The following is a 72089-nucleotide window of genomic DNA, read 5'->3' on the forward strand; positions in this document are numbered from 1 at the left end:
ACCCCCGAAGTAGGAGGGAAAGTGATTCAGACGGGACAGCTACAAGCAGTAAATATAGTGGAAGGGATGGGTTTTGCAGACCTAAGTCCACAGTCCCGAATTATCAGCCATTCGGGGAAAGTCCCCCTCGATTGGTTGCCCCGACTGCCCCAAGTATATATCCATCCTTAGTACCCCAGGTATTGCATGGCAATTCTGCTGAAAGGGGGTTGCAGGAAAAAGAGAGAGAAGCCCTGACTAAACAGCGAGAGGAATTAGTCAGAACCATTGCACAGATGCATCCCCATCCTGATTCCTTGACCATTCCGGTAACTATTGGTCCTGCTATCCCAATGTATAAAAATGATTTGACTAGTCCCCTCCCTCCTGTTATCACCCCAATACTGCCTACTCCTAGCTTCCAGACCCCGAGGAAGGAAGTATTCATAGAGGAGGATCAGGAAAGTGAATGTGAATCTGGAAGTTTGATGGATCTGCCCATAAGAGAGTCAAGGGCCAGTGTAGTAGGGACAAGAAGTCAGCCCAGACAAAAGGAAGTGGTGATTGAAAGTGCAACTGGAATTAGGAACGCCTCTTTAGTTTCCCCTGAAGAATTAGACAGATGGACAAAGGAGGTAGAGAAGGAGACCACTCCCCAACCTAAAGCATTGGAAATATATAAATTAAGAATAGAAATAGAAGAAATGATGGCTGGGAACGTGGGAGTTGAGCGCCTGAGCTCGTATAATGAAGAAGAGTTACTATTCATCAGTAAAAATCTTACCCGGAGTGCTAGGGTGCTCCATGAAAAAATAATGGATGCCGCCACAGAAATGGGAGTTGATGTTAGTCGCTCCAAAATTCTTCAGAAGCCTTACAGAGTAGACTTCTCAGACAAGGATTTAGAAAGCCTGAATGTGATGGGAAAACAGATCCAAGTAAGAGAATTGTTGAAAATCTTGCAGAAATGGGGCGAAGTGGGGAAATGGAGAACCAGGTGGGCAAAGAAAAAGGAAGGCAGCAGGGCTGGGTCCGTAACTTCAGAATTCGTATTGAAGGAAGTAACCCCAACAGAAAAATTGTGCCCCATGAGAGAGGTCCCGGGAGGGAAATATGTCCATGTCCCTTGGTCCAGACAAGACATTGTGTCATTTACAAACGACTTCCCGAAATTACGTGAGAAACCAGTTGACTGGTACAGACAGGTAGAACGTTTCATAAAAGTTCAGAAATGCCTGCTGAAAGACCTGGATGGGTTTTTCGACATTGTGGTCCCTGTAGATCTGTGGACCGAATGTAAGATAGAAATTGATTGGCCTAATGATGAATATCCCAGAGATGAGAAAACGGGGGCCCCTTCACCGGATGTAATGAGGAAATATGACCAGGTCATCCAGTACCTAAAGAAAAAGGTGCCAGCAAAGGAAACAGATTGGACCAGAATAGATAGAACCACCCAAGAACGTGATGAAACGGTGCATTCATTTTATGAAAGGTTACTGCAGGTATTCAAAACTTACAGTGGTATCGATAATGTAGACATGAAAGACATGACGCATTTCAGTTATAGGTTTGTGCTAGGATTAAGGCCTGAAATCTCACAATGGATTCGAGATAACAAAATCAGTTGGCAGGGAAAACCCATAGATGATGTCCTGAAATATGCAAAATACTGCGAAGATGAAATCGAAAATAAAAAGAAAGCCCTCAAGGAGAAAGTGATGTGGGCACAGGTAAAATTAGCTGAACAGCAAGAAAAACAGTTAAGTAAAATGACTTCTGATAATAATGTTCCGAATACCAATTCTGGGGGGGGAGGAAAGCCCAGACCTAAAATGAGTCGTGAAGAGGCCATGAAAAAGTTTCCGTGCCATGGGTGCGGCCAGATGGGGCATTGGAGAGACGAGTGTCCACACCTACAGGCTGGTAATGCCCCTGTAAATGGTTTAAATCCACAGGTGCCGAAAGAGGGGACAAGAAAAACCCAGCAACAGGTAAAATTACCTCCAGTACCCCGCGCTCCTAGACAGAATTTTAAGAGTCAGGATCAGCAGAATGAGAGGGCGGAAGTATGGGAGGTTGAGAGTGAAAGAAATGCAGTCATTCCACAGTACTTGCTAAATGATACCTTCCTTTGTGAAGATCAAGATTGACGGGGCCTGAGAGGGGAGGATGAGGAGTGCGTACTTGGCGCCTCCTTACCGGTAGACCAGACTGGACCATACATTGAAGGAAAGGTAGAGGGAAAAGACGTCACCTTTCTGTTGGACACTGGTGCTACCAGATCTACTGTAAGAACAGTGGATGTTCCTAACCTACCCCTCTCGGGAGAAGCAATCCAAGTAGTGGGAGTCTCGAATCAGATAATAAGTACCCCTGTAACTGAACCAATGGAGATTTCTATAGGAAATTTCAAGGAAATGCACAGATTTGTGGTCTGTGATTCCAGTCCTGTAAACCTACTAGGACGTGATTTATTGTGCAAGATGCGTTGTACCATTTTCTGCACACCAAATGGCGTTGAAATTCAGACCCTCGATGAAGATGGCCTGTACAAACTGATGTTAGTCAGACAAGATGCTGATATCAAGCCTTTGTCAATTGAGGATTTACCTGAGGAACTCCAGCTAAGAGTGGTACCAGAAGTGTGGGATTTCACGGGAAAAGATGTAGGCCTGATGGCAAATGTGGACCCAGTTAAAATAGCAATAAAAACTAATGCTGTATACCCGAAAACCAGACAGTACAAAATGAGTGCAGAAGTAAAGGCAGGAGTAGCGACTGAAATTATGAGGCTGCTCGAAGCAGAAATAATAGAAGAAGTGTTGAGCAGCCCCTGTAATTCGCCTATCATTGGGATCAAAAAGCCTAGTGGGAAGTACCGGGTGGTGCAAGATTTGCGCAAGGTAAACCAAATTGTTGTGCCTTGCTGTCCTATTGTACCCAACCCTGCAGTAATACTATACCAGATTCCCTGGAATGCAGAATGGTTCACTGTCATCGATCTGTGCCACGCATTCTTTTCCATCCCATTGCATCCTGAAAGCAAGTTCCTTTTCAGTTTTGAATTTGACAGCCATATCTATGTCTGGAATCGTGTCCCCCAGGGGTACACCGAAAGTCCATCGATTTTCAACCAGATACTGAAAAAGTGCCTTGAATCCCTAGTGCTGCCAAGAGAGTCTGTTTTGGTGCAGTACATAGATGACCTGTTAGTGGCATCTAAAACCCAGTCTGACTGTGTCACTGACACAATTGCCTTGCTGAATCACCTAGGAAAAGGAGGACATAAAGTGTCGCCTGACAAATTACAATTCTGTAAAAACTCAGTAAAATATCTGGGGCACCAGATAGAAAAAGGAATCAGGAAGGTCACTACCGAAAGGATCAAAATAATTAAAGCAATGGAACTGCCCACCACCCAGAAAGAGGTGAGAATGTTCTTGGGAGTTGTGGGTTACTGCAGACAATGGATTGTAGGATTTGCAGCTCTAGCCCGACCCCTGATAAATATGACAAAGAAAGGAGTGGAAGACCCCGTCCACTGGGACAGTGAAAGCATGAATGCTTGGGTAACTCTGAGAAACTGTCTATGTACCGCACCTGCATTGGGTATGCCTGAGTACAATAAGCCCTTTGAGCTGTTCTGTGACACGAGAGAGAATTGTGCTCTTTCGGTCCTGACCCAGGAGCACGGATTAGTCAGAAGACCAGTAGCCTACTTTTCGGCCACCCTAGATCCAGTGGCTGCTGGACTGCCTGGCTGCTTAAAAGCCGTTGCTGCTACTTGCGTCAGTCTGGAACAGAGTGAGAACATTGTCATGGGACATCCCGTCACTGTCTATGTTCCTCATTCTGTTGTCATCCTACTGACTAGAACTAAGACCCAGTACCTCACACCTAGTCGGCTGACTAAGTATGAGAGAATTTTGATTGGTGCTGAAAATGTAACTATTTCCCGGTGCAATGTCCTAAATCCTGCGACACTGTTACCTGTCCCTCTGGATGCAGAATATGATGAGGACGGGGAACATAATTGCATCGATCTGACTGAATACAGCACCAAACCCCGTCCAGACATCCGTGAAATAGCACTACGTGACGGGGATAAAACAATGTTTGTGGATGGCTCGTGTTTGAGACATGAAAGTGGGAGTCTGAGTGCTGCCTATGCTGTGGTTACACTGACAGGAGTTGTCGAGGCATCCTACATGCGCGAGGTGAAATCTGCACAAGTGGCGGAGCTCATCGCGTTAACTCGAGCATGCAAGAGGGGAAAGAACAAAAGAATTACTGTTTACACAGACAGTCAGTACTGTTTCGGGGTTGTTCATGACTTCGGCCAATTGTTGTTACAAAGAGAATTCATGACTTCCTCAGGCACACCTATCCGAAATGGGAAGGTGGTGCATGACTTACTGGAAGCTATCCAATTACCCAAAGAATTGGCTGTGGTCAAGTGTGCGGCTCACAGATCTGGAAATGATGATGTGACTGCCGGTAATAGGTACGCTGACCAAATTGCACAGTTTTGTGCCCGACACCAGATGTCCCTGCAAATTGCCCTGTGGGATGGAACCAGCTGCCAACTTATGTTGTTTGATAATGTGTCAACGTGGGAAGAACTAAAGGAGATACAACAAGCCACAGACAGGCAAGAAAAAGGCAGGTGGGCCGCAAAGGAATGCGAATTGCGAGAAGATGGTGTGGTGGTAAATCCGGCTGGGGTGCCTGTACTGCCTGATAGCTTGATCGACCCCATGGTCAGAATGATACATGAGCCAACACATATGGGAAGAGACGCGATGTGTCGAGTGTTTGAACAAGTGTTCTGTAATTCAAAGTTCAGGGACCAGGCGGAAAGGCTTTGCCAGAGGTGCCTAGTGTGTCAGCAATTCAATGCAGGAAAGAAGACCGTAGTAAAGCAGAGCACTATTGGAAAGGCAGTAGGGCCCTTCGTTAGAATGCAGGCAGACTTCATAACCATGCCCAGATGCAAAGGATATAGATATGTCTTAGTCATAGTATGTCTATTCTCCAGGTGGGTGGAAGCATATCCAGCTAAGAAAAATGACGCTATCACCACAGCCAAATTGTTGCTCAGGGAGTTGATACCTAGGTATGGGATCCCAGAGACGATCGAAACGGACCAAGGTGGGCATTTTGCCAACGATGTCCTAGAGGAACTCTGTAAAGCATTCAAAATGAAGCAAAGATTGCACTGCGCCTACCATCCAGAGGCTTCTGGGGTAGTGGAACAAATAAATGGCACCCTGAAGTCCAGATTGGGAAAAATGTGTGATTCCACAAAAATGAACTGGATAGTGGCTTTACCCCTGGTGCTGATGAGTTTGAGAAGTATCCCGAATCGAAAGACTGGCCTAAGTCCCCATGAAGTGTTGATGGGAAGAGTGATGCGCCAGGCATGGGTACCCGGAAACAAACTGCTAAGCATTTCTGATGATATGGTGATAGAATACTGCAAGCAGCTGGGTGACCAAGTGCGTTCTCTCTCTCAGCAGATTGGAGAGACAGAAGACGAGTGGCCAAAGGATCCAGCACACAAACTGCAACCAGGAGACTGGGTGGTGTTAAAGAAACACACCCGGAGCAGTTGCCTGAAGCCAAGGTGGGGAAAGCCACGACAAGTGATCCTCGTCACTACCACTGCTGTGAAGTGTGCTGGTGTACCGAAGTGGATCCACGCCAGCCACACAAAGCGGGTATCTGGAGAAAACGCGACTGGAGCTGAAGGCAGCGCAGCTGAAGAGGCTTCCGAGGAAGAAAGTCCGGAGCTAGCTGACATCGAACTGCCGAGCACAAGTCGAGACGTTGAATGGTATCCCGCCGACGAACCAGTTCATGATCCAATACGAACCAGGAAATATTCCTACTTAGACAGTGAGTGGGATAGTCCAGGTGAGTCAGAAATAGAAGAAGAAGGTCAGGTCAACAAAAGCCACAACGAACCTGATCAGGACATAGGTCAAGTAGGGGCAGATCAAGACCTCGAGACTCCTCCTGAAACTCCGGAGCCGAGAAAGGGACAGTTAGAAATTAGAGCTGACGTTCATGCAGAAGAAAACGAAGAGATCGAAGAGCATGAACAGGAACAGATAGAACTAGATCAAAGTGCTCAGACAACGGAAACAACAGTAACCAGAAATAAAAAGAAAGTGCGATTTGAATCTGAGCAGGGCCAGAATAGGGACCAGGCAGAAGAAATAGACGAAAGACCTGGAACTAGTCAGACAGGCAGGAAAACAGAGGTGCCACAACAAAAAGTGAAAAGAGTGCACGAAGAAGGCGAAGTCTCCTCAACCACTGGGAGGCACGGAGGAAGAAGTGCACCCCGATACGTCAAGAGACTAAGGCTCAGACTAAAGACAGTCGAAGAAAACGATAAAGACCGAAAAAGGGCTCAAAGTGAAAGGAATGCAGCCCAAGGCAAATCGCTGAGAAAGAGCGACAGAATAAAGAAACAGAACCGACTGTATCGGAGCCCTGAGTGGACGTACTTTGTGTTGGAGGAGATTGACGAGCCACACCACAGTGGCAACAGTGACAACGAGTCTATTGCTGATCGGAGTTCGGACGAAGACCCTCCGTGAGAGAACCCCTGAAGTGAGCCTTTGGTACAAAGGAACGAAGAGGGGTAGCAAAAGCCACCTGTAAGCTAAAAATGTCTGATCCGAGTGTCTCTGGGAGATCCCGGTGTGGGTGTCTCAAAACCTGTTGTAAGATATGCTTGTGTAGTGTAGCTATGCTAATAGTAATGTGGATAGGACTAACAGTTTTTCTACCCTTTATGATAAGTAGAGATCCAAACTTGTCCCCTACTGAACCCGAAGCAGTAGATGTCGGGGTTGTACAGACTGCAGAAACACCACGAAGACTAGAAAGACGCGACAAAAGAGTAGGACTGACACACACACGACCTAATTTAGAAGCACCAGATGAGGATGGACTACATTTTCACAAAATGAGAAACAGGACGCATCTAAATGTTTTTGCTAACTTGTTAGTGCATTATGTAGAAGCCATGGAAATAGAGGACTGTTATGTCTGCATGAAGCTACCAACATCAGTGGCTGAAGGCGTGACATACCACCATCTACCTTTGACCTATGGAATCTCCTGTAGTATATTAGCTAGCTTGTTCTATAGAAGCACCTTGCAGTACTATTATTCAAATGATGACGTAGTATTTTCTGAACTTCCTGTTAGAGGACATTTGAACCGTGTACATACTACAAGTGACGTGACCCGCTATATGGGAGAATATTTCCTGACTATAGGTAACATAGACTTAGATCAAGCAAGAGAAGACAATCTGACCTGTTCACTGCAAGAGCAGGAAAAGATGTTTATAAAGATGGCAGACAGAAGGAGAGAAAAATTTCAGAAGAAGGCAAATGGCGAGAAGGATAGAATCCCTAGGTGGGCTGAGCACATGGATAACACCTCAGAAGGCGAAGCCAGTCCTGCCTTGTTGCTGGATTTTGAAAGAAAGGGGAAACTTTGTATCCATAGGGAAAAGACAGAGTACTATAACAATGTATTCATCGGTTCCAGCGAGTGTGAACATAATTATAAGGTAATTGGAGGCTGGGGATTCAAAAATGGGTCAGAACCTGTGTTTCCCGGAATATATTATATATGTGGGAACAAGGCTTATTTCAAATTGCCGGATCACTGGTATGGAAGCTGCTACTTTGGCATTGTTTTCCCGAAAATATACCATGTGAATAATGCAGCTGGAAGCGATGATGAAACTAATGGCTTAGTGCGTAGTAGGCGCGAAAGTGTAGGTGAAATTATAGGTGATATCTTTAGTGCACTGATACCTGGAATGGGGGTAGTTCTGAACACCCATAGAATCTGCAAACTGTCTACAGTAGTGGACCGGTTATCAACGGACACTGCTGCTGGTTTCCTGCTGGTCAATACTGAAATGGTTGCGATCAGATCAATGGTTTTACAAAATCGTCTTGCCCTTGACACCCTATTAGCAAAAGAGGGCGGAGTCTGTAGAATGCTGAAAGCGCAACATTGTTGCACCTACATTCCTGATAAAAGTATCGAATTAAAACAATATGTGAAGAACATAACTAATTTGGAAAGGGAACTCAAACCATTGGAGGTTGACAGTGCCTGGACGAGACTGACTGGAGGTCTCTCCTCTATAGGTAGTTGGTTTACTAACTTAGGTAGGAATATTTTGTGGAAAATACTGATGCCAATAGTTATAATAGGTGTGATTGTATTGATCATTTTTATCTGCTGCAAATGTCAAAAGTGCAAAAAGAAATATACAGTAAATCCGAGGGGGGTGAAAAGAAATATTGATGATTTAGAATTAGAAGAGTTGAAGAGTGCAATTTACAAAAAGGCGAAAAATGACCACTCTCATAGAGAAGCTGCAAGAAAACTCAACGACAAATTTGTTGAAATTCGGATGAGTGATGTGGATGAATGAGAAAAGTTGGCATCTGTTTCCTTCATGTAGTGATGATAGTAAATATCATCAAAGAGGGGATTGATGGAGCAAGGATTTGCCCGTAAAACGCCTTGCTCGTATGCAAAACCCTTGTCTAAACTGCATAATAATATTAACCTCGTTATTCGTCATTTATATAGCGGTTTCCCAACACGCGGGTGTCCCCAGGATGCTTGCTTGTTTGTCTTTTCGTACTAAAACGAAGCTTGCACTGAAAATGGCTGCTTTGCCGAAATTCAGTCTGCGCATGCGTCGGTCATACCCATGTGATGTGACGCACTCGCATTCTGGAGGGATTCTGTGCTCATGCGCATTGATGCTAAATATGGCTGCTTGTCTCTCACCACGCTCTCTGCTTACTGCAGCTGCTTTAGCCTATCTGTCTTTTCGCACTAATCCTTAACGCTATAGTCATTATAAAGTAAGGGTTGGTTAAGTTTTATCTTGGTATACAGTGTGATCATTTTATGTATGATTTTAATTTGTTTTCGCTTACTTTTCATGTACCGCGTCTTTGTGGGCTGGGGCAATCATGAGCGGAGCCATACTTGAAGCTCTGCTGGGCACCGTCACATGACCGGAGAAAGTTCCAACCGCGCAGAAGCTAAATCTAGCCAGCTGGCTCCTGAAGCACAATGCGCCTGGGAACATCGCTGGGAATACGGAGTCTTACCTTGGAAAAAGCAATACTGTTGCTACCTATTGTGAACTGTCCTGTACTGCTGTATTCTATGCATGGGAACGTGAACCCGGGGGGCGGGTGTGCAAAATTGAATATTAAACATGAGAAAACTGAATTCTAGGAGGTGGTAATGACCGCACCACCTCTCCTGACCAATCACAATGTGGGAAACTGTCACTTGCAACATTAGTGGGTGGTCTAAGGGTCCCCAAAATAGTATAACTGCCCTAGTTTAGCTTAGGAAAATTGTCCGACTTGTCCGAGTAGCAGACCTGTCACTGACCCTACGATCTCAATAGGTGCTCATTCTGAAAGTGCTGCGGAGCATTTTGTCCATACTTTCCACAATCTCCTAAGGGGTGGAAAATCCTAAGTGCTGGCGAAGCACTTTGCTGGGGAATTCGAAAATCCAATCGGGGTTTCTGGCGGATTACTTGCAGGAGGGGGTAACGCAGGCGTTGCTGTCCGAAGCTGTGGGTGTTGGTCGTACCCTGGGAGGCCCAGTCCTTGACCTGAACCTGAGGGGTATCCTGTCCTTACTGTCCGTGAGCTGTACCTGCTCGCATTCTGGCATTCCTTTTCTGAGGGTCCCTGTCCCCGTCTTCCCAACTGACCCGTGGCCAGGGTTGGTCTTCAATCTGAACTAGGTAAATATAGATTGTGGGTTTACGTCTCTCTCTCTCTCTCTCTTTTATCTGAATCTGGTAAAAGCATTCTTACCTGTGTTATTGCTCTATTGCCATTACAATTATATGTGTCTGAATTTTAGTTGGTTCCTTCTCTCCCCCCATCCTTTAGAAACTCATTGATTTTATAAAACCATAGCATGTTCCCATTTTTTCCCCTTTCCTTTAGTGGTTTGCAGTGAACTTAGCCAGAATAGCTTAAATACTTAGGTTAAGTACATGTTCTAGGTCTCATCCCCAATCCTACGTTCTAGTATAAAATTGCAGTGACTAGTTTTGTTCTAAACTTCTACCTTTAGTTTCCCATATATCCTAATGGTCTTATTTTTAATACAAAGTTACCTATTGGTGTTGATTTTAATGTTTGATATATTACTCTGTGTATCGCTTATTATCTTGGCATCTCCTCTTTGAATTCTTATATAAAGTTTCTTTGACTTTAAAGTGTATTGGATGTTAGGCCTGTCTACTATTTTCCCTAATAGCTCCAGGTCCGTCGTAAGAATTGTGCCTGTGGTAAGTCGGGTACATGGTAAGCAGAGGTAAATCCAAACTGTATTACTATTAGCAGCGCGCAGGAGGAGAAATCCTCACCCGGATCACCCAATCGAATTAGTGTGATGATAAAAAGTATTTCCACGCCAAGGGCCCAGTGCGTGTAAAAGAATTGGTAACTCGGGTGACCGGGGGAAAACTGCGCGCTCTAGCACGTCCACCTCCTGCCCTTCCAATCCTAGGCCACCGACATCATCTGCGCAGTCCCCCAGGGCTCATCCCTCAGTCCAACGCTGTTCAATGTCTGCATGGCCCCCTTCGCACAAGTGGCCCGCCAACACAACCTCAACATCATCTCCTACGCCGACGACACCCAGCTCATCCTCTCCCTCACCAAGGACCCGCACACCGCCAAAACCAACCTCCATGAGGGAATGAAGGCCATCGCCGACTGGATGAGGAACAGCCGTCTGAAGCTGAACTCGAGCAAGATGGAGGTACTCATCCTCGGACCCACCCGCTCAGCCTGGGACGACTCCTGGTGGCCGACCACACTGGGAACAGCACCAACACCCACCGACCATGCACGCAACCTAGGAATTATCCTCGACTCCTCCCTCTCCATGTCTAAACAGGTGAACGCCGTCTCCTCCTCCTTCTACAGCACCCTCTGGATGCTCCGCAGGATCTACAAGTGGATCCCGACTGAAACAAGAAGAACGGCCCTCGTCAGCAGCAGACTGGACTACAGCAATGCACTCTATGCAGGAATCCCAGCCAAACACCTATGACGACTACAACGCGTCCAAAACGCCTCTGCCCGACTGATCGTCAATGTCCCCCGCCGCAGCCACATCACCCGCCACCTGAGAGACCTACACTGGCTCTCCATCGACAAGAGGAGCACCTTCAAGCTCCTCACCCACGCACACAAAGCACTTCACAACGCCGGACCAGCCTACCTGAACAGCAGACTCAGCTTCTACACCCCCACCCGCCAGCTCCGCTCTGCAAGCCTCGCTGCTGTCTCCCACATCCAAACAACAACCTCCGGCGGCAGATCCTTCTCCTACCTCACCGCCAAGACCTGGAACACCCTCGCTACCCACCTATGGTAGACCCAAGACCTACTCACCTTCAGAAGACTCCTCAAGACCTGGCTCTTCGAGGAGTAGCGGCACCCCTCCCCTCAGTGCCCTGAGACCCTCACGGGTAAGTAGCGCGCTTTACAAGTACTCTGATTGATTGATTGATTGATTGATCAGGATATACAGGGCACACCTCCTCTCCATTTGTGTGACAGTCTAGAGTGAATGCACAAGAACCCATCTGCCAGCCAACCCAGGCATTTATTCTACAGACAGGCAGAGGCACAGAATGGTTAAGCAAGAAAGTGCCCACTTTCTAAAAGTTAGGAAAAATGGGGGGTGAGGCCCATAGGACAGAAACCAGACAGGGCCATATATAATAAGTACAACGAAAGAAGTGCCTGGAATCCTAATTTATTCAAGCAATCACACAATATTCTTTTGGGTTATTGGAATATTTATTATAACCTTTCCTTTTTTTTAACACTTTTTATCTTTATTTTATGTATATGGACTTCACATCCTTCCATTTAAACACATATCAAAAAACATTTACATATTTGCAATCATTCATATAAATTTACGACCTTTAACACATTATACATTACACACATTTATTATATCATCATCATGGCTGCTTTCTCTTTGTATCAAAATGAGCCTAAGGGGGAACAAAGGGAAAGGCCGCCCCCCACTCAGACATTATTCAACAACAAAAAGGCCTAACCCACCTCATACCAAATTTCTTACGACCAATGGCAGAGTTACAAGGCCAATTTATACTACTGTCCTAGATGTGTACCTTGACACTAATCTATAGGGTCATGGTGTGTTTCACGTTTTCATAAAAATTACACCAAGGTCTGATCCCACTCTAAAAATTGAAAATAAAGTGAGAAAAGAGAGAGTTCCCCACGGTGGCAACACCCGAGGGGGTTCCTGACAGACAATTGCCAGTTTACCCATTTCTCATCATCGGCCACTCTCTCTTTGTGTGAGTAAAGAACGAAAAGGAAAATACAAATAGCGATTCCCTAACTGATATAAATATGATGCCCAAATGAAAAACCTCTGTGTTCCATCATATAAATTAAAGTGAAACTGAAGTGTGTGTGCACCTAGAACCCCTATGATACCCAAAGGCAATCGGCCACCACTATTAAAAAGGGGAATGACTTGCTAGCTAAACTGCTTTATTCTGATGTTGCAAGAATTCCCAGTTAAAAATGGTTCCTAGTATACAATATATATTTTCTCTGTGCCCACATGTTTCATTGCCATAAATTTCAGCAACTTCGTCAGGGCAAGATTGGGGTTCTGTTTTCAATCTTTTCTTTAGAAAGTCCACAGGACCTGATGGCTGCCAGCTACTGCAGTCCTGCAGCCATCAAGCGTATTAGACACCGTGTCATAGGATCACGTGTCTACTGGTGGCGCAGTTAAAATCTGGCCCCCGCTACCGAACACACTCGGTCTCAAACGATGCAGTGTGAAAGCTAGGTTTTGGGCAAAAGTTTACCTTCTGACTTATTCTTTTTCTACAAGCTTTTCTCTCGATGTCAAGTACTCATGTTCCTTGAATCCAAGGTTCAATTTGACAACAGTGGCCTATTGTTGCACGATGTCTCAATGAGCCTCTGGAAGTTTTTGTCCTCGACATCAATGGTGAGGAGCTCTGGAGCTTTCATCGGGACAAACCATCGCAGTCAGGCTGATTTGTAATTCGTCATCTGCAACTTGACTCTTGGCTGTGAGTTGGACTCCTCCTGGAACCTTTCAGCAAAACTTTGTAGAAAGTTTCCACACTTTCAGATCTTGTTCCTTCTTGGTTCCTGTGGGGAGATAAGTGTCCAGCAGCACCAGGCAAGGGTTCAGTGACTTCTGATTGCCTCTTGAGGGCACAGACTTAATCTCCTACAATGCAAATCTAATTGTACCTGGTCAGCTGAGATAGACATCTCTTTGTCTGCTGCAGGTGACTTTTTTTTAGCACTTTTGTACCTGTTGCTGCTCAGGGAGTCCACTCCCTTGCCTTCGAATCAGGCACAGTTCTTTCTTTGTGGAAACTTGAGAGTGCAGAAAGTGCAGTCCTTCTGAGTGCAAGCCTTCTGTGGTGCAGTCCGAGGGTTTAGCAGGGCAGTCCTTTTTCTTTTGTTCCAGGCAGTGTTCGGAGGAGCTCTGCCTGCTCTCCTGTATTTATACTCCGTTTGAACTGGTAAGAGATGGCACCCCAACTAATAGGGGTAAAGTTGCCTCCCTCTGCTATGACAACTTCCTGTGAAGTCTAGCATATCTTTGACCCAGATTGCACTTTTCTCCCAAAATAAAAATGGAGAACTTCTCTCCTTGGTGTGTGTGTTTGTGTAACCCAACCTAAAAGTGCAACTAACAACTCACTACAATCCCCTTTCATGCCATTTCCTAATCTAATTAGAGGGCTCCCATCTAGCTGGGGATCAAAGAAGTGGGGAATGGCCTGGGCCCTACGACATCTGTTCTCCTGCCTCTCAAGTCCCGCTTATCGCTCCAGCCCTATTCCCATTCTTGGCTTCACAAGGAAGCATATCTCCTCCAACAAAATGGCTGTATTGTTTCAGCTTAAGCCTCAGTCTTGACACCTACTCAAGCATCAGATTGGCTCAGGCAGCCAAAGGCTGGCCAATGAGAAGAGGCTGCTACAGTGCTGTTTGAGATAACTTTGGGATAGCACATTCTAAAATTACTTGTAATATTTATAATACATACAACTGTGGCAAGTTGTTGGATTTGTGGTCACCATTATTTTGACTCAATTGACAGCTAACTTCAATTAAAAGTTAGACTTCATTAAGTTGAATAATATTTTCAACCTATGGGGCAGGCAGTACTACATTAGGGAAAAACGGCATTGGCTTTTTTTCCTTACCAGGACACATAAAACATATTTTGCATTGCCTCTGCTTTATATAACAATGCACGCTAGACTTGGGACTCTTAGGGCAGCCTTTAGGGGTGACTTATATGTAATAAAAAGTTAATTGTGGACGTTTGAAGTACTTTTAATTCCAAAGTCGAATTTGGACATCTCTTTATTTTAAAACCAGCCTGCAAAGCAGGCCTGGCTTTAAAATGACATCAGACACCACAGCACTGCACACTCAAGTGCATTAAGTCCATTGGGATATCTACACCTACATTCCCTACCATATACTAGGGACTTACAGGTAGGTTGTCTTGGCCAGCTACAATTATAACAATTTCCATATACCTTTTGAGGACAGAGCACTGGTCTTGGTTAGCAGAATCAAGAGCTTGTAACCACCAGCAGCAATCACAAAATGGGGTGATCAGGGCAAAAAGGATGACTTTCCTACAAAGGGGAAAAAGTGCATTTACACAGTGGGCTTCTTTTACACTGTGCTGAAATCTGTTTCTATGTAGATTTGCTCTTAAGAGCCTGTGGGAGAAGTCACATGGCATTCCCCATAGTATGCCCGGACATTTGTGCTTGGAACAGCTTCCCATGCGTCACTCTGAAATGGTTTGTGAACTGAAATATTGTAAAAGCATATTCATGTGGAGATATGCGTCTCCACCCATTTTTTTATGAGTGGGGTCCAAAAATGCCTGTTTCTAAAACACCAGGGGCCTCATTTATGAGAAATGACGCATCGCTGCGTGAAAGTAGCGATGCGTTACTTCTCAGTGCGCACTCCTTGCGACATTCCTGATGCGTCATATTTAATGTATGACGCATCATGTCGCAAGGAGTTACAGATACGTCAGTATTTCTGACATATCAGTAAGCGCAAAAGTGACGCAACTTCAGCAATATGTCCTTTCACATGGGGCAAGCCCCATGTGAATGGGCCTGCGTCAGTCTTGCGCCTGCTGTGAGGCAGGCGCAGGATTTCGACGCAACGGCGTCCTAAAAGTGACGCAGTGAAATTTCATAGATTTCACTGCGTCACTTCTACGACCCTTCCTTGCGTCAATACGCCCCCCTTGCATACATTATACCTGGCGCAGGTATAATGTGGCGCAGGGGTTTACAAAGTGACACATCTACCTAGATGCGTCACTTTGTAAATATGGTGCAACAAGGCGCATTTTTTACGCCACTGGTGCGTCACAAAAAGTGACGCACCGGCGGCGTAAAAGTGACGCACAGCCTCATAAATGAGGCCCTAGTTCTCTTATCATATGTAAATCTGCTGCTTCTCCAAGCAGAGGAAGCAATTAAGGTATGAGGTATGTGTAATGCTAAGAATATGAACAGAAACTTCAATACATAATGCACTATACATGATGCATAAGATAATGGTAGTCAGAAGCGCTTATGGAAGGAGTATTACCATTTAAGCTGAATGCAAGATGAGTAGCTATACATAAAAGAAGCTCATGTATTTCCGAAATATGTGATTGAAGCAATCTACTGAGCAATGAGAGATAGAATTGATGGGTAATGTGCGAAAGTAATAATGTATGAAGAAAATTGGGTCAAAGTAAAGGGAGAGCCGCATTAATTTTTAAGAAAGTCTGAAATTGGATAGTAAATATTTTAAGTTTCAGGAGAACGGCATAATATTCAAATCCTTAAAACGATTGCCAAACTAATCCTTTAATCAATATATATTATATTTCAAACATTTGGACACTGTAAGTCGTTGATTCTGATGAAATTATATGATTATGAATATAAAGGAACTACATAAAGTGGTGTAATAAGATTTGTTCAATATGTATACTCATCTTAGTGGAATTTAAACCCCTGAATGCACTTCATAAATGGCCTTTTTAATTGCCATCATTTTGAGAAAGAATGCACAGGCTACTATGAAATTATTTGTATCTGTTTGAAATGTGTCTCTAATATAAAATGACAAAGCCATTCCTTCGTCCTTCGCTAGGACACAAAGTAGGTTTCTCACACTAAAGTAGCAATTTCTACGATTTCATTATTTTATCATTTGAGAACAAATTAGAATGCACGCAGACAGTATAAGTTATTTTGTAAGAAGCCAAACCCAAAGTGGATCCAAATTATAGGAATTTTATCGTGTATGGTTTTGTTATATTAGATTATTAAAAATTAGCATACTGGGTTCCGGAACGATAGGTCGCTTACAGTTAGATTGAGATATAAATAATGTTTCTTCTGTAATGTCCTCCTATTGCAAGCTGTGTCTTTCTAAATTGCCCACGAAGTGCAAGTCGCGCATTTACAAATTGGACCTGTGCATAAGGTTAGCTTAGGTTTAGTATTTGTATACAGTGGCGGCCGTTACGGTAGGGGGGGGGGGGTGGTGAGCAGGAAGGGTGGTGGGGCATGAGAGTGGGAAAAATTAAAAATGAACTTACCTGATCGCCGCGTGTCTTCCCCATCTCTCCCACATTCTCTCTCCTCCGCTACTCATCCAGGAAGCACCCAGCTTCTCCAAGCCAATCATAATGCTGTAATACAGAATTGTGATTGGTTCCCCTAAGCCAACCAGAACGCTGCAATGCAGCGTTGTGATTGGGTGCTCAGACAGGGTAATGAGAGCCTGGGCATGTTCTCCACAAAGGCTTTAATGCAGCCTGGGTGGAGTACATGCAAAGTGCGCATGACGGTTTGGCCAGGTCAAGACAACTGGCCAAACCACCATGTGCACTTTATAATGCCGCAACAACTCCTCCTTCCGGACATCACAGGAGCCGAGCCCCATCCCATGCAAATCTGATGATATTGAAAATAAAATGATAACTTCTGTTATTATCATTTCCTTTTTTTCATTACAGTCCTTCACCAGCAGTGGGGCGATGCTCCTCTGCCTTAGTGGAGGAGCTACAACTGTTTGTATTGCACAAGCTATCACCCTAACTGTTATCTTGTCGCTTGATAGAATACAAGTACTCTAAAAGTCTGCAGTAGCTAACCCAAGTCTGGATGGAGAACTAAAATGAGTGTGGAAAAAGCCACGCCTTTAAGGTTTTCCTAAATTTCAGTATGTGGTCTACCTTTCGAAGATAGAGCTCAATTTGATCTCTGCGCCATTGGAAAAAGCAGGGCCACCGGTTTTATACCAGTACTTGGGGATGTTGACATTGCGGTATTGCAGGATGTCTAGCTTTACACTATGGATAATTTGCTACATAATACATATGCAGGAGTTGGGAGCGAATGACAGCAAAAACCCTACAGATAAACCATAAAAAGGACCTTTCTTAGGGCATGAATATTAATCTCTACTCTTGTGAGAATAATATAAATTAACATGTGTAAGGATTTCACCTTTTTGTGTCATTTTATCAGACCAATGCGCACACACTGACCTTGTATTGTTGATCAACGGAGAGCGAGGAATGTTTCCTTATTTCTCAGTATCCATAGCAAAGCCATAACATGTGCAACCGGCTCCTCTCCACTGCCTGACACCACATACATTTACTGGCATATCTTGATGAAAATGTACTTTATTTAACCGGAGTATATTATAATATGTATGCTGAGTAATATTGACAACAGGAAAAGTTCAGCGCAAACTGCTGTGCCAGGTCTTCCTTGAACCGGATGCAAGCAACCCAAGACTGTTTCCACCTTGATTAAGGCTTGCCAGTCATGAGCAGCTTGATTTCAGTGGAAAAGTGAGCATTGGACCCACATTAGGGCATACCTGTTACACTTAAGACATTGCACAGAAGCATCCCAAAAAGTGATGGATGAAACTGGATTTGGGTTGCTTGTAACCTGCCTCATGGAGGACCTATGTCTTACACAAAATTGAACGGGTGAGGGGTTGAGACCCTTGTACTCCGGCCACCCTAGCCACAACTTAAACACACCAAAAGGAGTAGAGAGTGATACAATATATGTCTGTGTGGTGGCACGTGCTCTGTGTAGAAAAACTGCCCTCACTCACACAGTTGTGTGACATGCTTCATCATAGGGCTGCTTCAGTACACCCCTGCGCGGTCCAACGCATGGGTTGGAGCAATAGGATAGGGAAAGAAAAGGCACAACATTTAACAAATATATCGAAACAGTTAGACAGGGGTCACTAAAAGAGAAAGTGCAGTGTGAATTAAAAGTAGCTCGGAGGTGGTGCTGTGCTTACATTTTATCCCTGGACCCTATGGCCAGGATTAAAAACGTGAAGGATGGTGGTGACTGGAAGAGATTATGAACTCCTTACACCCCTTCTAACTGCCAATTTATCAACATGTTTCAGCAGTCGTTATGTGCTCAAAGTATAGTTTCACACTGTCCTTCTTCAGGACCTTTCTGATCCCAAATACGCAGTCACCTTGTTACCTGGAGTGTGGTTGTCCGAAAAACAAATTGTTCCTACACCGAGCTATCCCCTAAGTAACTCTCTCCTGCAATACGAGTTTACACTACCTCTGTAGAAAGGTCCTGACGAAGGGGAGAAACAAAAGCAGATGAAGAGGACACAGAATGAAATCAGACCCTATTTCACAGGCGGCCATTTCACAGAGGAGTGGCCTGAAATCAGCGTCTGGTACACCACTTCTGTGTCACCATCCCTTGAGCATCAGGTCCCACTGAAGACATCCATACAGAGTAAGGTACAAGCAGTGGTTTGCAGTGCAAGCATACAATTGCAGTTAGTACCCATTTTAAAGTTGAAGAGCAATCAGTATTCAGTAAAACATTTTTCAAAACATGGACATAAGACACAGGACGTTCATACTAGCGTCATATTTTCATGTACAAATGACATTTGCACGGCAGACGTTACAGTATTTTGTTTTAAGTTTTTTTGCTGCATTTATGTAATATAGGTGATGGTGTTTAAAAGTGTTTGAATCATTGTGAAAAATTGTATATAAACCATCTGCACATTTTATTTAGCTATATATTTTCTGTATATTCATTAGGGAGTCATTTTGGGGTTTAGAGTTCTTTGAGTTCAAGCAGTGTGAGTATTTCTTTTCTGTCTTCACAGGTTAATGGGTCACATGAAAAATTTCTCGTATATCAGACACACGGTTGATGGTTTTAGTGGGGCGCATACGCATGGCTATATACGCTTCACGTATCTTACTGGTGGAGGTATGTGGTACTCTGAATTTTTGGTATGTTTAAGTCTTGGTTTTGGTGCAGATGCACTTGGATTTCTTGATGCATGTCCCATTGGTTATAATGAAAAGTTTTTTGTTGGGGGCAAAGAGAGGGCAGCGCACACAATTTAAAGGGTGATTTGAAAAGTAATTTCTATTCTTGTGCTGGTTAGGTAATCAAAAGGGGAGCACACGCTTGAAGCACACGGTTGCTCATCAGTATTTTAGTATTGTGTTTTAATTGCAGTTAATATTGGGTGTATGCACTCTTCATGTGTTTATTTACATTTGTTGTAGTTCTCGTGAAGGACATCTGAATGACTGAAATGCATTGGGATAAATATCTTCACATTGAAATATGAGAAAATGTGTACCTCCATGTGTTTTCAGAGTAAAGCCATTATGGCACTCGTTGAACCTAATTGAAGACAAAGATTCATTTTGGATTACTGTTTCAATAAAGATGGAGAAAATTAAAAAAACTTTGGTTGAGTTGGACTCGATGGTTTAAATATTCATCGGGCTGTGCATCCTGGGTTAGGGAACCTGACGAGACCCCAGCACCATCAAATATCTGGGAATGTGCCAAAATCCATGGGTGGATGAACTGAGAACACCCATGCTCCACCCAGGGAATGCTTCCCTGGAGCAGAGTAACACAACACTTGATCTAAGTTGCAATGCATTAGTTTAGATTTTTCAAGCCATTCAAGGTGGCCTTGCGTGGCTTGATAAACCTGACTTAGTAGTTGAGTCGCCTTCACATCCCAATGCATGGCATCTAATATTAATGGTGAAATCTGTGTATTCATATCCAAGATGACTACATGCTACAGAGCTGTTAAAAATGGAGCAATTAGCACCATCGATGCTAGTGTTATTTTCCTCCTGTGCTGATTTATCTTGAATCCCATTGTTCATGACGAGCTCAGCTCGTCATGAGTGTATGGAGGTGTACATCATGACGAGCTGAGCTCGTCATGAGCGTCGAAGGAGTTAAATAGTTCTCAAAGTATGGTAGTTGCCTGTTGTGAAACAAAGCAGTGGATAAGAAAATACTGGAATGACTAAAAATAATAGAGTCACTGGGGAAGTGTGACCATTTTGATTACATTTATTTGCCAGACTGAGGAGAGAGAGGTATGACACCACGTTTGAAAATCTGCCTGATTTCTTTCAATAGTCAACCATAAATTATGCAATATAGATCATGATTTGTTGTGCTACTCATACCTAAATATCTGGGGGGACCGCTGCTAAAACAGTTCTGCAATTCTATTAGTTAACCTGTGCTATTATAATTACTTAGAATTACATTAGATTTAGCCTCTTTAACCTGATAGATGGAGTTGCTTCAACCTGTGGCCGCCAATTCTATTTCAGTGAAGAAAAAACTGGAGATGTTCACATAATGTTGATGTTGCCTCGTGTGTAGCTTCAGGTGTGCATAGAACTCATGTAGACATACAACGTTTTGTACAAGTCCTTGGGCCTCATTTATGAGAAATGACTCATCGCTGCGTCAAAGCAGCGATGTGTCACTTCTCAGGGCGCACTCCTTGCGACATTCCTGATGCGTCATATTTAATGTATGACGCATCATGTCGCAAGGAGTTACAGATACGCCAGTATTTCTGACGTATCTTTAAGAGCAAAAGTGACGCATTGCTGGAGTGTGTCACAAAAGTGACGCAACTCCTGCAATGCGTCCTTTCACATGGGGCAAGCCCCATGTGAAAGGGCCTGCGTTTGTCTTACGCCTGCTGTGAGGCAGGTGCAAGATTTTGACGCAACGGCGTCCTAAAAGTGACGCAGTGAAATCTCATAGATTTCACTGCGTCACTTCTACGACCCTTACTTGCGTCAATACGCCCCCCTTGCATACATTATACCTGGCGCAGGTATAATGTGGCGCAGAGGTTTACAAAGTGACGCATCTACCTAGATGCATCACTTTGTAAATATGGCGCAACAAGGCGCATTTTTTACGCCACTGGTGCGTCACAAAAATTGACGCACCGGCGGCGTAAAAGTGACGCACAGCCTCATAAATGAGGCCCCTTGAATTCTCAAGTTTGTTTTTTGGAGGAAAGCCATCAAATTGATGATAGGAAACAATGTTCCTCCTGTTTACCGGTGTATTTGCTAGCCAATTATGTTACATTATTGCTGCAGGCAGAACTTTGCTAGTTGGATTCAGGATTTCATTTTGCAAAGAAGAGATGCTTCTTTGAGAGTTTGCTGGAGGACATCTTGTGAATACAGAGAAAATCAAGGTGTCTTGCAAAACGCACATTGGATGATATTGAGAATTTGACTTTGACCATTATTAAAGATTTAAGGAACTGTTGCATTGAACTTAGGGTTTTGTTGTGTGAACAAAAAGGAAGAATCTGCACTTCAAGATAATGGTTATCGTGTTATGTGTACATATGAATATACAAGTTATATATGAATTGTCAATGATAGGAACCACAGAATATTAATGCCTGTTAATTAATTTGATAGTGGCACATGGGCAAAGCTGAAACTAAGCTTATCTTCAGCAGAGAATGCATGATTATGAAGCTTTTTGTAGCTTTCTTGCTAATAGCGAGAAGCACTGATGAATATAAATAATGAGACTCATCTTTTTGTATGCTTCAATATCAGGAATTGCCAGTTTCCTTCCAGAACACACATTGCTGGGTATATAGAACTATAATTTAGGTATACTCTTTTCACTTCTATGAATGGATGCAGGACTCAGGTTTCTGGGATATCTAATGTTTCCTTAAGATACTCACATTGACCTGCAGTGCCGAGCTGAAATAATGAGTCAAAGTGGTGGTATCTGGTGTTTCTGTTTCTCTCTTATCTCATTCTTTTAGTCCTGTTTCTACTACTGATCCTCTTATTCTTGTATGTGGTCACTGGTGGTGGCGCTGAGAAAGATCCAGAGTCCAAGGTTAGTGCTTTAGTGCGCATTATCATTGGCCTACAATATAATTGTATAAGGAATTTCTCGAGCCCCTTGAATGTCCATTTCTTTTATAGCTAGCCGAAGGTTTAAGGGAGACTGCAAACAAGAGGTACAATTGACAACAGCCCTATTCCTTGCCCGTATGATCCAGAATCAAATCCTCTCTTTCTCTAGTCAGAATTGTATCATTGCAGGTGACCCTATATAAAGCTAGGATCAGTATGATAATCTGGGTGGGGATTTTTTCCCCCAATATCATGTAGATGTGGATATCATGAAGTTTAATACGTTTCAACATCTAGAATATCAAATGGCCAAGGAGAGTTTTAAATTTTCACAGGAATTGATACTTTGCAGAGATAATCTATGTTAGAGTTTACTAAACTAATCAGACTAAAACCAGTTGATCTGACTGTGTGACTTTATGGCTGATGCTAGCCAATCTGTCAGTTAAACCATATCTTGATAACACATTTTACACTCTGAATTTAATAATGTGTTAAGTACTGAATCCGTTTCAGGAGATTAAATATCCTTTTCAAAAACAAGTGGGTGCCTCTTCCTGTGCTATTATTTGGTTAAACAGATTAGCCAACTTAATGTCAACTCCAGCCATGAATAACTCATACATTTTATTAGGAGGCCCATGTTCTCCAGGGGCTTTACCAGCAGGGGATGCCTTTATAGCTAACCAAGCCTCTTCTGTTTCAAGCCTTTTCATAACTAAAATAGCTCATTCCTCTTCTCTAATCTTACCCAACTAAGCTTTATCTGAAAATGGTATGATTTATTTGTATTTGGAATGCAGTCTTCCTTAAATGATCTTCAAAATGATTTAAATACATTTTATAATCTCCGGCAGTGACCATTATTTTCTTCATGATATTCTGGCCTTTTCTTCAATTATTCTTACAAGACAGCATCATGTCGATCTTACTGTATTTTTTATTAACACATATTTTTCAACATATTTCTGATTAACTATTTCACTTCCAATTGTGAAATACATTATTTTTTCCCCTTGCTTGAGTGGAAAATGCGCTTTGCATTTAGAAGTGTCCCTAGCCGCCTCGAATTATAGTATGGCCAGAAGTAGTTTTAAAGTTTCCTCTTGTGTTTTATGCTTAGATGCTGTCATAGAGATAAAATAAGACTCTCAAGTGGGCTTTGGAAGCATCACCACTACACCTGTACTAGAAGACCTTTCATTATGATAGAAACATTCCCTGATCTCTTTCTAACTAGAATGTGTTTGGGCTAGGTCCATTAGGGAGGAATGTCCGATCTACAGTGTACATGTCTGTCGAGTGTTTGGATGGGGTCTTCCCCTACCTTCCAACCCACTGAAATGTGTGACATCCAAAATCACAGTAATAAAACATCTGAACCCGCCCAGGTCAACTATATGATTGAGCAAAAACATTCAAATGTGCCTAGCTATTGTTCTATTAAAAAATTATATGTACAGTGAGCAAGCTTTGGACTCGCAGACCTCCAAACATCTATTTGTCCAAAATTTCTCCCTCATATAGACTTCTCATTGCTATCATGCGTGCCTTTTCAGGTATGTGAAACTCTGTCTAATTGCTCTAGAGTAACACTGAAGTCTCTCCACATGATAATTGGAGAAGGGAATGTTGCAAATACTAACAACAGGTTTTCTAACCATGTTGGTACCTATGGTATCGGGCTATAACAATTTACTACCATAGTACCCGCTCCATCACTGGTTTAATGTAATATGATGATTTATCTCACAACGCAATCAACTCTCCTGGCAATTAGCCTTCAAATGTATCACTTCTTCCACCCAACATTTTCAGTTTGGTGAAATAACCTCTTAGCAGAAGAATTAAGCTGTCTCTTGCATCAGAATCAATGGTCGGAACAGGATAGCAATACAACCACCACATTATGATGCAGTCAGTCAGCCCGGAGGGAACAGACCGATGCTTCCGGCAGGCTCCAACATTTTTACAATGAGGGTGGTGCCTGTGCAGCCACCGGCATAGGGATTATGATGTCGGGTTCCGGCAGCGTTTTCATGGCAGTCTGACCGCCGTGAATAGGCTGTCTGAAACGGACTTTGAGGCTCATGTAGGCCTCCATTATTGGGCCAGGGGGTCACATGTGTCCCCTCTACAATACCGATAGTGCTGGCGCAACTAATGCGCCAGCGCTGCCTTGGGAGGGTGTTCCCTCATTTTCACAGGGGTGTCACCTATACAAATGAGATAATTCCTTTGACTCTGCGCCCGCACCATATTACAGACTGGGGAGCAGAGTCAAAGAAACCCACAAGAGGCGCACGGACAGCGCGCCATTTAAAAGGTGGAGCACTGTGAGTGCGCCCCCTAAGAGCAGCCCTCTACAGGGGGTTGATGGGGTCCCATATACTTGCAGGTGAGTGCAGTCAGTGACTGCACCCGCCTGCAAGGGGATCTCTATTCCCCTTTGAAAGTGCAGGTGAGTGCCGCCTGCACAGTGAAAACATGGAACAGCTGCTCTGTGTTTTCACATGAAGGTGCTGCCCTGGGGGCAGCGAGCAGCGCATTCACCATAATAGGGCGCATTATTATTGTTTACGCCCGGCGCACCCTTTGAAAGGTGTGCCAGGCGCAATGATAATCTGTAATACGGCCCCTGATGCAATAGTGTAGCTGACCATGTTGCAGATCAGAATACATGTGTTTTCTGTCAGTGTTTGAACACTGAGGGAGGTCTGACTGCATCATAGAACCCAGAGGAATTGTGAGAGTTCCCATTGCAACAAGTGCAACGATTGCTGCACAAGGGGAGAGGCACTCTGCTGTGCACACAGGCCACATAACAAGAGCATTTCAATGTCAACTGATTATCTTACCCTGTGTCCACTGTAATACCTAGCATTGCATTGTTGAACTGGGAGGTGTTGTTTGTCCTTCACATGCAGTATAGAAAAGAGCAATCAAACCTAGACAGCTCAACTTTGGTGACCTTTCAAACGTCCAAAACACCTTAAAATGTGCGTGATTAGCTTTCTGATAATGATGATATATGCATAGATGCATCAAGGTAAAATCCACTCGCAAAGGGGCAGATTCTCAGAATCTGCCCCTCTGCGACCGGTATTTTTGTATTTGGGATGCATCATCCCAAATGCAAAAATCACAAATTAAGAAATTGCAAAATTGCGATTACTTGCATTTAAGGAATCTTAAAGTGAGATTCCTTAAATGCAATGCATTAAAGTTTAAAAAATAGCAATTTCGCTAATAGGGCTCGCAAATTACCATGAAGTTGAACTTCATGGTAATTTGCAAAAACTTTTAAAAATGCACTAAAGTGCATTTTTCAAAGTTTCATGTTGCGCACACACATGCCCTAAGGTCATGTGTACGCAACATATGTGCACAGCTCAATTTCAGGGGTGCAACAGGGTGTCCTTTGGACACCCCTGCACCCTCGAAATCGCATTCTCAATTTGCGATTCTCTAATTGCGATTCGCAAATTGGGGATGTCTTCCCATTCATTCCTATGGGCCTCTGGTATTCCTTAATTGCGACTCGCAATTTGCGAGTCGCAATTAAGGAATTTTAAGAAATCGCTATTTTTTTGTGATTTCTTCATGCATTGTATTTTCCTATTCCTTAAAAGCGAATCGTTATTTTTTGCTATTAAGGAATAGCAAAATGGGTTCTTGATGCATCTGGGGGATTGTGTTCAAGGAGTACAACACCTAATAAATGGTATATGTTTGATGTAAGAAACGGTGCTGCTACAAAGACAATGAAGATCAGGTTTATATACCGTTTATCTATGATATTTAAAAATGTCTTTGATATGGTTTTTCAGAACATGTCCTTTTGTTTACAACTAATTGGTAAAGGAAAGACCACTTATGTTTTTTTTTCCAAGATACTCATGCAGTTTTAATATTTACTTTGTACCATTCATTGCATATTTTAATAAATATGTAAATTAATACATTAATACTGTAGTGCTTAATTTAATGGAACATAATGTATATACATTTCCTGCAATAGAAATGCACGGCTCCCTAATGTAAATTGATGGAACTGTAGGGCAGTAGTTTGGAGCTGCATATACATCACGGGAAATAAGTGAAAAATAAGAATAATTGTGATAAAATACATTAGTATAATCATTGTATAAATATTAGAAGCATCATTAAGTTTTCCCGCCCCTGGAGCTACAATGAAGAGATATCTGCCTGGCTATCAATGACTCGCATGTATTACATTGCATATATTCACTCTTGATCATGATTACGTGCAGTCAATGGGGCAGATACATGAAAAAACTATTAAAGCGTGAGTAGATGTAAATTCGTGTGCAGATTTACAACTTATTGGTAATTTACATTATTTTGATAAGTGTGTCTGGAAGGATAAGACTACAGAGAATTTCAAGTGCTTCATGCTGCAGGGTCCCCATAGCAGAGAAGTCCACACCGGGGAATGGAGCTCCTTGTGCAAACAAACTTTTTTCTGTAGGCGGAAAGCCCTTCTCTTGTACCCAAACACAATTTGGGGGTGAGCCTTTCTTCTTCCCATCCTTGAAGGAGAGTTACTCCATGTTTGTGCAGTAACATTGTAGGCTTTTCCAAGATGGAAAGCTGTCAAACTGGAGTTTGAGAACAACAACGGATGCATATTTGTGATCATTCCCCAACTTCCAAGACAAATCACATCCTGGGATGCCTGTTTCCATCCCCGTCACTGGGATTTAAGGTGCACATTTCCCACCAATCTTCTGTCATAATTACATTTAAACCTGCCATCAAATAATTTATGGATACCGGGTAGGCAAAAATGTACATCTGGTTGTAAAATTACATGTATTTGGATCATGTATGACCCAATTTAAGGAATTTGAACCAAGGTGCTTGTTCATGCATATGGGGTACCAATTGTAAATATGCCACAAACAAAAAAGGGGCTTAGGGATAGGAGGAGGAGCTTCTTAAAAATAGTAAATGGGTAGGTGGTAGGGATGCTCGTGATCATAGGTTGACTGTCTGGTGTTTTAACTTTAGACTTTATGCTTTGTGTTTCCAAAGTCACAACTTGAACACAAGAGTACATCCCTCTCCTTTCAGTGTTCCATCAAGTCTGTATTTTCTCACTGAATAAATGTTTAATGACACTGAACTTGTCCTTGGAGTGTGCAATAGCCAGGTCATGCATATTCCTCACTGGATGATTAGCAGGGAGATGGTATACCAAATCATCTCTCAGGTCCAGTGGTATGAGTGGATTGCATTGGAAGGTGATGATGTTGAAAGGACAAAGTAGAGGATGTGATATTTGGAGTATGTTGTTTGGGTGCAGTGTTGTACCATATTGTGTGTGTGTGGATAATGTTGAGGGGGTATCTCTTGTGTTTTCTTTTTTTAAACTTTAATTGTATGAGGTGTTGAAGTCACGAAGGAGGGTAGTATGGGCTTGTTGGAAGTATAAGGTACTAAGGAAAACTGATTTGTCAATGATTACATCTTTGTTCGGTCTGTGATACCTGTACATACATAGAGTTGAGTGTAATTTGCTTACCAAGGTTGTAGGATCAGGTGAACTTATGGATAACATTGAGGCAATATGCTTTCGTTTGTGTGCAGTTTAAAATTTGGATGCTGTAGCCTGTCGAAACAAGAATGACCAGAGTGTGCAAGAATGTGGGAGCTTGATTCTGTGTTAAACAAAAGACTTCAACCTAGTGATAGGTGATGAGGTCTGCAATGTCGGGAGTGTGGAGTTCACAGCATGCAGTAGAAGGGGTGCTGGCCCCTGGCCTTTCCAAGCCTTAACATGCCCAAATAGGCAATGCAATTGTATGCCCTTTCCTGGGGACGATTGGGTGGCAGGACACCCTGAGGAGTTGACTGAAGTTGCGATTAGGCAGGACATTATGCCACTTGCTGAAGCGATGGATGCTAGGAGGGATGTACCTCCTGAATTAAATGGATGCTGGAGAATCAGTTCCACTTGTCTGCCTTTTTCTTTTGAAGATAATTTTGGTGGAAAACCAGTGATTTCACTTCCTGAAGAGGTGAATGATGGAAAGTGCATTGATGTCACTTCTTGTAGAGGCGGATCCTGGTAAACGATGTCCTCTTGTCTGGCTGCTTCTTATAAAGAGTGTTTTGATGGGAAGCTTCCTGAAGAAGTTGATGTGGGAAATGCAAGGGTGTCACTTACCTTAGAGGTGAATTCTGTCTGGATTCGCTTTTTAAAGATAGTTTTGTCAGGAAACCAGTGAAGTCATTTCCTGAAGAGGTGTATGCTCAGAAATGCAGTGACTTCACATCTTGTAGAGGTGAATACTAGGAACCTGTTCCCGTACTTCCAGTGCTTGTCCTCCCTACATGTTCCTATCTCCACTGGTTTGGTGGTATCCCCTTGTCGGACGGAGACATATCCAGCATCCATTAAGATGGGGTGGAGGTGGATGCTTGTGTCCCAGAGGCAGCAGTGGCACCTGGTGTAGTAAATGGGGTATTTGGGATACCTGTTACAGCAGCCTTGGTGAGAGGGGTTTCAATGGCGAGATGTACTGTATAGGATGCTTTGGAGGTCTTGCTGTTAGTCTTGGTTGGTGTTGGTGCAGTGGTCATACCGGAGGTAGATGATGTGATGGTGCTGACCTCAGCAGCGCAAATGTTGATAGCTCTGATAGGAGGAGTGGCAGCAATCATAGAGGATGGTGATGTCCTACTCCTCCTCCTCTCTTTTCCTTTGATTGTAGGTGCATGGCTAGAGCGCTGGTTGGAGCACCAATCATGGAGTGCACCTGCAGATACTGGAATTAAGGGCTACCCTTGCCATCGCCCACGGAGAACCAACACCCATACCTATGCCACTGCCAAAGCCAGTTCTGTTATCATTGGGTAATCATAAGTGTACATTGATTACATTCATCACTCCATAGGTACATGTTTCCTCAACCAGTGCAATCGGTAAATAGGTAAAATAGGAATTTGTTGTAATGGTCTACCTCTTGTATGACCCTACCCTTAGGTCCATCACTGCTGCCCTCACCACTTGTGAGGCTGAAGATGGGATTCACCTCTTCTTCTCAGGACTGGAGCTCACTTTCTGGCCCACTTCCAGTAGCAAGGGATTTATGGCAGTGCTTGGAAAGTAGCTCTTGGAAATGTCACTGCAGGACTTGAAAGTGCTTCTTACATTCCACGCCCAAGAGAGGATTGGAGGACGCATCTTTGAAGTGGTTAATGATCTGCTACCACAGATGCCTATCACATTAACCCTGTCTTTTGGAGACGGTGGTCCTCTTTGACCACCTCCCCATGCTCACTAAACTTAACATTCCTTATATGTTCTGTAGATGTAGTTATACTTTGTAGTGTATACAGCAAAATATTACTCTTCAATATGGCACATGGAAGTAGTTAGTAGAATGCAGAATGACTTCTGTGGACGTGTCAGGGACTTGCATATCCACAAAGAAGGTTTGTTATACCACTGAGAATGTTTTTTATATGCAAAAAAAACATTCTTACTGCTTTAAATTTGCACCGGTACTGATTATGGATTGGATTTATTGATCACTTCCTGGTTCTACCAGGTTCTCAAATAGCTACCAAGGGAACTGTAATTGGGCAGAAAGTAATGAAAATGTTAAAACAAAGAGACCAAACAAAGAAATAACAACCCCAAACAGAAAACAGCAACAATATAGTGGCAGAAAATATTGGCAAAAAATTGACACAACATCACCTAATAAGTCACATACGGATGCCTTTTACTCTGTAGCTGTATCATACTAGTTCACTGAGGAACACTTCATAGGATTTCATAGGACATAAAGTTGGCTGGATAGTGTAGAATGATCAGTTAGAAAGCTTCAGTCCCCTAGTCAGTAGGTAAGGAACAGGTAATTTTGTGAGTAACTACCAATGAGTGCCTTAGACACTAGCCATAAAGTTTTAAAAGGTGTTCTTTTATTTGGAGATGATTCAGGGCCTGGTGTGGGCATGTCATTTTAAACTGAACATCAGATGTGCTTCCTAGTGTTCTAGTCTCTAGAATATAAAGAGAGATACTTGAGGGATGCATATTACAAGTGTTTGCATTTATGCGAGTGAGATATGACCACAGTGAGAATTATAGTGATTTTGTGAGAGCAGGGGAGCAATGGCAGAATCCATTTTAGCAGTCATATGATCGAATGCTGTTTTAGAGGCCTATTTCATTAGGGTTGAAAAATTAGTTTGCATTTCAGAGTAATCCCAAGTTCTGAACCATGAGGTTGGTGGAGCGTTCAGTTCCTCAAACTACTGTAGACAGAAGTAAGTAGGGGTGAAAGGTCCATGGAGCAAGATTTCATTATTTTACTATTGAGGTAGAGCCCGAGCACGTCTGGTGCTCGGTCTCCCTCGAAGAAAATCTACTAAACATGCGCTAGCCAAGCTCCACTGGCTCCCTATCAAAGAGAGAATAATATTCAAGACTCTTTGCTATGCGCACTGCATTGCTCAAAACAAAGGCCCTGGCTATCTGAGAGATCTTATTACCATCCATAGGCCGATCAGAGACCTTAGATCGTCGGGCATGATGCTATTTAAAACCCCCCGCATCACAAAAGCTAAGATGGGTGGAAAATCCTTCCGCTATCTGGCCAGTAAATTCTGGAATGCTCTGCCTATCCACCTGCGGATGGAGCCATCCGAAGTAAGTTTTAGAGCTAAACTTAAAACTCACTTATTTCCCAGATACTAAACCTTAGCTTCCTGGGTTCGTGCTCTTTTGATGGGTGAGCATTTGTAATCAGCGCGGGGACACACAGTCTTGTGCAGCCAGGCGCTTAATAAATGCTTATTATTATTATTATTATTAATTCTACATCTGTAGGGAGACGTCTGAAATGCACTTGAATAATCTTTTGAGGTTAATGGATTCATCATCATCCTTGAGGGGAATTGTGTATCCTTCACATCAATGTGATAGCTGATTTGTAGAAATGGAAGATGACGGAATGGGGAGTCTTATAAACATTGAATAGCTTGGGTGAGTCCGGAGGCACAACACACTTAATCATGGTTATTCAGTAGAGGAATGTCTAGAAGAGTAATGGTGGATGGTTCCACAGGTGGCCTAAAATTCCAATTGGATCAAAGTGCAGTAATGCCCATGCTTATTGTGAGTTAAGTAGATCTTTCATGATCTTTAATAGAGTTGAGTTGATGATTCACCAATGCAAAAGTAGAACTTTTCCTTTTGGTCTGTTCTCCTTTGTAGCCTCAAGAAGACGCCCAGCTGGCAATGCAGTAGGACTCCAATTATTTTTATGTCAATATATTTCTGGTACTCTGCCTTAATGTTTCACATGGTGAAGGTTATTGTTGTGTTGTTTATTAGTTTTAGAGTAACCCGGTTTGTGGGTAGAGATGGAAACTACAATAGCTAGAGCTTTGGTTATTTGGATCTCAGGTGACCAAGAACATCAGTAGGAGATTCTCGATGAAGATGAAGCACTTCAAGGAGGAGTTGGGTGTGAGTTTCAGGGTGTAGTTTTTCTGGTTTCCAGATAACGTGAGTTGGCTACTGTCTATGGAGATCTTATGCCGACTATCAAATTTACTATCGCAATAGAATTTGATTAAGAAGTGTTCAGTCTAGAGAATTAGTCAGAAATCTAGGAGTTTCGAGCACAGATATGAAGGAGAACAGTATATTGAACTGTTGTTTTCTCTAGGAGCACATATCCCCAACAACTGTATTTATGCTTCATTACTGCATTGAAATAGTGAACTGATAAGGCAGCTTTGCAGAGTAATGCGGAATTGGTGTGTGCAAGTTCTTAAACTACAAATGTTTATAAACTTCAATTTTTTTGCAATACATACATTTATCGAAATTTTGCAGTTAAAATTCGCCTTTGCCAAGTACTTTAGCAGTCTTTCAATGCACAGTTCTAAATGTTTGAAGACTTTCTCTGTGCAAGTTTAGCTTTTGAAACACATGTCCTAAAAGTTAACTTTTTCATGCAAATCTGTGCAAAGTGTAAGTTTGTGAAATTGCACATTTTCCAAATATCTTTATGAAGGTTATGAGAAAAATACTTGTGGCCTGTGCTCACCCCTAATCATTAGGTGAGTACACAACACACACAAAGCGAGTCCATAAACAAATAAAGAAAGAAATCAGTCTAATTGAATAACACTCTTGTTAGACCTGACATCCTTGACTTGGTTTTCCCCAACTTTTTGCCTTCCATCCTCCTGTTTTCTGACTTTGTTTTTTCTGGCTTTAGAACTCTGCACACTTAGGGACAGTTTTGCTTACATAAGCGTCTTGGTTTCAGGTCATTACATTGACTGTCTTCACTGCCGGATTTTTCTGGAGGAACTAAGGCATTTAGACATATCATTTGGCAAGGCAGAAATATAACTCTGAATGAATCCAGGTGTAAGAAATGGGGTAACTGGTTTAGGCAGGTAAACCGTGGAATTTGCCTTCAATCCTCCTGTTTTGCTGACTTTATATTTGCTTGCTTTTGGACTCTACACACTTTACTACTGCTAACCAGTGCAAAAAAGCATTAGCTCTCTCCTTTAAATATGGTAATGCTGGCTTACACCCAAATGGCACATTTAATTTACATGTAAGTCCCTAGTAAAGTGGTACTGCATGTATCAAGGGTATATAAATGAAATGGCAGCCACTTACCTAGCCTTTTAATTGTGCATCAGGCTTGCAATTGCAGCCTGTGTGTACAGTTTTGAAACTCCTATTTTGACCTGGCTAAATTAACCTTTTACCAAGCCTAAACCGTCCTTTTTATGAATGTAAGTCACCCCTAGGGTAGGTCCTAAATAGCCCATATTTCAGGATGCAGTGTATTTAAAAAGTTGGACATGTCCTTTTAACTTTTACATGCCCTGGTAATAAAAAAAATCTTACATTTGTTTTAAAACTACTGCAAGTCCTACCTTTTCCATAGGACACCCTTGAGTTAACTGATTACATTTAATAAGCGATAACTTTCAATTGGAGCAGGTATGAATGTCGGTTTGGTGTCTAAAGAATTGTAATTTGAAACCCTTGTTAATGAATAAGTCAGATTTTAAACCACAATTCTAAAATGGCATTTTTAGAAAGTTGGCATTTTCTTGTCATAACCATTCGGTGCCTGCAACTTGTATACTGGGTCACATTGCAAGATGTAGCTGGCCAAATGTTGGAGCCATTTTAGCTCTAAAAACAGCTTAGGGGCGTTGGAGCCATCTGGCTCTAAAATCAACTGTGCCCCAGGAGCCCACTGGCTCCTTAAACAATCCAAGATGCCCCCAAACGTTGGAGCAACGCAGGCTCTGATCAAAGTCAGATATGACCAAGCGGGGGTATCACTGACCCCTGAGGACCCCACTGGGCCCTTTTAAGTAAATATGTCCCCAAAGTGCTGTGAAGCGTTGGGGGAGACAAGGGCCTTTTAACAAACCATGCCCCCTGTCGTTGGGGTGGCCCTCTAGCCAGCGGGGACACCCAGGCCCGACATTGCGCCTCAATGGGGCCCCAGACACAGGGACCTTCGGAACCCCCTCGGGCCCTCTAAACAAATATTTCAATGTTGGAGCGACCCACTGCACCAACGGGGCTGCTTGGACAGGGGCCTCTCTTCACACGGGCCCTACGGCCGACCCAGGATGGCAACTCCCCCCTTTCACTCACCGGGGCTCTCGACGCTGCCGGTCTTAGGTTTGACCGGTCCCTCTTCTGGGACCGGGGTCTTGTCAGCATAGCTCAGGCATGGCTCTCTCTCCTAACGAGAGCCCCACTGCCTCCTGACGCCAGTCTTTACCCGGTCCCCCATCTCGGGAACGAGACTCAGGTTGTGGAGCCCTCACGGCTCTGGGCGGCAATCTTCTTCGGGGGCTCCCTCCCGGTCATGGGAGCCCCGCAACCTTTTGGGCGGCTTTCTGCTGGTGGCCCCAGGGCTCTCCTCAGCTCACAGGAGCCCCGGGCCACGGGAGGCCCTCTCTCAGCCGGCTTCCTTTTTCCGGTCCTGCCTCGGTCCCGCCCGGTCATAGGCCAACTTGCCTGACTTCTGGGGCGGCCACGGCCAGGCAGCAGCGGCAATCTGGGGCACAACTAGGGGTAGGCCCCCTCTTTACAAAGGAATACAAAGCGGGGTGGGCACCCACAATAATTAGAATATAAAGCGAAGGAGCAGGGTGGGCACCTGCGCACCGGGCACAAAAGGGGCAGGAGCGCTTCCCTCTGGGAAAACGACAGTGCTCTGCTATTAACGGAAAATAAAGCACCCAGAGTTCCTGGAAGGTACAACAGCCCCAAAGGTCCCAGAAATGGCTCCTTAAGAAAACAGGACCCAGCAACAAGGTCCTCCTAGGGGAAGAGGGCAGGAGGGTCTCAAAGAAGTCCTCCAGGGCATCCAGGGGCTGGCCAGGGCCCAGTGAGGCAAGCCTTCCCCTGGGCCCCAGCAGCAGCACACCCCTGGTAGTGTCAAGTTAGGTAACAATAACATTTTTCATGGGGTCACAGCCCCTTTTTATACACATAAATCGTTTGTTCCCAAAGGTGTAGGCAAGGGGCGAACCAGATACAACTGGTTCTTGAGCACTTTGTTTTGTTCAGCCCCTCTGCCTATTCACAGGATGGGTCAGGGAAATCAGACACACCACAGGGGGTGGAGCCAGCATTGTGGAGGGACAGCCCTACCCTATTCAGGTCCCAGGTACACTCCTCCTTCCATTTAACATGCAGATCTCTTCATTCATCATCGGAGCACACCCATCCTGACTCCTGGAGCCAGGCACACCATCCAGCTCCAGCCAATTACAAGCCAGACAGTCAATTCACATGTACTGCACAGACATGCCAACTTCTAGAAGTTTTTTATTTAACAACAAGGGGTGGTGATGGACAGAGTTTCTGAATTAAGCAGAATACTCTCACCCAGTCGAGAGATCAGGGCTAGATCCAACACTGTTTTTTAGCTCACTGCACCATCCCAGCTCAGAACCTGGCTATATGCAAATTAGTCTGTTCCTGTCCCAGTGCATGATGGGAACAGGGCAAACCAAACTACCAAGCCAATTCTTACACTGGGAAGGAAACAAGCTTCCGGGGACCGGTTTCTGGCATTTCAGCCGTCTTCGGCCCGGCTTGCTTGAATCCTGATGGTGCAATGAGCAAGGGACTCACATCTGAGTATACCCTTCCACGCTTATGGTGGACAAAATATTTAACAACAAGGGGTGGTGATGGACAGAGTTTCTGAATTAAGCAGAATGCTCTCACCCAGTCAAGAGATCAGGGCTAGATCCAATACCATTTTTTGGCTCACTGCACCATCCCAGCTCAGAACCTGGCTATATGCAAATTAGTCTGTTCCTGTCCCAGTGCATGATGGGAACAGGGCAAACCAAACTACCAAGCCAATTCTTACACTGGGAAGGAAACAAGCTTCCGGGGACCGGTTTCTGGCATTTCAGCCATCTTCAGCCCGGCTTGCTTGAATCCTGATGGTGCAATGAGCAAGGGACTCACATCTGAGTATACCCTTCCACGCTTATGGTGGACAAAATATTTAACAACAAGGGGTGGTGATGGACGGAGTTTCTGAATTAAGCAGAATACTCTCACCCAGTCAAGAGATCAGGGCTAGATCCAAAACCGTTTTTTAGCTCACTGCACCATCCCAGCTCAGAACCTGGCTATATGCAAATTAGTCTGTTCCTGTCCCAGTGCATGATGGGAACAGGGCAAACCAAACTACCAAGCCAATTCTTACATTGGGAAGGAAACAAGCTTCCGGGGACCGGTTTCTGGCATTTCAGCCGTCTAAATAACGGTGATGGATCAAGCCCAGATCTTTGGACTGGGTAAGAGTGGTCTGCTTCATCACCACCCCCTTTTCTGAATCGTTTTTGGCCACTATAGGTGTGGCAGGGTATACTCAGACATGAGTCCCTTGCTCACTGCACCATCAGGATTCAAGCAAGCCGGGCCGACGACGGCTGAAATGCCAGAAACCGGTCCCCGGAAGCTTGTCTCCTTTCTGGTGAAGAATTGGCTTGGTAGTTTAGTCTGCCCTGTTCCCATGATGCACTGGGCCAGGGACAGACTGATTTGCATATAGCCAGGTTCTGAGCTGGTATGGTGCAGTGAGCTAAATAACGGTGATGGATCAAGCCCTGATCTTTGGACTGGGTAAGAGTGGTCTGCTTAATTCAGACACTCTGTTCATCACCACCCCTTTTCTGAAACTTCTAGAAGTGGCACTTCCACACTAGACACAATATGTCCACGCACATCATCATTCAGCATTTAATCACACAAGTTTGCACGTACCAAACTCGACCCTGCACTCCCCACACATCAGGGACTACCATGGACACACATATCCCCATGCATTCCTATGGGAGGGCAGGCCACTCTCACCACACATACACAGAGAGCGCACACACTTTATACTGGACCACATTGAAAAAGTGCGCAGAGGCCTAAAATCACCCACACCAGGTTACAGAAGCAGGCTAGGAAAATGCAAAAAGTTTCAGGGTGAACCTGCCAAAAGGGCCAAGTCCAACACATGTCCTACCTTACACTGCACCCTGCCCACAGGGCTACCTTGGGGCTACCTTAGGGGTTACTTAGATGTCATAAAAGGGAATATTAGGGCCTTTGCAAGTGGGTGCACTTGCCATGTCGATAAGGCAGTAGAGACTGTGTGCAGTCACTGCAGTGACAGGTCTGAGAACCTTTTGCAAGGCTTATTTGTGTTGGTGGCACAATAATTGATGCAGACTCACCTGAAGCATTTGATGTACAGGCCCTCGGCACACACAATGCACTGTACTAGGGACAGAGGAGTAAATCAAAAAATCCAATCAGGGAAACAACAACCATAACATAATTTACACAGAGAGCCTATGCACTTTAGCACTGATCAGCAGTGGTGAAGTGTCTAGAGTCCTAAAAGCAACAAAAACAGACTAAAAAACAGGAGGCCGCAAAGCAAAAAGTCTGGGGTTAAACCCGCTGAAAAAGCCAGGTCTAACACCCCTCAACTAGTAACCCTGTTTGCTACACGTCTTGATTCATAAACCTTAACTTGCTTTCATGTATTTAGTATAGTGAGTTAATTTATTGCATCTTAAACAGCCTACCTGTGACTATCTCTATATATTTGTTTTGCGTTCCACATTTCTCTGCATATACTCTCTTGTGGTATTTTCCAAGCAATTAACTTTTTTCTAAACTATATGCAGCATAGCGCTGCCTAGATCATCTCTATGCTTTACACATAAATAAGCCCTTGTTATCAAAAGAATGAGTTCTTGTTCAATTTACATTTAAGGTAGATGTTCTGAACCTCCAGCCACCTTGAACTTATAGTCCCTGGGTAGTCACTCTCTATGCACCCATTTTCGGCACCTCTACCCTCCTCTTTCTTCTCTCCAGGTCATTGGTTTCTTCTTTTTTTGTTCTCCTTCTACTAATAAAGGATCCTTGCAACATCTTCTTCCCTTTGACACTGCTTGATCCCTGATAACCTTGCACTTGTGATGGTTACCAGCCTCTGCTTTTAATGAGTCTTCCCTCCTGTGCTCACCCTTCTGGCTGTGTTCTCTAAGAATGTGTGTTTGGAAATGGGTCTCCCTGTAAACACTGATAGTGGTGGCTGCGGCATATTCCAGATGTATATTACCTCCCCTTAAGAGTTACATACCTCAGAATGTGATAATATCATTTCACTCCTCTACACCCAGATGCAACTGCAAAACTGTTTATTGCGGCATTTGCCTGCTCACATTCCACCACTTTCTGTCCACATTAGTGCGGTTAACACAATGAGCATTTTTGCGTCACCTGTGGTACTGCTTCTGGTTTGACTGGTGTCCGTTGTGGGTTGCTTTGATTGACTTGTCTAGCTGCCAAGCTGTCTCCAAACCGGATCTACCACGTCCTGTTTCCACCGGGATCCCTTCCACTTTGCACTTTTTAATGGCATGTTGTAAAACTGAATATATTATTATGTATTTCACTTCTATTATCACTCGTGTTCTTTTTAATAACTATTTTAGCAGCTTGATCAACAGCCTTTATATGAATTATATATTGTATATTGAAGCTCAGTACATATTGTGCATCTTGAATAGTTTATGACGAGCGACAAATCAATAGAAACCATTACGTTACAAATAACGCTCCCATCTTTTCCACTGAGACATTGTCATAAACAGTTCAGTACAAAGTCCCAGAAATCAAACGTATTTCACAAACCATCAATGCCTCTTTTCCCAGCACGTTATAAAATGCCACATGGTGAGATGTCTTGCATATAACATATACAATAGGCACCGGCCTCCAAACATCATTATAAGTGAATTTATTTGGTATACTTCCAGCCATCTGTATGCAGAACTCGCAAAGGATTAGACTCTCTTCTGCTTGTTAAAAATGCTGTTTATTTCTTTGTGTTTTTCATTTCCTGGAAAGTGTTCTCTGAGGCTGTTTGGAGACAGTGTGCCACGAGGTTAGGGCAGCGATCAGACGGTTCTTGCACAGCAGCCCTGAGGCCATGAATTATGCGGAAGCGCAGAAGCAGACCCCCTAATGCTGTCTAACCCTGAAGGCACACTCAAGCCCGCTCAGCGTGCAGTTTGCATTATTTCTCTCGAGCAGCGACAGGCTGGCCCTCGCGGGCATGCACAGTATACAGTTGGTCAAACATTATAAAGGATTGTGGTTTTGTAAATTGGCTTTGTGCATGCTTTACTGATCACTCTGTTTCTCCATGCCTAGATGTGACGGGTTGGCTTTGTCATTGCTTTACTGATCACGCTGTTTCTCCATGCCTAGATGTGCAAGGTTGTTGGCTTTGTGCATGCTTTACTGATCACTCTGTTTCGCCATGCCTAGATGTCAAAGGTTGGCTTTGTGCATGCTTTACTCATCACTCTGTTTCTCCATGCCTAGATGTGACAGGTTGGCTTTGTGCATGCTTTACTGATCACTCTGTTTCTCCATGCCTAGATGTGAAAGGTTGTTGGCTCTGTGCATGCTTGACTGATCATTCTGTTTCTCCATGCCTAGATGTGACAGGTTGGCTTTGTGCATGCTTTACTCATCACTCTGTTTCTCCATGCCTAGATGTGAAAGGTTGTTGGCTTTGTGCATGCGTTACTCATCACTCTGTTTCTCCATGCCTAGATGTGACAGGTTGTTGGCTTTGTGCATGCTTTATTTATCACTCTGTTTCTCCATGGCTAGATGTAAAAGGTTGTTGACTCTGTGCATGCTTGACTGATCACTCTGCTTCTCTATGCCTGGATGTGAAAGGTTGGTTCTGTGCATGCTTTACTAATCACTCTGTTTCTCCATGCCAAGATGTGAAAGGTTGTTGGCTTTTTGCATGCTTTACTTATCACTCTGTTTTTCCATGCCTATATATGAAAGGTTGGCTTTGTGAATGCTTTACTGATCACTCTGTTTCTCCATGCCTAGATGTGAAAGGTTGGCTTTGTCATTGCTTTACTGATCACGCTGTTTCTCCATGCCTAGATGTGCAAGGTTGTTGGCTTTGTGCATGCTTTACTGATCACTCTGTTTCGCCATGCCTAGATGTCAAAGGTTGGCTTTGTGCATGCTTTACTCATCACTCTGTTTCTCCATGCCTAGATGTGACAGGTTGGCTTTGTGCATGCTTTACTGATCACTCTGTTTCTCCATGCCTAGATGTGAAAGGTTGTTGGCTCTGTGCATGCTTGACTGATCATTCTGTTTCTCCATGCCTAGATGTGACAGGTTGGCTTTGTGCATGCTTTACTCATCACTCTGTTTCTCCATGCCTAGATGTGAAAGGTTGTTGGCTTTGTGCATGCGTTACTCATCACTCTGTTTCTCCATGCCTAGATGTGACAGGTTGTTGGCTTTGTGCATGCTTTATTTATCACTCTGTTTCTCCATGGCTAGATGTAAAAGGTTGTTGACTCTGTGCATGCTTGACTGATCACTCTGCTTCTCTATGCCTGGATGTGAAAGGTTGGTTCTGTGCATGCTTTACTAATCACTCTGTTTCTCCATGCCAAGATGTGAAAGGTTGTTGGCTTTTTGCATGCTTTACTTATCACTCTGTTTTTCCATGCCTATATATGAAAGGTTGGCTTTGTGAATGCTTTACTGATCACTCTGTTTCTCAATGCCTAGATGTGAAAGGTGGTTGGCTTTGTCCATGTTTTACTGATCACTCTGTTTCTCCATGCCTAGATGTGAAAGGTTGTTGGCTTTGTGTGTGCTTTACTGATCACTCTGTTTCTCCATGCCTAGATGTGAAAAGTTGGCTTTGTGCATGCTTTACTGATCACTCAGTTTCTCCTTGCCTAGATGTAAAAGGTTGTTTGGTTTGTGTGTGCTTTACTGATCACTCTGTTTCTCCATGCCTAGATGTGAAAGGTTGTCTTTGTGCATGCTTTACTGATCACCCTGTTTCTCCATGCCTAGATGTGAAAGGTTGGCTTTGTCATTGCTTTACTGATCACGCTGTTTCTCCATGCCTAGATGTGCAAGGTTGTTGGCTTTGTGCATGCTTTACTGATCACTCTGTTTCGCCATGCCTAGATGTCAAAGGTTGGCTTTGTGCATGCTTTACTCATCACTCTGTTTCTCCATGCCTAGATGTGACAGGTTGGCTTTGTGCATGCTTTACTGATCACTCTGTTTCTCCATGCCTAGATGTGAAAGGTTGTTGGCTCTGTGCATGCTTGACTGATCATTCTGTTTCTCCATGCCTAGATGTGACAGGTTGGCTTTGTGCATGCTTTACTCATCACTCTGTTTCTCCATGCCTAGATGTGAAAGGTTGTTGGCTTTGTGCATGCGTTACTCATCACTCTGTTTCTCCATGCCTAGATGTGACAGGTTGTTGGCTTTGTGCATGCTTTATTTATCACTCTGTTTCTCCATGGCTAGATGTAAAAGGTTGTTGACTCTGTGCATGCTTGACTGATCACTCTGCTTCTCTATGCCTGGATGTGAAAGGTTGGTTCTGTGCATGCTTTACTAATCACTCTGTTTCTCCATGCCAAGATGTGAAAGGTTGTTGGCTTTTTGCATGCTTTACTTATCACTCTGTTTTTCCATGCCTATATATGAAAGGTTGGCTTTGTGAATGCTTTACTGATCACTCTGTTTCTCCATGCCTAGATGTGAAAGGTTGGCTTTGTCATTGCTTTACTGATCACGCTGTTTCTCCATGCCTAGATGTGCAAGGTTGTTGGCTTTGTGCATGCTTTACTGATCACTCTGTTTCGCCATGCCTAGATGTCAAAGGTTGGCTTTGTGCATGCTTTACTCATCACTCTGTTTCTCCATGCCTAGATGTGACAGGTTGGCTTTGTGCATGCTTTACTGATCACTCTGTTTCTCCATGCCTAGATGTGAAAGGTTGTTGGCTCTGTGCATGCTTGACTGATCATTCTGTTTCTCCATGCCTAGATGTGACAGGTTGGCTTTGTGCATGCTTTACTCATCACTCTGTTTCTCCATGCCTAGATGTGAAAGGTTGTTGGCTTTGTGCATGCGTTACTCATCACTCTGTTTCTCCATGCCTAGATGTGACAGGTTGTTGGCTTTGTGCATGCTTTATTTATCACTCTGTTTCTCCATGGCTAGATGTAAAAGGTTGTTGACTCTGTGCATGCTTGACTGATCACTCTGCTTCTCTATGCCTGGATGTGAAAGGTTGGTTCTGTGCATGCTTTACTAATCACTCTGTTTCTCCATGCCAAGATGTGAAAGGTTGTTGGCTTTTTGCATGCTTTACTTATCACTCTGTTTTTCCATGCCTATATATGAAAGGTTGGCTTTGTGAATGCTTTACTGATCACTCTGTTTCTCAATGCCTAGATGTGAAAGGTGGTTGGCTTTGTCCATGTTTTACTGATCACTCTGTTTCTCCATGCCTAGATGTGAAAGGTTGTTGGCTTTGTGTGTGCTTTACTGATCACTCTGTTTCTCCATGCCTAGATGTGAAAAGTTGGCTTTGTGCATGCTTTACTGATCACTCAGTTTCTCCTTGCCTAGATGTAAAAGGTTGTTTGGTTTGTGTGTGCTTTACTGATCACTCTGTTTCTCCATGCCTAGATGTGAAAGGTTGGCTTTGTGCATGCTTTCCTGATCACTCTGTTTCTCCATGGTTAGATGTGAAAGGTTGGCTTTGTGCATGCTTTCCTGGTTACTCTGTTTTTCCATGCCTAGATGTGAAAGGTTTCCCACCAGACATACATGTGTACACAACTCTGCTCAGAACACCTGTGTGAATATGAAGCTGGTCCATTTGCAAAATTACCTGCTCAAGTTTTTTTAAAATACCCCCATATTGTATCACGTGCTATTCAGTCACTAACTTGGCACATAATCCATTTGGTGCACGATCAGATGACTTGCTTGTGATTACAATGTGCCTGGGGTAGTGATGATGGAAAATACATTAGCGCCAGTGGCTATCATTTTACTGTTTGAAATCCCTTCATGGTCTGAGCCCAGTATATATAGGACATGTATTGGTTTCTGAAGAATGAGAGCAGCCTTCAGCATCCCTGAGGTTCCACCTCCAGGTAGAAATCAGTGTTATAATAGGCATGTTGGTTGAAACACACAATTGAGCCTCATCAAGCACGGTGGAGTGTTGATCTCAAAGCGTGGAAAAATAATGAAGCACATAAATGATAACACAAAAGAGCCTTGAAATAATACTTCTGGTGTGCAATCTGATTATTTTTGTCTTGAAACTCTTAGGAAGACTCAAGGTTGAAGAGTTGCTAAAATATGCAGTGTTCTGGTATTGTGGGTAATGCTCATGATATGCTGACATGTGATGTAGGATGTAGAGTCATGGTGTGTAGTGGGGTATGCGCAGTGATGTGTTGTTTTGGAGTATGCTAGAAAGTGCATGATATGATATTGTATGACGTGGAGTGGTGAGGCCTGTTATGCTATGGTATGGCGTGGTATATTTTGGGCTGCTATTGCTTGTATTTATAGGTGCAGCATGGTAAGACTTATATGATAAGGTATGTATGTATATGTGGCAGAGTACTCTATGTTAGAGCATGTATGGTACGTAGGCTATTGTATTATTTTGTATGAAGTGATGCAGTGGGATGTGTTGTGCTCTAACATGGTATTAATGGTTTTGTATGTTATGATATGGTAAGGTGTAAACACCTGAACGACTAAAGGATGCAGCCGAAGAGAGATTTGGAATTAATGCGATCTCTATTTTGAAAGTTGAGTTTTCTCATGAAACTGACCTTTATTTTCAAGTTTGTTGATTCATTAAAGGTATAGGCAATCACTGAAAAAATGTACTTTAATTAATTATTTTCGGTTTGCCAAGGATGGACCAGGAACAAGAAATTGGTTTGCAGAAAGAGCAGCTTTCCAGAATGATTGCAGTGGTGCTGACCTGTTTCCAGAATGGGTGTACTGACCAGAGGCATCAGCTCACTACAATCATTGGTGGTTTGAACAGTCTCTAGGTTTCTATACACACAAGTATAAAAGCAAAGCAAAACTCCTCCAATCCAGGTAAAAAAAATCAGGCTTTGGAGAGCTAGTTTTCATACTGATTCCAAATAGTTTAATTGTGTTATAACATCAGGTCATTTATACTGACCACATACTCCATCAAAATGCTGTTTTGATGGAAATAAATCACATTAAACAGCTCATGGAGGAAGGCTCATAGTCTTGCTTTTGTAAGAGGTCCTGGGTACCTGTAGTAACACTTTATAAGGGACTCACAAATAAACTAAATGTGCTCATTGGGTGTAAGACAATGTCACCTTGTTTAAAGGAGAGAGCACAAACCCTTTAGGTCTTGGGCTCAATTTCATCGGACCTGATAATTCTCGCCTCGGTGCCTATTCTAATCATGGGTCCCACTCTGCAACTCTGGGCAATAGCTTGCTTAATCTCCACAATGGCCCCAACAGCGCTGGGATGCCCGGCTTTACCTTGGGGGTGCCCAGGAGTGGACATTTCACAGGGAAAAGCCAGGAAGGGTGCCACAGTGGTATGCATACAGCGCCCGGAAACCTCGGTTGGGGTATAGGTGCACTTTAGAAGTACAAATTCATTTAATTTCAAGTGGTAATAATGATCCTAGGAGACCCTACCATCATTGTGTTTGAATGATCGTGTAATCAGCATGTGAGGTGCCTAACAACAGAGAAGGATGCATACACAGTTGGTTACAGACCGAATAGCAGCATGTGTAGTTTCCTCAGGGATTTTTGTTCTCCTGATTTGACATTGGGAGCACCAGAGAGACTCAGGCCCAATTCGACCCACCCTGACACCTATCTCAGCACCTGGGACAGGCGCATAGAAGCCTGGGACAGGCTACTCGAATCAGTGTCATTATAAAGAATTTTGGGTCAACAGGTAAGGAATCATTGTGAGGGCTCTTGTCGGGAATAACATTACATTTTATTGCCCAGGTTTAACTGATTTAAGCCCTAGGTTGCCTAGCAATATTGATTTATTTGTTAAAGGTTAAGAAAGTAATTGACAGAAGTGAGCTAGAGAGAGAGAGTTTATTTTTCCAGGGGCTACTTAGAAGGTCGAAAACTTGGCAATTTCCCACGTTGCCGCTCCCTTACAATATCTCTTACTCAAACTATGCATCAGTCTGTGATCAATAATCTGCAGACTGCTAATGGTCTCAGAGACTGTTGCTTTTGAGTCTGACTTGCAGTCTGCTTCTGAGTGGCACTTTTGTTATATGGTTTCTACAAATATAGCAGGACTGTGTATTAGACCAACACAATTTGCTTGTCCAACGTAAACACAAGCAAAATACAACAATGCATTTTCAAAAAGTTATTGAAATTATCATATTCTTGCAAAGAAAGCTAGAGCTTATTAGAAAACGGAGAAGTTACTGTAATCAGCCTTTTTAGAATAGCAAACAATATGAACAATTCAACTATGTTAATTGTTGCTAATGTTTGCATACTCCTATCTGTTTCTAATTTAATACTAAAGAGACCATAGCAGGAGAACCATTCTGCCAGATCAATTGAACTAGTCTAATCGCAGTGTACAGGTTATCTTTCTTAGCAGGATGGAGGTAGAAGTCAGCAGGGCTGAATCTAAGTCACAGTTTGTAGTGGTTCTGTGAAAATCTCGGTACAAAATGGGGTGGTAATGGACGGAGCATCTGAACCAATCAAACACTCACACCCAGTCAAAAGATCTGGGTTTAATCCATCACCGTTCTTTAGCCCACTCTGCCACCCCAGTTCAGACATGGCTATATGCAAATCAGTCTGACCCTGTGCCTCATGGGAACAGTCCAGCCCGAACTGCCAAGCCATGCATTCTCTGGACCGGAAACATGCTTCTGAGGACCGGTTTCTGGCATTCCAGCCATCTTCAGCCCGGCTTGCTAGAATCCAGTGGTAAAGTGAGCAAGGGACTCACGTCTGAGCATACCCTGCCACACTTATGGTGGACAAAAGCGGTACAAAAGGGGGTGGTAATGGACGGAGCATCTGAACCAATCAAACACTCACACCCAGCCAAAAGATCTGGGTTTAATCCATCACCGTTCTTTAGCCCACTCTGCCACCCCAGTTCAGATATGGCTATATGCAAATCAGTCTGACCCCGTGCCTCATGGGAACAGTCCAGCCCGAACTGCCAAGCCATGCCTTCCCTGGATCGGAAACATGCTTCCGAGGACCGGTTTCTGGCATTCCAGCCGTCTTTAACCCGGCTTGCTTGAATCCAATGGTAAAGTGAGCAAGGGACTCACGCCTGAGCATACCCTGCCACACTTATGGCGGCCAAAAGCGGGACAAAAGGGGGTGGTAATGGACGGAACATCTGAACCAATCAAACAGTCACACCCAGTCAAAAGATCTGGGTTTAATCCATCACCATTCTTTAGCCCACTCTGCCACCCCAGTTCAGACATGGCTATATGCAAATCAGTCTGACCCTGTGCCTCATGGGAACAGTCCAGCCCGAACTGCCAAGCCACGCCTTCCCTGGACCAGAAACATGCTTCCGAGGACCGGTTTCTGGCATTCCAGCCGTCTTCAGCCTGGCTTGCTTGAATCCAGTGGTATAGTGAGCAAGGGACTCACGTCTGAGCATACCCTGCCACACTTATGGCGGCCAAAAGCGGTACAAAAGGGGGTGGTAATAGACGGAGCATCTAAAGCAATCAAACACTCACACCCAGTCAAAGGATCTGGGTTTATTCCATCACCATTCTTTAGACCACTCTGTCACCCCAGTTCAGACATGGCTACATGCATATCAGTCTGACCCTGTGCCTCATGGGAACAGTCCAGCCCGAACTGCCAAGCCATGCCTTCCCTAGACCGGAAATATGCTTCCGAGGACCGGTTTCTGGCATTCCAGCCATCTTCAGCCCGGCTTGCTTGAATCCAGTGGTAAAGTGAGCAAGGGACTCAAGTCTGAGCATACCCTGCCACACTTATGGAGGCCAAAAGCGGTACAAAAGGGGGTGGTAATGGACGGAGCATCTGAACCAATCAAACACTCACACCCAGTCAACAGATCAGGGTTTAATCCATCACCGTTCTTTAGCCCACTCTGCCACCCCAGTTCAGACATGGCTATATGCAGCTCAGTCTGACCCTGTGCCTCATGGGAACAGTCCAGCCTGAACTGCCAAGCCATGCCTTCCCTGGACCGGAAACATGCTTCTGAAGACCGGTTTCTGGCATTCCAGCCGTCTTCAGCCCGGCTTGCTTGAATCCAGTGGTAAAGTGAGCAAGGGACTCACGTCTGAGCATACCCTGCCAGACTTATGGCGGCCAAAAGCAGTACAAAAGGGGGTGGTAATGGACGGAACATCTGAACCAATCAAACACTCACACCCAGTCAAAAGATCTGGGTTTAATCCATCACCGTTCTTTAGCCCGCTCTGCCACCCCAGTTCAGACATTCGGGAGTCCCTTGCTCACTTTGCCACTGGATTCAAGCAAGCCGGGCTGAAGACGGCTGGAATGCCAGAAACCGGTCCACAGAAGCTTGTTTCCGGTCTAGGGAAGACATGGCTTGGCAGTTCGGGCTGGACTGTTCCCATGAGGCACAGGGTCAGACTGATTTGCATAAAGCCATGTCTGAACTGGGGTGGCAGAGTGGGCTAAAGACATGTGATGGATTAAACCCAGATCTTTTGACTGGGTGTGAGTGTTTGATTGATTCAGATGCTCCGTCCATCACCACCTCCTTTTGTACCGCTTTTGGCCTCCATAAGTGTGGCAGGGTATGCTCAGACGAGAGTCCCCTGCTCACTTTGCCCCTGGATTCAAGCAAGCCGGGCTGAAGACGACTGGATTGCCAGAAACCGGTCCTCGGAAACTTGTTTCCGGTACAGGGAAGACATGGCTTGGCAGTTCGGGCTGGACTGTTCCCATGAGGCACAGGGTCAGACTTATTTGCATATAGCCATGTCTGAACTGGGGTGGCAGAGTGGGCTAAAGAACGGTGATGGATTAAACCCAGATCTTTTGACTGGGTGTGAGTGTTTGATTGAGTCAGATGCTCCGTCCATCACCACCCCCTTTTGTACAGCTTTTGGCCGCCATAAGTGTGGCAGGGTATGCTCAGACGTGAGTCCCTTGTTCACTTTGCCACTGGATTCAAGCAAGCCGGGCTGAAGATGGCTGGAATGCCAGAAACCGGTCCTCGGAAGCTTGTTTCCGGTCCAGGGAAGACATGGCTTGGCAGTTCGGGCTGGACTGTTCCCATGAGGCACAGGGTCAGACTGATTTGCATATAGCCATTTCTGAACTGGGGTGGCAGAGTGGGCTAAAGAACGGTGATGGATTAAACCCAGATCTTTTGACTGGGTGTGAGTGTTTGATTGATTCAGATGCTCTGTCCATCACCACCCCCTTTTGTCCCGCTTTTGGCCGCCATAAGTGTGGCAGGGTATGCTCAGACGTGAGTCCCTTGCTCACTTTGCCACTGGATTCAAGCCAGCCGTGCTGAAGACGGCTGGAATGCCAGAAACCGGTCCTCGGAAGCTTGTTTCCGGTCCAGGGAAGACATGGCTTGGCAGTTCGGGCTGGACTGTTCCCATGAGGCACAGGGTCAGACTGATTTGCATATAGCTATGTCTGAACTGGGGTGGCAGAGTGGGCTAAAGAACAGTGATGGATTAAACCCAGATCTTTTGAATGGGTGTGAGTGTTTGATTGATTCAGAAGCTCTGTCCATCACCACCCCCTTTTGTACCGCTTTTGGCCGCCATAAGTGTGGCAGGGTATGCTCAGACGTGAGTCCCTTGCTCACTTTGCCACTGGATTCAAGCAAGCCGTGCTGAAGACGGCTGGAATGCCATAAACCGGTCCTCGGAAGCTTGTTTCCGGTCCAGGGAAGACATGGCTTGGCAGTTCGGGCTGGACTGTTCCCATGAGGCACAGGGTCAGACTGATTTTCATATAGCCATGTCTGAACTGGGGTAGCAGAGTGGGCTAAAGAACGGTGATGGATTAAACCCAGATCTTTTGACTGGGTGTGAGTGTTTGATTGATTCAGATGCTCCTTCCATCACCACACCCTTTTGTACCGCTTTTGGCCGCCATAAGTATGGCAGGGTATGCTCAGACGTGAGTCCCTTGCTCACTTTGCCACTGGATTCAAGCAAGCCGGGCTGAAGACGGCTGGAATGCCAGACACCAGTCCTCGGAAGCTTGTTTCCAGTCCAAGGAAGACATGGCTTGGCAGTTCGGGCTGGAATGTTCCCATGAGGCACAGGGTCAGACTGAGTTGCATATAGCCATGTCTGAACTGGGGTGGAAGAGTGGGCTAAAGAACGGTGATGGATTAAACCCAGATCTTTTGACTGGGTGTGAGTGTTTGATTGATTCAGATGCTCCGTCCATCACCACCCCCTTTTGTACCGCTCTGTGAAAATCTCAGCACAGAAATGCGCCTCTGAAAGAGCTCAAACACTAGCTCTATTACTTTCTATAGTAATGCACTGTTCTTATCAAACTGTGGTAGAGGTGCAGAGCTGGTTAAAATGAAGTGTCTCCTAATAAGCGCATAAAGAAAGGAAAACAATGGAATTCTGTTCTTCATGTACAACCCTGGAACTAACTGTATATACCACAGGTCATCAGTGCCTCTCAAAGATGCACATACAGCCCATTCATGCTTTAGCAGAAAGTGTGATTAAATGCACCATGAGAACGAGATGTCAACCTAAGGAGTTAAATCTAAAATCAAAACTGCACATGAGCCATGCAACACCCTAAAATAACTCATCTGCTTGGCTGGCTCCTGCGACTTTGCTATGGAGTTTACAGGATACAGTGTGCAGGCAAGTGGCATTCTGTTAACGTTTCAACCATAGTTTGACTTGGGAGCTAGCGTTTTGACTAGCAGCTTTTTGATTTTTCGCTTTTTGCTCTTGGTCCTTGGTTCACTGGTTTCTTGCTATCCGGTTAGTGACTTATTTTCTGTGGTGCCTAAGCTCAGACGTGCGAGCTAGCAGGCAACTAGATGAAAGCCTACAAGAGAATATGCTATGCAATGCAATGGTCACCTTATAACACTAGTGCCTTAAAGTCTTAGTAATAGGTATGTGCAAAATTTGCGTGCAAAACTTTCTTTCTTATAATTGAGTGCACTTTTTCTGATTATGTTAAATTAAAGTGATTTTTACAGGACAGGAGTGGTGTTACTCCCCCAAGGATTTTATTATTCCCCAAATGGATCTGGTCAGCACAATTGTTATTCAACTGTAAAACACATTAGGCTTTACAAGAAAATAGGACACATGGAATAATAAAACCATAAAGGTTTATTTATTCTCGACTGTAGTAGGTTTCAAAGCCAACAACCAACTCCCAGTATCTAGCGCAAGATAAGCAAGTCAGTGTATGAGAGGGATTGAGCCCCATTAGAGGTTAGAGCCCAGACTGGACATCATAGGGGCCCTCTTGCAAAAAGCCCATGACCTGCTTGTCATACTTGCACTGAATTAATCAATCAGTCAGTCAACCAATCAAGCGATCAAACAATCAACCAACTGCTAACTCAGATCAACCCAGACCAACAGCCAAAGGCATCATCGCAAGGGGGACAGCCTAGTTGAAAAGAGTCTTTTCTTAGCAAATATTCTAGAAAGGTCTAGGCTCATAAATGTCTGTCTAGCAGCAGAGACCAGCAAATAAAAGTTCATGTAGGCCCTAGCATGGTTTCAGAAAAAGTTCCATCCATAAAAATGACGTCTGCTCCCATGAGCAAGGATAACATAGAGGCAAATATGTGTACAGCCAAAGGTCAGCAATCCCTTGTCTCTGGTGCCCACAGTAAAAGTAATATATGTAAAATGTGCCAGTAACAGTATAGAACTGCCCTGCACTTTTCAAACCCATGCAGGGCTAGCACAAATGAAGCAGCAGAGGCTGTATCATGCACAGTCCCAGCAACCTCAGCATCTGCAATTGAACGCATATTGTACATACAACCTAGAGATAAACTTGGGGTGACAAACTGGACTTGGGGTGACTATGGGTCAACCACACAAGCTCAGAGCAGAACTCCAGAAATGTTCCAAAGTCTAAGCAATAGTCACAGTATGGCCAAGGTAACTCTTACGGGCCCAAACATTTGCAGATTGTGACCAGAATAGCAAATACAATGAACACTGTAACCACAGCAAACATGATTATATTGGCAGAGGGGTTCCAAAACTAGCAAGTGTCCTAATATACCTTTATTTATTTATTTTAAGGTTTTATATAGCGCGAAACAGTAAAGCTAGTTGAAGGACAGAGTTCACGTGAATTTAGCCATGAGGATCGCTTTCACTTCTTTTTTGAAGGAGTCAGAGGATGGGTTAGTTCTTGTTGTAGTGGGCAAAGCGTTCCAGATTCTAGGAGCCATACCAGAGAAAGAACGGATATAGGTTTTTTTCTTGGCAAATCGTTGTGGTTTTAGAAGAAGTGTCTTGGCACTCCTGGAGTCTCTGCTGCCCGCAAGGAGTTCCAGTTTCTGAGCTAGGTAGTGTGGGGAATTGTGGTGTAGAGCCCTTTGCATCATACAAGTGATTTTAAGATAAATTCTAGCTTCAAAAGGTTGCCAGTTGAGATGATAGTGGCTCTTAGTGGGGCTGTCGATGTCCTAGGGAGGCTGCATAAGGTTACCGCCCCATATTTTTACTCTAGGTATTACTAGGGCTTGAACTGCTTGTTTAAAATCAAAGGCTGGCAGGAAGGGTTTCAGTTTTCGCAGGGTCTCGCAGGGTCTTCAGGCTCCTTTTGTGGAAGAGCTGCTATGCTTCTGCATTTTTAATTGCTGTCAAGCTTTATCCCTAGCGATTTTGCTGAGTCGACGATGAGAGGTTGTCGTTTGAGAGCTGGTAAGTGCTTCAGCCAATCTAGAATAGTGGGAGTTTTGTTAGGGGAAGCGATTAAGAGGAATTCCGTTTTGAGGGAGATAAGTTTCAAATGGTTTTTGGCCAGCCATGTTTGGGTTTTTGTATAGTGGAGCTGAGTAAGTATGGGTGAATTTTGAGAATTCGCGTTTCGCAAATTCACGCAAATTCGCCCAAAAAATCTGCAAATTTGTGGATTTCCCCACAAAATTGCGTTTTTGTTTTGCAATTGCACTATTCTCAACCGGAGTACTTTCTACTGGCTAATCAGTAAGTGCTACCTCGTTGGGTTAATGTATCGTGTTTTTCCTGCACTACAGCTTTGTAAAGGCCCAGAAGAGTTGTCTCTAGTTACCCTGTGTGTCTGTAACTTTGCCACCACGCCCATAGGCGGCGAGGTCCCTCGAGTGAGCTGTCCATCACAGTGGGGAAAAGGGCGGGAAGAGGTTGCATAGCCCAGTGTGTGTGGGGCCGGGCTTCTGTGCGAGTTCCCATGCCTCTTGTTTATAAAGCAAAACAAACAAGATGATGGACGGAATGTTGCACAATGGCAAAACATTCACCCCCAGTCACAGATCTGGGTTTAATCCGTCGTCATTTTGCTCACCAAGCCTCCCCAGTTCAGACATGGCCATATGCCAATTAGTCTTGACCCTGTGCCTCATGGGAACAGTCCAGCCCGAACTGCCAAGCCCTGTCTTTCCTGGACCGGAATCAAGCATCCTAGGATCGGTTTCTGGCTATCAGCCATCTTCAGCCAGGATAGCTTGACTCCAGTGGCTTAGTGAGCAAGGGACCCACGTCTGGGCATACCCTTCCCACATAGGGTAAACAGCAAAACAAACAAGATGATGGACGGAATGTTGCACAATGGCAAAACATACACCCCCAGTCACAGATCTGGGTTTATGCCATCGTTATTTTGCTCACCAAGCCTCCCAGGTTCAGTCATGGCCATATGCAAATCAGTCTTGACCCTGTGCCTCATGGGAACAGTCGAGCTCGAACTGCCAAGCCATGTCTTTCCTGGACCGAAATCAAGCATCCTATGACCGGTTTCTGGCTATCAGCCGTCTTCAGCCAGGATAGCTTGACTCCAGTGGTTTAGTGAGAAAGGGACCGACGTCTGGGCATACCCTTCCCACATAGGGTGAACAGCAAAACAAACAAGATGATGGACGGAATGTTGCACAATGGCAAAACATTCACCCCCAGTCACAGATCTGGGTTTAATCCATCGTTATTTTGCTCACCAAGCCTCCCCAGTTCAGACATGGCCATATGCAAATCAGTCTTGACCCTGTGCCTCATGGGAACAGTCCAGCCAGAACTGCCAAGCCCTGTCTTTCCTGGACCGGAATCAAGCATCCTAGGATCGGTTTCTGGCTATCAGCCATCTTCAGCCAGGATAGCTTGACTCCAGTGGCTTAGTGAGCAAGGGACCCACGTCTGGGCATACCCTTCCCACATAGGGTAAACAGCAAAACAAACAAGATGATGGACGGAATGTTGCACAATGGCAAAACATACACCCCCAGTCACAGATCTGGGTTTATGCCATCGTTATTTTGCTCACCAAGCCTCCCAGGTTCAGTCATGGCCATATGCAAATCAGTCTTGACCCTGTGCCTCATGGGAACAGTCGAGCTCGAACTGCCAAGCCATGTCTTTCCTGGACCGAAATCAAGCATCCTATGACCGGTTTCTGGCTATCAGCCGTCTTCAGCCAGGATAGCTTGACTCCAGTGGTTTAGTGAGAAAGGGACCGACGTCTGGGCATACCCTTCCCACATAGGGTGAACAGCAAAACAAACAAGATGATGGACGGAATGTTGCACAATGGCAAAACATTCACCCCCAGTCACAGATCTGGGTTTAATCCATCGTTATTTTGCTCACCAAGCCTCCCCAGTTCAGACATGGCCATATGCAAATCAGTCTTGACCCTGTGCCTCATGGGAACAGTCCAGCCAGAACTGCCAAGCCATGTCTTTCCTGGACCGGAATCAAGCATCCTAGGACCGGTTTCTGGCTATCAGCCATCTTCAGCCAGGATAGCTTGACTCCAGTGGCTTAGTGAGCAAGGGACCACGTCTAGGCATACCCTTCCCCCATAGGGTGATCAACAAAATAAACAAGATGATGGACGGAATGTTGCGCAATGGCAAAACATTTACCCCCAGTCACAGATCTGGGTTTAATCCATCGTTATTTGGCTCACCATTCCTCCCTAGTTCAGACATGGCCATATGCAAATCTGTCTTGACCCTGTGCCTCATGGGAACAGTCCAGCCCGAACTGCCAAGCCATGTCTTTCCTGGACCGGAATCAAGCATCCTAGGACCGGTTTCTGGCTATCATCCGTCTTCAGCCAGGATAGCTTGACTCCAGTGGCTTAGTGAGCAAGGGACCCACGTCTGGGCATACCCTTCCCACATAGGGTGAAGAGCAAAACAAATAAGATGATGGACAGAATGTTGCACAATGGCAAAACATTCACCCCCAGTCACAGATCTGGGTTTAATCCATTGTTATTTTGCTCACCAAGCCTCCCCAGTTCAGACATGGCCATATGCAAATCAGTCTTGATCCTGTGCCTCATGGGCACAGTCCAGCCCGAACTGCCAAGCCATGTCTTTCCTGGACCGGAATCAAGCATCCTAGAACCTGTTTCTGGCTATCAGCTGCCTTCAGCCAGGATAGCTTGACCCCACTGGCTTAGTGAGCAGGGGACCCACGTCTGGGAATACCCTTCCCACATAGGGTGAACAGCAAAACAAACAAAATGATGGACGGAATGTTGCACAATGGCAAAACATTCACCCCTAGTCACAGATCTGGGTTTAATCCATCATTATTTTGCTCACCAAGCCTCCCCAAACATTGTTCTGCATTCTGTCCATCAACTGTTGTTTTTGCATTTGTCACCCCGAGTGGGATGGGTATGCTCAGACGTGAGTCCCATGCTCTCCACACCACTGGAATCAAGCTATCCTGGCTGAAGACGGCTGATAGCCAGAAACCGGTCCTAGGAGGCTTGATTCCGGTCCAGGAAAGACATGGCTTGGCAGTTCGGGCTTGACTGTTCCCATGAGGCACAGGGTCAAGGCTGATTTGCATATGGCCATGTCTAAACTGGTGTGGTGTGGAGTGCAAAAAAACGATGGATTTAGGCCCAGATCTCTGTACTGGGGTGAATGTATGACATTGTTCTGCATTCTGTCCATCAAATGTTGTTTTTGAATTTGTCACCCCGAGTAGGATGGATATGCTCAGACGAGAGTCCCATGCTCTCCATACCACTGGAATCAAGCTATCCTGGCTGAAGACGGCTGATAGCCAGAAACCGGTCCTACGATGCTTGATTCCGGTCCAGGAAAGACTTGGCTTGGCAGTTCGGGCTGGATTGTTCCCATGAGGCACAGGGTCAAGGCTGATTTGCATATGGCCATGTCTGAACTGGGGTGGTGTGGAGTGCAAAAAAAACGATGGATTTAGGCCCAGATCTCTGTACTGGGGTAAATGTATGACGTTGTTTTGCATTCTGTCCATCAACTGTTGGTTTTGCATTTGTCACCCCGAGTGGGATGGGTATGCTCAGACATGAGTCCCATGCTCTCCACACCACTGGAGTCAAGCTATCCTGGCTGAAGACGGCTGATAGCCAGAAACTGGTATTAGGATGCTTGATTCCGGTCCAGGAAAGACATGTCTTGGCAGTTCGAGCTGAACTGTTCCCATGAGGCAAAGGGTCAAGGCTCATTTGCATATGGCCATGTCTGAACTGGGTGGTGTGGAGTGCAAAAAAACGATGGATTTAGGCCCAGATCTCTCTACTGGGGTGAATAAATGACATTGTTCTGCATTCTGTCCATGGACTGTTGTTTTTGCTCTTTTTTATAAAGGTCAATGGCCGATCAGCGCAGCAGATGAGGAGAAAGCAGCCTCCTGGTCACTGGAAGTACAGGGGGATTGAGCTCGAGAAACTTGTGGATGCCTAGACCTCCATCATGGATTACAGCTATTTGGGGAGAAAACGCACCTGCCTAGCAATGACCGTGCTCACTAGATTCTTGGGCTGATTATAATGCGTTACTGAATTTGAGTTTGAAATCGGGCACCTGCTTTATTTATATCTGTAAGTGCTTCCTGCTGAGGTTTAATTTTTGTGACACGAGCCTCGTTGCCTAATTGTAACTATTTTCTGACCCTGATTCGAGGGTCAGAGCAGGGTCAGAGAATAGTTGCAAGTAGTCAATGAGGCGCCACTCAGGAAGCACAGCAGACGCCCAAGTTGAAGTTAATTTCTTTGTAACCCTTTTGTAAATGGTTACAAAGAAATTAGCTTCAACTTGGGCACCTGCTGTAACCTTGTAAGTGCTTCCTGAACAAAATTCGTCCCGCTCGCGGATTCACAGATTTTGATGCGATTTCGTGAGATTTGCGGATCGCGAAATTGCGGAAAATCCGCAAATTCCGCGAGCGGAACAAATTTTCGGCCCATACTTAGAGCTGAGTGATTTGATGTCATCAAGATAGTGGATCTTGATATAGATTTGTGAGTCGTCTGCATACATGTGGAAATTAATTTTGGCGAGACTGAGAAGATCGGTGAGGGATTCCATAAAAAGGTTGAAAAGGGTCGGTGAGAGGGAGAAGCCTTGTGGAACTCCTAATGTGACTGCCATGGGGTTGGACAGGGATTGGATGACCTTGAATCTTTGGGATCTGTTTTGAAGGAAGGAGGCGAAGCAGTTAAAAACAGTACCGGACATTCCCATTCTGTGTTTTAAGAGTTCAAGCAGGTTGTTGTGTTTGACGGTGTCAAATGCTGACGATAGGTCGAGTAGGATAAGTATGCAAGCTTCATTTTGGTCCAGGATTTTTAGAGCGTCGTCAATCACATGGGTAATGGCTGATTCGGTACTGTGACCTGCTCGGAAGCCTGATTGAAATTGGTTAAGCAAGTTGAATTGATCAATGTGATTGTTCAGCTGCACGTAACACATTTTTCCAGGAGTTTGGGAACATAGGTATGTTAGAGATCGGACAATAGTTATTTAGGTCTGAGGGGTCAGCTGTTGTTTTCTTTAGGATAGGCGACACCTGACCTGTTTTCAGAATGTCTGGAATTAATCCTTGAAGAAGGGACGTATTTATGATTTTGGTCCAGAGAGGTAATAACATGGGAATGAAGTCTTTTAAGGAATTAGCCGGGAGTGGGTCTGTGAAATGATTAGAGGGTTTCAGAGAGGTTAGCGTCTTTAATAAGGAGTCTTCACTGTAAGTGTTGAAGTGTGACCAAGTTGCGTTGTTTTTGAGTTAGAATTTTGGGAGGATGCTAGTTTGTGCACCAGCCAGGGAACCAGAACAGTTCTTATCCATGTCTAGGATGGATAAGAGTTCCTTGAGTAGATCTGATATCATGGACTCTGTTTTAGAAGCAAAGAAGGAGGCAAATTCTTCACAATTGGGTAGATTAAGAGGGATGGCGTTTGGGAGACTGGGTATGATCTTGGTTTGAGTTTTGATAATATCGAAAAGTTTTTGTGGGCGGTTCTTGGCTTTGTCTATTTGAGTCCTGAAGAAGTTTGTTTTAGATTTTCAGATTTTTCTAAAATAGGACTTTCTGGAGAGTCTTAGAAGCTTGAGGTGGTCAGCAGAAGGCTTGGCTCTCCAAAGCCGTTCAAATAATTTGAGAGAGCATCTGTCTTCATTTAGCTTTGAGTCTTTTGTGGAAGCTCTTTTCAGTTGGAGCGGGGCTATGTTATCAAGAAGGTTGTTCATGGAGTGGTTGGCCAGCCCCTGGACATCGATCAGGTCTTCTGGGGGACATATAGGGTTTGAGATGTTGCTATAGGGTTAGAGCTGACGTTTTTCAGGTTTCTCTTCCATATCTTAGTTCTCAGGGGTTGTGTTCAGAGACGTTTACGCTCTTACAAAACATGGAAAGTAATAATGTGATGGTCAGATCATGCGCATGGGAGGATCGAGTCGAGCTGTGTGGAGTCCACATTAGAGATTAGTAGGTCGAGAATTGCACCTTTGTCTTGTGTAGGGCTATTACATATTTGGTTGAGATTAAGGTCGACGAAGAAGGCTTTGAGGCTTTTTACCCCAGGGTCGTTCTGGTCATCCCAGTGGAGGCTGAAGTCCCCCAGGAATTTTTGCTTATTTTGATGGCTGTTATTTGATGCTAGAATATCCATGAATTGTTCTATGAAAGTGAGGTTATCTCCAAGAGGGTGGTAGAAGGTATGAAAAGAACATATTTGTTTGTTATTACTGGTGATGTTTAAACAGATATATTCACAGGAAGACAGAGCGGGGGCATTGGATTTGGACATGGTTAGGCTACTCTGATGTATGCAGACTATATCACCTCCTGGCCTGTCCGTTCTATGGTGTCTGGTGGTGTCGAAGTTGGGGAGTAGTAAGATGTCCATGATGGGTGTATATGTATTATTTTACCAAGTTTTCGGAGGATCAGAATGTCAGGTTTGTTAGTGAGTAGTAAGTCAGATATCTCAGCTGCATGTCTAGATGCAGATCTGCATGTTTAGGAGAATACAATTTAGCCGTGTCTTGTTGGGTACTGTGGTGGGTTCGATTGTGAGGGGGATTCTATTGAGGTTATTCTCAACTATGCCTCTGGAGTTGAGTCTGGTGGCTCTGTGAGAGTTGATGGGGATAGATTATATTTCGGATTTTGTGTGTAAGATAACTGGAAGCCCATTGTTCAGTGGAGGGGGAGGAAGCTCATATGAGCGAATGAGGACCCTTACTTCTATAGTAGATAGAGGGTTTATCATCCTGCTGGGATAGGATAAGGCATTAGGGTGCGGGACAGTACTCCTAGGTGGAGACCCCTGAGCTTGGGAGCTAGCAGGTAGAGGTCGAGTGTGACTTGAGTCCTTGGAGCGAGGGAAGGATCTGTATTCCTGTTTACTGTGAGAGAACTTGGATTGTTGTATGAACAGATCATGTAGGATGAGAGGGCAGAGAGACAGCTAGGTCGGGATTAGTGGGGGTAAAGGTGGGGTTGATGGACTGACGGGAGGTGTTGTGAGAAATGGAGAGGGGGAGGGTAGGGGAGGATGAGTGGGGTGAGGGGGCAGAGAGAGGGTGATGCCAGGATCTGTGGTGGTGAAGGTGGGGCTGAGGGGCTGAAGGGGGGTGCTAGGAGTAATGGTGGGGGGCGAGGGTGGGGGCGGAGGTGCAGGGTGAGGGGACTGAGAGACAGCTAAACCAAACTTAGGAGGGGATAGGTAGGGCAGACATGTAGAAGGGAGGTTCTGGGAGTGATGGTGAGGGGGAGGGGAGGGAGAGGGTGGTGCAGGGAGAGGAGGAGGAGAGAGTGTATTGGAATGGTTAAGGAGAGAGGCGGATAAATGGTGGGATGAGTTTTTTGGTGGGGAGTCGTGGAGGTCTACGGTTTGTGTCGGAGCAGATGGGGACAGCTGGGAATCCTGAATTATAATTGGATTATAATGGGGGTCCAACATTTTTGAACGATTGGATAGAGAGGAGGGGTGAGTTAGTGAGACTCTCTCCTTGATGAGTGAAAATATGTGGTCTATCATATTAAGGTTGCGGTCGGAGGATTGTATGATAGATATTGACGGTGGCTGCAGCATTGAAAAACATGGAGGGTAGGATACACAGAGTGAATCTGTGCGCTGTTTTCTTCATGAAAGAGACCTTAAAGAGAGTGAGAAAGCCTTTTCTCTATTGATATCTTCTTTTAGTTAAGAAGATGATGTCGTTCTTGATTAGCCCTTTGTTCATAGAGAAGTATGGGTCAGAGATTGGGGTTTCAGGCTGAGATTTTAATAAGTTATGTTTAAAACTTGTAGCGGCTTTTTCTGAGAGGTTTGGGGGGGTAAGTGATGGAGTAAGTGAAGTTCCCGGTGCACTTCATAATGTGGGTTTAAAAATGTAATCACAGAGGGTAAACAAATGGTAAGCTGTCTTTGCAAAGTGCTGCTCAATTAGGGGGAAAGAGAGACAAGGTGTGAATGGATGAAGAAAGTCCAAGATGGCTGCTCAGTTAGCTGCCTAGTGCTGGCAGGGAAGTCCTTTGTTTATTTCAGTTAAAGGCCATCATGGGAAGTAGTTCTTTTTCTATGTTAACCTATTGTGGCCATTTTGTGTGTGTTCAGTGGAGGCAGCTGAGTTCTTCCTCTCTCTAAGAATTCTGGGCTCAACAGGAAGATGTTGCTCTGCACGTGGATAGTCAAATTGCCAACTTCATGGTACAAGATAGGCCTAGGTGTGAGAAGCCTCCATATATGCATGTGGATAGTCAAATTGCTAACTTCATGGTACACAATAGGCTTAGGTGTGAGAAGCCTCCATATATGCCCGATTTGTTAACCTCTGCAGAGCTCAAACTATGCCTGCTGAGCTCCTAAGGTTGTATTGTGGTACAATGACACCAGACCTCCGACCAGAGTGGGCATGCCTCCCTCCGTATTCTAGAGGAGGTCAGGGGGGCCACTCTGAAATCAGAATAAAGATTGTTAGTTTCGTGCTGAGGAGATATGGGGGAGGGGGAGGGGTGGGCGTTGCTGGACACCGGTACCTCAGTGCTGCTTTTGTGGGCTCTGGAAACTCCGTGGAGACATCTCCCGCCTGTTGCACTCCTCTGCTCCTGCAGGGACGGTCTCTCATGCCTCCGCAAAGCTTTACAGGCAAAAATCAAGCGGCTCTGTGCTCAGCTCCGAGCTCTCCCAACGGTCACGTTGTTCAGCACCAGCCTGTAGGGGGATCCGACCTCCCGAGTGCACCGTTGCCGGCAATAGAGACTGTTTAGTCAGTTATGCTGCCCCCAATGCATCGGTGTGAGGGGCGTCATGGTACAGGCAAACCGCAAGTGGCTCTGTCCTCCCGACGGTCATGATATTCGGCACCAGCCCGGAGGGGGATATGACCTCCTGAGTGCCCCGTTGCCCACAGTAGAGACTGTATAGACAATTGTGCTGCTCCCCATGCATCAGTGTGGAGGGGGTGCGTCACTGATGCACAATTGATTCTATGGGGGGGCTACCGAGCTGCACAAATGGCTCTTGAAAACCCATACGTCTGAGGTGCCCGTAGCCAAGTGAGGCTCACCTTCCTCAACCAGCACTCTGCAAGGCACCCAGGTGGAGACAGTGAACGTCAGCGACCTCCGCATTGATCCTGGGCATCGAACTCTGTCGATGAGATAGCCGGGGACACACGCCGATCTCCTGACTCTAGCAGATGTCCTGTGGAGTCGAAGGGTGAGGCACGAAAATGTTCCTGTTACTCTAGTATTCAGACCTATATCCTCATGGTCGGTGGGGCTACAGATGGAGCTATAGACAGGGACATTGAGCCAAAGTGATCTTCAAGCTAGCGGAGCTCTTCTAGCGAGCTCCTCTCTCGTCGGCCATTTTGTTGTAGACAAAAATCATCAGTTCGATCTAGAGGTACATAACAAACAAAGTACCTCAGACTTTACCAGGATATCAAGTCGCTCAAATGATGCAGGTAGAAGAGAAAATCCTTGTGTCCCAACCCCGTTCTGAGGGCTATGGGACAAGCATGAGTTACTGGGTCCAACCATGGTGGTTGGAGCCTATTACTCCTAGGTACCACTCAGCATTTGACTCATAGTGGTAGCGCAGGTCAAGAACTGCAAGGATTCTCTGGAGAGAAGTAGACACAGGAGGGTGAACACATGCTCATAACTCAAAATATGTTCAATAGCAGAAATAAATAATTGTCCAGTTAAATACTTACGTTTTAGGACAAAAGGAGTAATTCTATACAACCACAAAGTGAAATATACCACAAACAAACAATACACACAGTCCACTGAGATCACAGGTCTAGTGTTTTAATGATAGTCCCCAGAGCCCTTGTCCCTCTCACTAGCAATCGTGTTTATCCCCCATTTAATATTGGTGGCAGCCAGGTAAGGCTCCACTACCAGTCTGAGTTTCAGGAGTCCCATTCTGCCTTTGGGCCCTTCGCTCATTCTTAACACACCAGCGGGGTCTGACTAGAGTCTCCAAGAGCATCTCACTTGTGGGCACAGTGGCTGTAGCGGCTGTCACACATGTGGCTCTGCAGGGGTGGCAAATGTCGCAGCTTGGTGTTCTCGGAGCTCCTTCTATGCAACTGTAAGTTTCTTTGGTCTCCCCCACAAAGGGGAGGGAGGGGATTTCAGCGAATTCTGGTTCCAATCATCAGGAAACGCTTGGGCCCACACGCATCACCATAGCGCCCTCCCCTAATGAGGATGGTATCAACCAGGCTGCAATCCTTGTATTCCTCTGAAGGTCCCCTCTGGCATATAGGGCCAACACACCTGCACTTCAGTTGGGCGAAGGCCTGATCAGCACAGAAGCAGGACCCTCTTCACGGTGGGCCCCTCTGGCGTACAGGGTTGCTGACTTACACACTGCACATGGGACAACCACCCAATTGACACAGCAATCTCCATGGCAGCCCCATACTGGCATACAGGGTCACAGACTTACACACCGCACATAGGTGACGGCCGATAGGCGCAGCAGACTTCATGGATAACTTCAAAGTGATGCGGTCTGGCAGAGGGGGTCAACGACTTGAGCCTGAACATAGGCAATGACTAAGCCTGGGTGGAGTTTGCAGAGTTTTACTCTGCGGAATTCTGCAGAGTTACCGAAAAACTCCACCCAATTCCGCTGGGTTCTGCGAGCGGAAGGAGTATTTCTAGGCCACACCTAGATTTGTATTATGCGTGAAAAGGTGATAATGATAGGTGCCTCTGGGCTGAAAAACAGTTTTGCCCCCTAAATGGAGTCCAAAAGTTAAAAAAAATGCTTTTTAGGCATGCATAAGAAAACTGTCTCTTGGTTTAACAAACTGCTCATCTCACACCCTGGACATGGTAACATTGAGTGCATGAAACCTCAACTGTTACCACTGCATGCCGGTAGTCACCGCCAAGATCACACAAGGGGCCAGCCACTTACCACTATGGCAGAATGTCTTTCAGACAGGCCTGGCTTGCTCCAAGGTTGGCGGGTGCAGGCACTGCTCACAGCCCGGCATACTGTTTACATACTTTGCAGGAAGAAGAAATGACACAGAAGAGAAAAGAGCACTTTATAGGTGAAATGTTTAAGAGGTAGCAGTGTTGGTCTAACTTAAACAGCAGTGCTGGGGGTTCAGTGAGCTCCTGAGCGGAGAGGGCCACTGTCAGGACAAGACTCTCGCCCAGGCATTTCTGAGGTACTATGCTGGTAGAGCCACCCCTATGGAATTAAAGCAGAGGCTTTGACCTCTCGTGACAGCACAGGGTCAGTGTGAGGAAGCAAGGCTTTTTTTTTACCAGTGCCCCCCAAGAGCCAAGCAAGGCCGGAAGGCACACACCTGCCTTTGTGCCTGCCCACTCTTGATATACAGGTTCGATGCACTCCCAGCTTTACCCCAATACGTATGATTGTTTCCCACCTGGTGTTGGAAATTTCATTTGCCCTGCCTGCAGGTTCATCCTAAAATGTTGTCTTCTCACAGTTAGAACTTATATGACCATATAAGTGAAATTCACACTCACTTAGCCATAGTGAGGATGGAAGGCATCCGTCCGCACTGTCTGTGAGGTCGATCCATCCTCCAGGTGCCCCAAGTGGGACTGCAGGTTGGGGTTCTCGGTAGGTGTCATTATGTCCCTTGACCCTACAGCGATGATGCAGCATTTCAGCAGCCTAAAGAGACACCAACAAGGAAGGGCGCTGGTTCAGGGATCAGAAAACTAAACCCATGCAGTGTCAGAACAGAAATACGGCCTGATCTGCCAAAACCAGGCACTTGAGCTAAGAGTCGTGGGTTTTGCATACAGCTGTAAGAAATTCTGCCTCTGCAGACCTGGCAGTGTCTGGGCCTGAAGAAGTGTGATGGTCAGTGTGCGACGGGAGTCAGTGGTTGGACCTGCAACTAGCAGGTGCACTTTTAGCAGGTCCTGCGCTTGGATCTCCCAAACTTGCCTCTTTTTGCCTATGCTCTGAAACCTTCTCCCTATTGTCTGCCCAGATAATACGACGCAGTGTGAATACATGAGCAGTGAGCGTAATCAAGAGAAGAACACATCGATGGAGTGTAAAAACAATTGTTGCCAGGCCCACTTTGACAAGCAAGTGCAATCTGTCTGGAATATAAGCTCAAATGAAGCAAAGCTCACTTAATGATATGGACATGGAAGAGGTGAGTATGCACCGGTAAACTGCTCTGCCGCTGGTTAGTTGAGTTTTTTGCAGAACAGCGGAGCAGACTTTACCGCCTGCCCTAGCAATGACTTGATTGGTATAGCAGCCACCTTCTCACACCTTGCTGCAAGGACCCACTCCACAGGACCCCCACTAGTCCTCTTTCCCTCCAGCGCTCTCTCCTCTTCCTCACAGGGTTCACTAGTCTTGGTGAGCAGGCAGACACTGGTGCTCTAAGCTCCAGGCTCCAAGGGCAGGTGTGCCAGGCTCCAGGAGCCTGGCACACCTGCCATTATGTCCATTGACCCAGCTCTGCGACTGGCATACCTTAGCCTTTAGCCATGGTCACAGGAGTAAGTCTTTCAGAGCTTCCTCATGAAATATTCCTTTCATATTCTAAAATGTGATTGTCTTACATAATAGATATTTTCTAAACACAATTCGATAAGCCCTAGAGAAGAGAATAATTTCTCTAATGGCATGTTTGCTGGCTCTATAATGATCCTACTAAAGATTCATTTCATTGAAACATGATCTGGATCTAATTGGACTTAATTTGCTACGAGGAAATACTACAATGCAAGGTGCAATTTTCAGAAACTATTGAAAGGTTCATGCACCTCCAAGTAGTTTGGGAAAAAAAGCTCTTTAAAACATGTCAGGTCTGCCACTGCAAGCCTGCACTGCCATTTTGACTTGTCAAAATAAACCTTTTGCCAGGCCTTAACCTTCCATTTGAATAGATATAAGGGACCCCTAAGGTAGGCCCTAAAGCTCATTGGGCAGGGTGAATTGTATTTAAAAAGTAGGGCATGTGGGCTGTTAGTTTCACAAGTCATTTTTCGCTGTTGTGAAATAGATAGGCTTATCTCTCCCATTGGCTAACACTGGGTTGCCTTATTACATTCAATAAGAGATAACTTTAGATTTGGAGCAGCTAGATATATCGTTCTTACACTCAAATGAATTGTGGTTGTGATTTTAGGTTACTACTCAGAAAATGCCACTTTTGGAAAGTTTCTTATTTTAACCATTTATGTCTTCTTTCAGTGTCCTGGGTTACATGACTGTGAATGATTCTGCTGTTGAGCTTTGTGTATTTCTCCCAGACAGGGACCCAATAGGGGACTAGATATGATAGGGGATCATGTACACTTTAAATGGCTATACAAATGACCCTGATATCAGCCTTTTGTTGCCCCAGATTTCTTGGAGACTGGACAGGGAACAGGGGGACTTGACAAGGGAAAAGGAAGAACTTCCTAGAGCCAGATGTAGGACAGGACAGGGTTTCTCCCTTGACACACACAGGCTCTCACCAGGAATAAATCTTGGACCACCAAAGCCACTGGTCAGTACACTCCTGTACCTGTGGACATTTCAGAAGAAGGACTACCCTGCCAGCCGAAGACTGGCCTGCTGGTTCCAGAGGACTGCACTGGTGCTTGAGAACTGCCTTGCTGACTGAGAAGAAAGACTGAACGTGCTTCCTTCATCGCAGGTGAACCTTAATGATTCCAAGGGTAAGTAGGCTGACCTTCTGTTTGAACTACGGAGACACCACAAACTCCAGAGGCCGCGAGTGGAGCTTTTTGCTTTTAGGCGCTATATCTACCTAAAAATTTCAATTGCATATCTCCGGGTCTATTGATTGGATTTTTGTTGTTCTGGTATCATTTCATTTATTAATATTTACTCTATGTTTCTAAACTAGTTTGATATATTTTCTTGTGCTGTGTTTTCAATTTATGACTGTTTGTGTGATGCATAAATACTTTACACATTGAATTTAAATCAAGCTTGACTATTTTTGCACCAGAGTAACACAATGTATTGACATTTCTGGTTCACCCTGACAAGGATTGCTGTTGTTGCTAGAGTGGGGCTTCTATCCCCCTCATCCAAAAACCCCAGTTTCTTATAATAATCCATCTTCACCAATACACTACATGTTTAATAAACATGAAAAAATAGTATGTGAATGTCTGTTCTATCACTGTTACATTTTATACATTAAAGTTTATAATCTGTACTGTGATAGGATTCTGCTACAGCCATTACAGTGAAAATGGCAACTTTAATTTAGCACATGGCCCAATTTCAATTGCCTGTCAGAAAGGGTTATTTTGACAGCTTCGACATCTTTTTTCTGGGTACTGCTGTCAGGCTACCTATGGTAGGCCTGAAGCCATGCTTTTCAGACCCACTCTGTGAGAGGCACAATAGCTCCTGCAATCTAAAAGTCACCTTTAATCCCAAGGTCCTGGATGCACTTTCTACACTATACACTAGGGACTAATTGAATAATAAATATGTCAATCAGGTGTAAAGTGTGCAGAGTTCTCAATCAAGCACAAAAGATAGGGCAGCAAGGGGGGGGAGTACATATAGGATGAATATTTCCTACATTTGCTGAAACTCAATATGAAAATCCTCTTCATTTTTCTTTCTAACAACCTCTCATTACATTCCATCCTCGGCACGCCTCCTCTCTCTGAGCAAAGCTGACTGTAAGTAACATGCACATTTGCATCAACTACTATTATAGTCCATCATTTCGAAGATCACAAGCTCTCCTTCTTTGTAAATCATACCCCTTCGAGCAAACAATGCATAATCTCTAGGTCATCTATTTAGCCTAGCTATCACCATGACCCCACTTACACAGTACACTGGGCTGAGGACTGTGTTTGGTGAGCCAAAGTGGCTGCAGGGTACCTTGTGGTTACAGAGAGCCTAAATCTGTCTCCTCCAGCAGATGGAGATGGCGTATTATTTACCCACGTTCCTGGTGTTTGCTTTTGAAAAACTGACAGTATAGCCATCTTGTTTTATATATATATATATATATATATATATATATATATATATATATATATATATATATATATCAACAACAGTAAGTTATAAAACTCACTAACGACCACTCCAATCGCGCTGTAATTTCAGATCTTTTTAATGGAGACAGCATAGCATGACGCGTTTCGCCTATTCAAGGCTTAATCATATGCAAATTAGCTCACGGATGGGTTCGTTGGCTTTTTAAATAAAACGTGACTTTAAACATTGAAAAGGGACTAATGCCCGACAGTTCGAAATTAAAGTGGCAGCAGGGTTACTTAATTCACATTCTTATCTCCAGTGTCAGTAAGTACTTAGCAGTCAATTGCGGATAAGTTCCGAGGAAATAAAGTATTTCCTTAATACCTGTGTCCTGACACTGTGAATTCATTTGCCTCTCATTCGCTGTGTTGGGCGAACCACAGCACCCAGAATGCACCCTCATTGCTTCTCTTTGCCGGTTTCGTCTTTCAATGTAGATCTTGGCAAAAGCATTCTTTTTGGATTAGCTGGCAGCCAGTTCATACAGCGCGTTGACTTTGTGGCCTCTCTTTTGCCTTAAAACAACTCAGCTTCTCTCCAACCACTACATTAGGTTGGGAGTTGTAGCCCACATCTAGGACCTTTGGCCCGATGAGAGGAGGGAGCCCAATCAGGAAGCATGTCACTTTGGGTGAGTGAGGGTTCTCGTCCTTTAAAAGGACCTCTTTCCTATACACGCACTACACAACCCCAATTTTTAGTAGAACGTATTTTTTGTGAATTTAAAGATTTGGTTAGGGAGCGATACGTTCTTTGTTGGGAGCTACTCCCTTGGATCCTAAGTGTGGTATGACATCTTTTTATCCTGCCAACCATCTGCAATAGCTCACATAGCCCAACTAAGATGACACTTAACTCCTATTAATTTGATCTACTACAATGAATCTGAAGTGAACGCATGGGATAATTTCCTTGAGTACACAAGACCGAGCCCAATAACTAGCAATAACTAGTAACTGCGTGTTAGGCCTGGCATCTTTTAGCATGTTTCTCCTGTCTTTTTGCATTCTGGCCCCTTGTTTTGATGGTATGCTGGACATCGTTTTTGCTGGTTAAGTGTCTCTGTGCACTTTTTTGCGACTGTTCAGTTCTAAAGTGCAAGTGCTCCTACTGTAAATTGTGTTATGATTGGCTTTCCAGGAAAGGTATATTTGATTTACTAGTAAGTCCATAGGCCAGTGCACTGTGTGTGCGAGGGTCTGTAAATCAAATGATACTAGTAGGCCGGTAGCACTGGTTGTGCCACCCATACAAGTAGCCTTTCAAAGTTATCACAGGCCTGCCACTGCAGTGTCTGTATGCAGTTTGTACTGCCATGTCAACCTGGCAAGTGCACCCACTTCCCTGGCCTTAACCTACCCTTTTCTTACATATGTCATCCCTAAGATAGGCCCAATGTAGCCCATTGAATAAGGTGCATTGCATGTGAAAGGTAGTACATGTAGTAATGTGTTTTACATGTCATGATAGTGTAATACATAATACAAGTATAACTTTAAAATTAGATAGAGAAATTGAGTTTAGATTCCATGAGCCCAGAATTTAATAACACATATTTTAGTAAAGGTGTTTTTCAATTGTGTTTTTGAAAATCCCACTTTTAGAAAGTGGGAATGTTCTTGTTTAACCATCCTGTTTACCTTTGCCTGTTTGTGTATTCACCTTCTGTGTTTGGAGTGACAGGAGCCGGGGATATAAAATCAGTCTAGACAGTCAAAAGGCGGGTTGAGGTGTGTCCTGCCTTTTCTGGGTGACTGTTGGCCAGGCTGAATAGACCTTTCTGCATTTAGAGCGGTCGGAGGAGTTTTCACTAGCACCTGAATCGGCTGTGTCTACTCTGAACAATGCTGTCTCCGCCTCTTGTAGTGAAGCTGTACTAGAGAGAACATAACTGGTTTCTACTGAGCAAGTGAGACTTGCTGCCTAAAACGTCAATGGAAAAGTAGTTTAAATATGGGGCCCTGACCCCAAGCCTTTAGAACAAGTTTGGGCCAAGGACCCTGTCAAGAAGAAGAGCTGTCAGGAGGAGTATTTCCCCTTTGCTGTTTGTTGCTTTGTTTGATTGGCCTGCAGTTGCTGCTTTTGTCTTGAGCAGTGAAAAGACTGGACTGAACATTCTTGGATCAGGTTGTCAACATTTCTCTAAGGGCTTGAAGTAGAGCTTGCCTCCTCTTCAAAGTCTCGGGCACACCAAAGGCTTCACCAGTGTATTTCAGATCCCACAGAGGAAAATGCAACCCAACGCTATCATCGACGCCACGGCAGTTTCACTGACCTCTTGGCACCTCAGAGAGCACTACCCTACTTCGCACTGCAATCTTGGCCCCCCTGACAATGTCACTCCACACCAACAGTGACGCTGTTGCCTGCACTGTGGCGTGGAAGCATCACTCGTTACTTACTGCATTGCCCCATCCCACACCGCAGCCTTGGCCTACCAACGCCAGCACCATCGACTCCAAATCGTCTACCAACAACAGTGCTTCAGCATCAACAACGCCACTGCTTGCACTGTAACCTGCCAGCGCAGCAGCGAGGACTCCCCCACTTCACACCTCCACCCAAGTCTCACCGGCGCCGCTGGATGTCGTCACTGAGTAGTTGCCTGCACCGTGACCGGAGGGCTCCGCACGCAGCAACACTCCACTTCGCACCGCCGCTCCTTATTTCAACCTCATGAAGTTCGATCTGAAAGCATGTGACTTCAAGGGCGCGGTGACTCTTGCACCAACCTCCGGGACTGATGCCGCCACTTTTAGGCTCATCGCAAGGTTCATGATGCCCTGAATTTCGAAGGTACGGCTTGCGGGTCTTCCCAACACCCTAGCTGGCCTGCGATGCATTGATTGGCCTGAACTGTTAGATTTGTGTGCTCACAGTGCCATGATAGCCACAGATAGAGCTACTGACTTCAAGGAATTGTCTTTCAAGTTTATGTGTGCAAAATTCATATCTTTATCACTGGATGTTGGATTTTTAAAGTTTGGTCTTTTTTCATGAATATAAATACCGTAGTGGCTATTTTTCTAAAACTGATGTTTTGTAATGTTTTCACTCTATTACTAAGTGTTATATGCACATGCTTTACACATTGCTTCTCCAATAAGTCTGACTGCTCATGCTGAGCTACCAAGGGGGTGAGCTGGAGTTATTTTAGAAGTTTAATTCCCCTTACCCTGACTAGAAGGAAGGGTCCCTACTCGGATAGGGTACAAACCTGCCAACCAGAGACCCCCATTTCTAACACCTCTGGAGTTATCACTAACGTTGAGTTCTAGAACAGTGAGTAAAGTGCTTCATTACTGCATCTGTGTTGTAAGCGCTATATACATTACATTGTAAAACCAACACTTTTGATTAGTTAGCAGACAGACATCAAATTTGTGTACCTATGCGGACCAATGAGCTTATAAACTAGAAAAGTTTGGATTAGATTGTTGTGGCAACACATGAAACTGCCTCCAAAACAAAATTAATCTTTCTTTGCGGTCTCTCAAATATGGGTTTCAATGTTATTTTGTCAGTGGAATGTGAAGCAACAGTGATTTTTTAAATAAAATTCCTCAAATATCTGTTTCTATTCTTCGATTTACTGCATGACATTCTTCAAATGCAATACATTCTGTCGTGCTTTCTTTTGCTGTTCCAGTAAAATGTTCTTGTCACCGCTGTTCCTTTAGCATTGATTTTTTTCATTAAAAGTTTTCTTTCCTGCTTGACATTTTTTATCCAGCCATTTATGTTGAAGATTGTTGTTTCTCTAAAGATTTTTAAGCAGTTCATGAAAGATATACTGATGTTTTGAGAGTTCGTTTTAGAAAATAAAAAGAATAAATGAATCAGAGTATATTAGTCAAGAACAGAGAAATACATGACTTCGGGATATTTATTATGCAGTATTTTTCCAAATATCATCGTGAGACAGACAAAAAGATCACCTTCGCCTGTCTGTTTAATCAACAGCGTATCACAAGTTTTTCTCTCTGTCGATATTAATTGATTTAATTATTTTTTATAGGAGATGTGGTCTAGCTATTTGGCTGTTTACTGTGAAGTTATGGAGGTTTGGTTGCTAATTATGCCTCCGGCACTTCAATATATGAATTGTATTATTCTGGGCAAATCAGCTCACCCACTGTGCCTCGAATTGTAACCATGTAGCAAATGTAATGCAATTGTAAACATTTGGTAGTGTACATCTCCAGTTGTATGGTGTTTTCCAATAGAATGAACCTAGCCAAAAGGCAGAGCATTGTGTGGTGTCAAAGACAAACATACTTTCGATTCAGCAGGTGATTGGAGTGGTAGCTGGGCTCTGAGAGCAGAGCTGGGCAATACATAGAGTGCCAGCCACACCCTGCACCACCATTTATGAGGAACAACAGCGGGTACAAAATAATGTTCTTCTCTTGAAGCATACAAGATTTCAAGCGCACATATTACTCACCAGTGGTGAGGAAATTAAACCTCTTTCTATGAATTGTTAGCAAGGACTTATCAGGGCTTACTTTAGGGCAGTGCGACTGGTGCGGCCACACTGGCGCTGACATGGGGAGGGGGCGCTGACCTCAGGGGTGGGGTGTGGGGGGCTGTGTTTAGTAATAACTTACAATATGAAAACACCTTCAGCAGAGTTCCTTGTATGTCTAGTTTTCAGGCAGCTTTAAAACAGCCACAGCCTGTATAGGGCGTGCCACAGGGCGATGACGTGGGGCGGGGAGGGCCAGGGTGCGGCAAACGGACGATTTCAGGTAAGTAACGGGGAAAAAAACGAATTTTGTTGCACGTGCTGCATCGCCAAATGCGATGTAGCACTGCATCGCCAAATGCGATGCAGCACTGCATCGCCAAATGCGATGCAGCACGAGCAACAAAATTCGTTTTAATTATCCTTTTTCGTTACTTACCCGAAGTCGTCCGTTTGCCGCATTTTACAACCCCTACCCTGCCCTCTCCCACCCCACGACACCGCCCGGTGGCAAGCCCTATACAGGCCATGGCTGCTTTCAAATATCATTAACTCTTGTGATTGATGTTCCTGCTGGAGAGCGATCACAATTTTGCCTAGGTGCAGTTTTGACTCGCCATGAAATTGCACAGATGGTTAATATGCCCCTAGGTTCCTGCT

The sequence above is a fragment of the Lissotriton vulgaris genome, chromosome 4_1, assembly GCF_964263255.1.
Source record: "Lissotriton vulgaris chromosome 4_1, aLisVul1.2, whole genome shotgun sequence".
Lineage (NCBI taxonomy): Eukaryota > Metazoa > Chordata > Amphibia > Caudata > Salamandridae > Lissotriton > Lissotriton vulgaris.